The sequence below is a fragment of the Rattus norvegicus genome, chromosome 3 (genome assembly GCF_036323735.1).
Source record: "Rattus norvegicus strain BN/NHsdMcwi chromosome 3, GRCr8, whole genome shotgun sequence".
Lineage (NCBI taxonomy): Eukaryota > Metazoa > Chordata > Mammalia > Rodentia > Muridae > Rattus > Rattus norvegicus.
Genome location: NC_086021.1, coordinates 162,149,417 through 162,213,816, shown reverse-complemented (window position 1 = coordinate 162,213,816; position 64,400 = coordinate 162,149,417). Strand labels below are relative to the sequence as shown.

Sequence of the window (64,400 nt, the reverse complement as noted above, 5' to 3'; positions counted from 1 at the left end):
GTTCAAAAAGGAATGCCCCCTAAGTATTACCATGGCAAAACCAGAAGTCTACAATGTCACCCAGCATGCGGTGGGCATCATTATAAACAAGCAAGTTAAAGGCAAGATTCTGGCCAAGAGGATCAATGTGTGGACTGAGCACATCAAGCATTTGAAGAGCAGAGACAGCTTCCTGAAGCAGGTGAAGGAGAACGATCAGAAGAAAAAGGAAGCCAAAGAGAAGGGCACCTGGGTTCAGCTGAAGCGCCAGCCTGTGCTACCCAGAGAAGCCTACTTTGTGAGGACTAACGAGAAGGAGCCTGAGCTGCTGGAGCCCAGTCCATATGGATTCATGGCCTAGTGTACAGAAGGAAATAAAGAACCCGGACTACAAAAAAAAAATTAGAAGATTTGATGCCAGCACTCAAGAGGCAGAGGCAGGTGGATCTCTATGAGGTCAAGGCTAGCCAACACTACAAAATAAGACCCTCTGTCAAAAAGAAAACAAGAAAAAGCATACATTAGGGCCAACATGGTGGGTTTGTCAGGTAAGGATGCTTACCACCAAGACTGAGAACCTGAATTCAGTCCAGAACCTATATAGTGGAAGACAGAACCCCAAAAGTTCTCTTTCCCATTCATGCATGACATAGCACATGTGTATGCTATGCATAATAAATATATGTTAAAAACGTAAACTATGTGTCCTGGAAAGACTGCTCAGTGGTTAGTTAAGAGTGTTCACTGTGCAAACCATGATGACTTTGAATTTGGATCCCAGTACCCAGGTACCAACCAACCCAGAAAGGGTTTTGAGATAGCCTATAACCACAGTGCTGTGAGGAGCAGAAACAGGAGGATTACTTCAAAGGAATGGGACAGAGAGCCATACAGGATACCTTAATATCCTCCTCCAGTTTCCCCATATGGACATGCACAGGCATGTACACCCCAACACATATATGTGCACATATACCCCATATCCTCTCGCCGCCTACCCTCATAGACAATTAAAAAAGCAGTTTCTAAAAATCAACACAAAAAGGTACACTATAGAAGGTGTGTGGGTGGCACACCCCTGCATCTCGCTCCCAGAATCCTGAGACAGGTAATTTGCAAGTTCAAGGTCTATATGCTGGTTAATTTTCCTTGTCAACCGGACTCTCTTAGAATCGTCATAGAAGTCGACCTCTGGGTATGACTATCAGGGTGCTTCCAGAAAGATTTGACTGAGCCAGGGAGACTTGGGGTTCAGGAGTGCATTAAACAGGAGAAAGCTGGGATTGGGGATTTAGCTCAGTGGTAGAGCGCTTAAGGCCCTGGGTTTGGTCCCCAGCTCCGAAAAGGAAAAGAGAAAAAAACAAAAAAACAAACAAAAAAAAAAAAAACCAGGAGAAAGCTAGGTGAGTGGAGTGGCAGCGTCTGTTTCTGCAGACAAGCCACCTTCTACTGCTGCTATCACACCTGCCCACCAGGATACATTGTATCCCTTTAAACAATGAACCAGGATACTAGCAACAGTTTGGGCTACACAGCAAATCTTCAGGGAAAAGAAGAAACATTATCATTTCTTTCTTTCTTTTCTTTTTCTTTTTTTTTTGGTTCTTTTTTTCGGAGCTGGGGATCGAACCCAGGGCCTTGAGCTTCCTAGGCAAGCGCTCTACCACTGAGCTAAATCCCCAACCCCTATCATTTCTTTCTTATCAACAGCTTTTTTTAAAAGCCTAATATTAGCAATGGAATGGAAGAGAGTGGAACGCTTCCATCCTCCCCCAACCTCCCCACCCACTCACCCTCTACCCCCACCTCTCTACCCCCACCCATTCACCCTCCCACTCCTCTACCCCACCCAGTCATACCCCCCACTACCCCCACTCCTATACCTCCTGCCCCAGACAGTAGCAGTGGGAGATTGGCACAGACAATAGGAAAATTCAGTTGTGAGAAGCCATTTGACTTGGACCATTTTACTTTTAGATACTATTTTGAGAAGTTAAGATGAAGTCCCAAATATCTAGACACAACCATGTCCATCCCAGTCCCTCCTTTCTCCCCAACTCCTTCCTTCTTCCAACTTTTCCTTTCTTTCTGCCTCTCTTATCTAGCCCAGGCTAGTTGAGAACTCTGTGTATAGCCAAAGACGATGACCTTGAATTCTCGATCCTCCTACTGTCACCTCCCAAACACTAGGGTAAACATCATATACCACCATGCCTGGCTTTAACACGGTGACAAAGACCAAGGCTGCATGTGCAGTAGGTAAGCATTCTACCAACTGAGCTACATCCCGATGTCAGTTTTCAGCAAGGAAACACATTCACTGTTAGGGGATAGAGAGATGAACGGAGATGTCAGTAAAGGATTTGACATTGAGCAGAGTGGCCTTCCCCGTGTAACTCCAGCACGTAAGAGGAAAGGCAGAACCGGGAGTTGAAGGCCAACCTGGCCTATGTAGTAAGGTCCTGTCTCAAAATAACAACAACAAATTTGGGATGACTTTAATCCCAGCACTCAGGAGATAGAGGCAGGTGGATCTCTGTGAGTTCAAGTCCAGCCTGTTCTACAAAGGAGTTCCAGGACAGCCAGGGTTCCATAATAGAGAGACTCTGTTTCAAGACAGACAAACAAATGATGTCCTGGACTAGAAAGAGAGCCTCCTTGTTAACAGTATTGGCTACTCTTCCAGAGGCCCCAGGTTAGGTATCCAGCACCCACATAGCAATTCACAGCCCTCTGTAACTTCAGTTCCTTGGGATCCAATATCCTCTTCATTGGTCTCATCTGTCTTTTGCAGGCACCGGTTGTGTGCAGACATATGTGCAGGCAAGACAGCCATACATATAAAACAATGAATGGGATGAAAGACACAGCTCAGAGGTTAGGAGCACTTGATGAAACCCAGTGGATCTGGGTTGGGTTCTCGGCCCCTACATGGGGACTAACAACCATCCATAACTAGTTTCAGAGGATCTGGAGCTTTCTTCTGACTTCTGAGGGCACCAGGCACATACAGTGCATGGATATATGTACAGGCAAAAACTGATTATAAATAAAGTGTTTCTAAAAATACCGAAAATCCAAACCCACAGGATGGAGGTATAGCTCAGCAGTTAAGAACACATATAACGGGGTTGGGGATTTGGCTCAGTGGTAGAGCGCTTGCCTAGCAAGCGCAAGGCCCTGGGTTCAATCCCCAGCTCCGGAAAAAAAAAAAAAAAAAAAAAAAAAAGAACACATATAACAGCGCAAGGCCTTGGATTTGGTCCTCAGCTCCAGAAAGAAAAAAAGACAACTCCAGAGAACATCTCCATCAGACAGGTCACAACTGCCTAACTCCAGCTCCAGGGGGCCTGATGCCTTCTTCTGACCACCATGGGCGCCTTGTATCCATGTGCACATACTAACATGCATGCACACATGCGCCCCACATACATACATACATACATACACACACACACACACACACACACACACACACACACACACACACACACTTAACATAAAAACACCAAATCCGGGGTTGGGGATTTAGCTCAGTGGTAGAGCGCTTGCCTAGCAACCGCAAGGCCCTGGATTTGGTCCCCAGCTGCGAAAAAAAAGAAGAAGAAGAAGAAGAAGAAAAAAAAAAAAAAACCACCAAATCCCTAAACCTGGCCACATTGGCCCCAGGTCCTCTCCTGACAAGTATCTGAAAGGAATCACCACTAAGCAGATGTGTTCTTTCCTTTGATGGTTTCCCACTCAATCTGCCCCCTTTGTTCTCAGCACCTGCCTGTTTCTTAGTAGCATTTGACTTTGCCATTTTGGGATCCCTTTTAAGTAGTCGGAATTACCTGGTCCTGCTTCCCAGTCACTGACCTTGTATAAGCTGAGGCTTACGGGTTACTTGTAAGAAGTGTTAGGGAGAGATTTCAAAAGCTAGTTCGTAAAACCTAGGGAGAGGGAGCTGGAGACATAGCTCAGTCGGCGGCACAGGCCCCTAATTCTAGCTCTCAGGAGGTGGGGTTAAGCAATATCAGAGGTTCTAGATCATCTTCTCAGCTACCTGGTAAACTTGATCCCAGCCTGGGATGCATGAGACCCTGTCTCAAAAACAACAACAACATCAACAACAAACAACAACAGCAAACAAACAACAGAACAGCAACCACAAAACAAATGCAGTTGGAGAACCAGCTCAAACACATGTTAATTCCTTCCAGGGTGAAAACAGCAAATACTTATTTAACACTTTTCAGAGTACTTTTGAAGGATGAGGATAAAACACCACTGGTTTAAAGAGAGAAAGGAAAAGGAAGGGGGGGGGCTGGAGAGATGGCTCAGTGGTTAAGAACACTGACTGATTTTCCAGAGGTCCTGAGTTCAAATCCCAGTAACCACGTGGTGGCTCACAACCATCTGTAATGAGATTGGATGCCCTCTTCTGGTATGTCTGAAGACAGCTACAGAGTATATATATATATATATATATATATATATATATATATATATATATATATATATGTGTGTGTGTGTGTGTGTGTGTGTGTGTGTGTGTGTGTGTAATCTTTTTTTTAAAAAAAAAGCTCTCTCTCCCTCTTTCTTTTAAAAAAAAAGTTGGGAAGGGGATGGAAAGACGGGGCAGAGGAGGGAGTCAGGAAGGATGAACACTAACACCCCTTTTCAGAAGCTTCCTAAATTATATGTGTGTATATATGTATGTAGACATATTAAAAAGAGTTTGGATGAAGTTACCCTACTCTAGGGAGTGGGCATAATGCTCCCAGATGCCGAAGGCCAACAAACGAAAGGGACCAGTGTGAGACTCAATTACTTCTCTTTGAGTTGCTGACCAGGGAGGTTCCACCGGCAAACATCCCGCCCCACTCCATCCCATCTGCAAGCTGTTGCCAGTGCTCTTGGTTATCATTCAGAGCTGGACTGTAAGACGCTATTGCTAAAGGCACTGCATACTTGTGCCACAGGATGTGGAGAAATCAAGCTGGTAATAGCCTGGAGGTTTCGTTCCTACTGGCTAGCTTTCTCAGTGCCTAACGGTGCTGTGGAGAAGCTGTGCGCGCCTGTAAGCCACAACAACCAACTCGGAGAGATGTCTTCGTTGTTCCCATAGTGGCATGGATGCTAAGGGAGTAATCAACCACTCTCAGATTGGATTTATTGCCAGCAAAGGACACCAAGGTCAGATGTGGTGATGATTTTTTTTTTTTGGAAAATGTTTGCATTTAATTAACCGCTTTAGTGGCTTTAAGCCACCAGAACACAGGCACCTCCAACACCCTTCATCTTCTCTTCAGCTCTTCTGCTGAAGAATTTGGCCTTCACGATGACAGGTTGCTTAGGGAGCTTCCCCTTCCTCAGAACTTTGTAGTAGCCTGATCGAACAATATCAGTGATGGGAGCTGCTCCAGTCTTGTTCTTTACTGCATTGACCCGTGTCTGCTCACTGACCAACATCCATAATTTATCCAGGTTGACAGTTGGGCAGAAGCTCTGGCTCCTCTTCAAGTGGTAATGCCTCATGCCAACTTTCCCGAAGTAACCAGGATGATATTTGTCAAAGTTGATCCTGTGGTAATTGCGTGCCTCCAGCATTCCCACGGCCTCCTGGGTGCTTGAGGTGCTTACCGATGCGACCATGGCCGTGACTCACATGGCCCCAGAGTTTCTGGGTCTTCCTCAGTCTGGATGAAGAGAAAGAGTATGACGTATGTTTTTAATCCTAGCACTTGAGAGGCCAAGGCACATGGATCTCTGTGACTTCAAGGCCAGTCTGGTCTGCACAGTGAGTTCCAGAGGGTACATACTGAGTCTCTCTCTCTCTCTCTCTCTCTCTCTCTCTCTCTCTCTCTCTCACACACACACACACACACACACACACACAGAGAGAGAGAGAGAGAGAGAGAGAGAGAGAGAGAGAGAGAGAGAGAGAGAGGTGATAGAAAATACAAGAAACTCATGAATATCACTATCAAGAGCTCATGGGTGGCTAAGTCACAGGCACTAGGGGAGAATCTACTGTATTGTTTTGATAAATTGACAAAAGACCACATTATTTTTATGACCACAGATTAGTGCAGCTCTCAACCCTCATCAGAGAAGCTTCTTTTTGTAGCAGAGACTCACAATTGGCCAGAACTCAGCGAATGAGAGACTGGACTCCTCAGCCCTAAACGAGAGATCAACCTCACACCCTTTCCTCTCAAAGCTCAGGGATCATTGAGGAACTGGGGGGAGAAAAATTTTAAGAGCCACAGGCTGCAGAGGAGCCCTGAAAAACAAGATTTTCCAGATACGAGAGGGACATTTCACGCCATAACTCACCAGGGCTATAACTGCACAAGATCTTCACAAGATCAAGCCGGCCTAAGTTCTAGCACGAATAGAAGGGAGGCCCACAAACTCCTGCCCATAGCTGGGGAGCTACTGGCAATGAAAGCTATGGGGGAAGGGGAGAGTGAGCTTCCTTCCAGAACGCAGCTGCTGGTACTGTTCCCCAGGCTCCAGTGGATGTCCCTACACCCACAAACATCCTGGCAGCTCTAAATGGACTCAGTGGATTAGGACAATTCCATGAAATTTGGAGGGAGGAGGAGGAAGAGGCAAAAGAGGAGTTAGAAGGGAGGGAGTATATTTGAGCAAACCACGTTGTACATATGTATTAAATTCTCAAACAATAACAAAAGAAATTTTCGAAAAGCCAGTTAGGGAAGCAACCTCGATCCACATAATCCCATCCAGACGTGCATTGGCAAATACTTACCAAGGCTTGGCTGAAGGTTTTCAATAACTAACTTCCCCTTTGGTCTCAACTTACTAGCGCAGCAACCCCTCCTCTCTTGATCTTTCCTCCTTGATCTGTTTGTAGAGTTTACTGTATGGATTCTTACAAACTTCCTCGAGTTCCTCTGGGGACTAGGCATGGGAAACAAACAAACCTCTATTTAAATACTGTGGTTCCAGGCACTGAAAAGGAATAAAAGACAATTCTCACTGCCTCAGTTTCCCTGTGAAATTTGAGCTCCAGGAGAACGGGTGAAGAGCTCAGTCTGGGGCTTTGCAGCCAGGGGTGGCAGTGTGTGCTTGGGCAGCCCCTGCTGTGTCTCACACAAAACAGCTTTGGGGGTTTATCCACCTGACCCTTTCAGCCAGTGGTCCTCAATTTTCCCAACGCCTAGACTCTTTAATACAGTTCCTCATGGTGTGGTGATCCCCAACCATAAAGTTATTTCTTTGCTACTTAATAACTCTAAATTTGCTACTGTTGTGAATTGTAATGTAAATATCTGTGTTTTCTGATGATTTTAGGCGGCCTCTGTTAAAAAGTTTGTTCAACCCCCAGGGGGTCAAGACCCACACAGGTTGAGAACCACTACTTTAAATGGCTTCTGCTTTGGTTTTTGTTTTATTTTGAGATAGGCTTGCTCTAATGAGCCCAGACTATTCTACAACTTGAGGTATAGATCAGGCTGGCCTTGAACTCAGAAAGATCCGCCTGCCTCTGCTAAAATTAAAGGTGTACACCACCACACCTGGACTTTAAAATGGATTTTTAAGTCTGGATCTGTGGCAGTTTTCTTGGTTTTGTTTTTAATCCCAGAGATGACTTAGTTGAAGTGCTTGTTACAATCACCTAAAGACTCGAGTTCAAATCCTCAGTGTCTGTGTAAGAAGTCGGGCACAGCAGTGTCTGTCTGTAATCCCAGACCCGAGGTGGTGGCCAAAGGATTCCTGGGGCTTGCTCGCCAGCTGATCTCGTCTAACCAGTAAGCGTCAGGTTCAGTGAGAAACAATCTCAAGAATCAAGGTGGAAGAGTACCGACGACGATGAGGCTCAGTGGGTAAAGCACTTGCTGTCTTTGGATCCCAGCACTTACACAAGAGCTGTCAGCCATGACAATAAGTCTATAATCCCAGTGCAGGGAGGGTGGGGCTGAGAACCCAGAGTAAGCTGGCCAGGGGGACCAGCGTAGTAGTGAGCTCCGAGTGAGCAAGAGACCTGTGGATACATAAGGTGTGAAGTGACGAGGAAGACACATCTGCACACACACGACTACCTACGCATGAACGTACACACATGCCCACATCATACACACACATACGCAGAAAGAAAAAGCTAACTTGTCATTTTGTTTCCTCTGAATGTCTCAGGGATCTTTTTAAATTTACAAAATAACTCGAAGTTGGTAACACATAAACATGGGATAGCCAGATTCCATAACGATACTCGGTGATCTCTGTCTTCTATTAAGTAAACCCTTGCACAGTACTTTCTGACACTGAACCTGCATGATCTGGGTACCTAATAGAATACAGCGGAAATGTAGGACTCAATGACGAAAGATATTTAGCTTCCATGTTTTGTCTCGCAGGGCCTCTGCCACCGGAAGGGATAACTGCCAGGTTGGGAACTCTCCCTGTGGGGAAGCTCATACGAAGAACAATTGAGGCTGACTTGTTTAGAATGGAGACTTCCAGCCAACAGCCATCCAAGTATGCATCCTGCAAGGAGCTCTCCCAGGCCCAGTCCAGTCTTTTAGCTGATATAGCCCTGGCCAACATTTTGATTACAAACTGACAAAGACAGACAAAGAAACAGACAAATGGGAAAATGCCCCCCTTTAAAAAAATGGAGCTAGCAGCACCCAGCAAGGTTGATTCCAGATCCCTTACCCTCCAGAAATCGATTGTTAGATGCCTTCACTACTGAGATGGGGCCGATTTATTTGTATTAATATACAAAACACATGGTCCGGAATGGGAATGTAGTTGGGGCTCTTGGTCACATCTACATGGGAACCCATGACCCATCCTCTCCTGTGTGATCTGGGAACCAGAGCGCACCGGTAGCACTTGGGCCACTCTCACAGCTCCCCTGGCCCAGGAGAAGCAGGGTGGCTGTGAAAGCCAGTCCCTCCTTCCTCACAGACTTCACGTCTCCCTGCCAAGCCCCCACCAGTCCCTTGCATCCCCACATCCTGTCTCACATCTGGGGGTGGGGGCTTCCCCTCTTCACACACTTGTGGAAAATATCACTCATCCTTTTACTTTTTACGAGTGAGTGCGTGCCTTTGTGCATGCATGTGTGTGCATGTGTGTGCATGTGTGTGCATGTGGAGACCCAAGAGAGACGTAGGGTATCTGTCCTCAATGGCTCAAAAAAATTTTGGGGGGGGGGAGTGGGGAACAAAATCTCTCACTGATCTGAAGTTTATCAGTTTGGCTAGACTGTGCTGAGAGGGGACCCATTTATCCCCTTCCGCCCCGGCCCCCATCACTCCTGCACCAGCCAAGGCCGGGGTCACAGGCATGTCTAGTTTTTTAACTTTTAAAAAATCATATTTACTTATTTTGTCTGTGTATATATGTGGGGGGAGGTGCATGCACGCCGTGGTGTCTGTGGAGGTCAGAGAGCAGCTTGCTGGAGTCAGTTCTCAGCTTCCAGGCGGTTGGTCTTGTTGGCAGGGGCCTTTATCTGCTGACAGCTCCCATCTTCTTCGTGGGTCTTGAGGATCTGAACTCAGGTTCTCGTGCTTGTGTAGAATGCCCTTTACCAACTAAGCCATCTCCTCTTTCTTTAACTTATAGAAATCAGAACCCAGCATCTGCCTTCCTACCTCGACCCCAGCCACTGGCTCCCATGGCTGTCTTGCTCTTGGCTTTCGCGCTGGCCCAGCATCCCTCACTTCAGACTCGCTAAAGTGTATCGGGCAGCATTTCGTTGCTGTAACTGATATGTGACATAAATCAATTTACAGAGACAACCCATTTGTTTTGGCTCACAGTTTAGAAGTCCCAGTCTGTAACTGGCTAGATCTATTGCTTTTAGAATCTGTGCTGAGGGACGGCACCATGGCAGGATCTCATGGGAGAGTAGACTTGCGGATATGGCAGGAAGTGAGCCTGAGAAGGAGAAAGGGACTTGGAACCAATGCCAATTGTCCCCTTCAAGATTCTCTTCAATGACCTCCTAACTTATATATTGATATTGACATTTCCTCCAGAGCTCAGTTGGTAGAGTGTTTACCTGGCAGACACTAAACCTTAAATTTATCCCCAGCATCATAGAAACTGGATATGGTAGTTCACAGCTATAATCCTAACACTATGATGCCAAGGCACAGGGATCAGAAGTTCAAGGTTATCCATTGCAACAAAATTAATTAAGGCCAACCTGGCATATATGATTTTATCTATATCTATATCTATATCTATATCTATATCTATATCTATATCTATATCTATATCTATACCTATACCTATACCTATACCTATATCTATATCTATACCTATACCTATACCTATACCTATACCTATATCTATATCTATATCTATATCTATATCTATCTCCAAAAAGAGGAAGAGAAAGAGGATTGTTGAGATGGCTCAGCACATGATGCCAAACCTGAAAACCTGAGTTCTGTCCCCAGGACCCATGGGGTAAAAGGAGAGAATGAACTCCTGAATAAACCTAGTATAAAATTATATTAAAATATAATTTAAGGGCTGGAGAGATGGCTCAGTGGTTAGGAGCACTGACTGCTCTTCCAGAGGTCCTGAGTTCAATTCCCAGCAACCACATGGTGGCTCACAACTATCTGTAATGGGATCTGATGCCCTCTTCTGCTGTGTCTGAAGGCAGCAACTGTGTACTCATATATAATAAATAAATCTTTAAAAAAAGGAATGACCTGCTGGATGTGTCGGTACATGACATTAATCTTATCACTTAGGAGGCAGAGGCATAGGGATATCTTGTGGGTTTAAGGCTAGCCAGATCTACATAGTGAGATCCTGCCAAAAAAGAGGGTGGAGGGAATGAACTATCCGCACTCTCCATAGCGCTGATGAATCTCAAAGGCTTTGGGAATGCAGTGATGGCTCAGCAGTTTAGAGCATTGGTTCTTAGCATCCACATGGTGACTTAAAACTGTATGTAGCTCCAGTTCCAGGAGGGTCTGATGCCCTCTTCTGGCCTTGAAGGGCATAGCACACAACTCATGGCTTAACAGATGCAAATTTTTTAAAAGTACATTTCAAAGGGTTACTACTATAGGATGTGCTTCTGTGAAAAGTGAAACCATAGTGACGGGTCTGTGTTTGCCCACGTTAGGGCGGGAGGACTGTGTCACAAAGGGAGATTCGAAGTTTTTTTTTCAGGCGACAGAACTGCTCTATATCCTGTTTGTGGTGTAGGTTATGCAAACCTACATATGTGAAAATTCATAGAATTATCTGTACACAGAGTGGAAAAAGAACAGCATGAAATCTACTCTTTGACAAGACAAACAGATTGCATGTAGGACCCAGCTTCTAACCTGACCCATACGATCCTTGCCTCCTTACACTTGTGACCTGGTGTCTCTCCTGTCCTGGTGACTGAGGAGTGACTTCCTGTGACTTCTGAAGCTGGTCACAAACAAACAAACAAATATGTCACTTGTGTTCCGATGTCTCCAGCCAAGCACTTTCTGGAAGGAAGTTGGACCCCTGTTGCAAAGACTCCAGAGCGGCCCTATAGGAAGGCACCATGGTCTCTGTCAGTCACCAGCCTCACCTCACCAGCAGGAGTCCTTGGAGATGGAACCTGTGGCACTGGCAAAGCCTTATGTAATTGCAGCCTAGCCACCATCTAACTGGACCACAGTCTCTCCACAGACCCTGAGCCAAGATCTCTCACAATGCTCTGGAATTCCTGGCCCTGTAAACTGAGAGACAATGACTGGTTTGTTTGTTTCTGTTTTCTTTCTTTCTCTTTTTTTTTTTTTTTTAAGATTTATTTAGGGGTTGGGGATTTAGCTCAGTGGTAGAGCGCTTGCCTAGCAAGCGCAAGGCCCTGGGTTCGGTCCCCAGCTCCAAAAAAAAGAAAAGAAAAAAAAAGATTTATTTATTTTTATTTATATGAGTACACTGTAGCTGTCTTCAGACACACCAGAAGAGGGCATCAGATCTCATTACAGATGGTTGTGAGCCACCATGTGGTTGCTGGGATTTGAACTCAGGACCTCTGGAAGAGCAGCCAGTCCTATTAACTGCTGAGCCATCTCTCCAGCCCTGTTTCTGTTTTCTTTTCTTTCTCTGAGTCTCACAATGTAGTTCAGTCTGTCCTGAAACATAATCTTCCAAACTCTCTTACCCTTTAAAAATGGGAGCAGGAAACCCGGCATGGTGGTGCAAGCCTTTAATCTCAGAACTCAGGAGGCAAGGGTAGGTGGATCTATGTGAGTTCAAAGCCAGTCTGGTCTAGAAAGCAAGTTCTAGGATATCTAGAGATGTTACACAGAGAAATCCTGTCTCAAAAACTAAAACCAAACCAACCAACCAACCAACCAAAAAACAAAGAACAAAAAGAAGAAAAAGAAGAAGGAGGAGGGGAGGGCGGGAGGAAGGGAGGGAGAGGGAGAGGGGGGGCACAGATTTAATTCATATTGATTCCAGTGTGTGTGTATATATATGTAAGCATGTATATGAATGTGTATAGGCGTGTGTGCCTATCATATGTGTCTGTTCAAATGACTGCGCATTTGATATAAGTGTGCTTGTATGTGTGTGTGTGTGTGTGTGTGTGTGTATGCGTGCGCGCGTGCGCGCATGTGAGCATGAGCTCTCGATGTGGGCAGTCTGTTACTCTTTCATTCCCTGTCTAATTTTCTGTTGTTGCCGTTTAGAGGCAGAGTCTCACTTGGTACTCTGTGTAGCCCAGAACTCAACTCTATTCTGGAGTACAGATGTGTGCCAGCGACCCCAGCAGACACTTATTTTTTTTTATTTTATTTTATTTTATTTTTTTTTTGGTTCTTTTTTTCGGAGCTGGGGACCGAACCAGAGCCTCGCGCTTCCTAGGTAAGCGCTCTACCACTGAGCTAAATCCCCAGCCCCCCCAGCAGACACTTATAATTCTTGAGACTGGGGCTCTTCCCCCCCACCCCCCAGAGCTCACTGTTTGGCTAGACTGGATAGTCAGCAGGGGAACCACCATCTTCACGGGTCCAGCATCCATCGGGGTTACAGGCAACCCTGCCACACCGACCGTTCCATATGGGAGCTGGGATCCCAGCAGTCCTCATGCTTACACAGGGAGACTTCACCATGGAGCCAGCTCCTTGGGCCCATACTTCGTATTCTCATTGAATAGATGAGAACACCAAGTCAGTCCTAATCAGTTACACTCTGGTTAGTGGCAAAGCTGAGTCTTGGGTACGAGCCCTCAGATTCCAAGCCTGGTGTCCTTCCCAAAGGATCATCCAGTCTCAAACTCTCAGTTCCACAGTAGAAGAGGAGACTGTGGCTCTCACAGTTGAAGAAACAGCTTCAGAAAGGGCGAGCGGCCCCGTGGACTGGCGTGCGCTGTTCTCACCAAGCATCCTCGGTGTGTTGGCTCCAAGTGCAATTTCAGTTCTGGTGATGACCCAGCAGGGCAGAGTGGAGTGATGTCACATGCAGGCTTAACAGGTTGGGGCAGTGTTAATAAGGACAATTAAAAAAATATTACCATGTGTGTGTGTGATGTGGGTGGCCAGCATGTACACAGGCCCCAGAACTATTTTGTGGAGTCAGTTTTCTTTGGCCCTTACATGGGTTACAGGGATTAAAGTCAGGTTTTAGGCTTGGAGGCAAGTCCCTTTCCTTACCTGCTGAGCCATCTTACTGTCCCCAAGTATACTTTTTACGTTCCATTACAATTCATTTCTTCTGGCTGGAGAAATGGGTCAGTAGGTGAAATGCTTGCTATGCAATTATAAGAACCTAAGTCTCCCCACGCCCCGCGCCCAGAACCCATGAAAAAAAGCTGGGAAGACTGGAGAGATGGCCTAGCACTTAAGAGCACTAAACCTGTTATTATGTAGAAGACTTGGGTTCAGTTCCCAGGATCCACACAGCCGCTCACAGCTATCTGTAACTCTAGTTCCAGAGGATCCAAAGCCCTCTCCCGTCTTCCATGGCCCTAGGTTCACGTGTGGTACACAGTCTTATATGCAGGCAAACACTTGTTCAATATGCTATGTGATGATGGTGGTGGTGATGATGGTGATGGTGGTGGTGGTGATGATGGTGGTGGTGATGATGGTGATGGTGGTGGTGGTGATGATGGTGGTGGTGGTGATGACGGTGGTGGTGGTGATGATGGTGGTGGTGGTGATGATGGTGATGTGGTGGTGGTGATGATGGTGGTGATGATGGTGGTGATGTGGTGGTGGTGATGATGGTGGTGATGATGGTGATGGTGGTGATGATGGTGGTGGTGGTGATGATGGTGATGATAGTGGTGGTGATGGTGGTGGTGGTGGTGATGGTGGTGATGGTGGTGGTGGTGGTGATAAAGCCTGGAGGGATAGTGCACACCTGTAATCCCAGCACCGTGCAGGGGAGGCAGAGACAGGAAGGGCCCTCGGTTCACTTGTCAGGCAACCTAGTTTAATTGGTAAGAGGCTCAGTGAGAGAACTATCTCAGCAAGGTTGGGGTTGGGGAGATACCTCTGTGAGTAAGTTTGCTTGCAAGGCAAGTCTGATGACCTGATTTGGAACCCCCAAAGCACACCTGAAAGCTAGACACTTGTTTGTAACTCCATTATGCCCTCTAAGGAATGGAAGGGGTCAACAAGAGAACTGCTCTTAGACTAGCCTGGCGTATGCAGGCATGGACAAAAGGAGAGACCCTGCCTTAAACAAGGCTTGAGTTTATCCTCTGACATGCTAACACATATACTTAGACACATCACAAACACATTATACATACATAACACACTTTATACACACACATATATACACAACACATACACATAAAACACACACACATATACACAGTACACACACTAATTGTACCTACATAGCACATATACAACCCACATACATTATACACATGCAGATACCCACACAAATCAGGAAGAGAAAAGGAAGATTCCCAACATTGACCTCTGGCTCACACACACACACACACACACACACACACACACACACACCACTCACGCACATAACCATATAAAAATTGTAATTTAAAACAGGGAGTAGTTAATTCACTGGGAAACAGAGGTACTTGAATCTTCGTTGGAGGCCAGCCTGATTTATATAGCAGGTTACAGGCTCGCCAGAGCTATATAATGAGAACTGTCTCAAAATTTTAAAAATAAAAAGCAGTGAATGCAGAGTCACTGCGGCTCTCGGGGAGGCCTCCCAGCAGTGAGCCCAGGCTGCAGGGGACTTCCCTGAGCAGTGAGGATAATAGAAGTCCTCCTAGCCTAGGCCTTCAAAGATACCTCAGTGAGGTGCTTGGCAAATGTCCAGTGTCATTTGTCTTTTTTCTTGTACTGCAGGGCAAGTACAAGAATGTGCAGCCAGAAGAGAAAACCTCTCCTTGCTTTAGGATGGACCCAAATTCATGAGCAGACAAAAGGAATTCTTTGTTGTTGCTGCCGTTTTTTTGTTTTTGTTTTTGTTTTTGTTTTTTTTCTTTCAGAGCTGGGGACCGAACCCAGGGCCTGGCACTTGCTAGGCAAACGCTCTACCACTGAGCTAAATCCCCAACCCGTTGCTGCCATTTTTAATGTTATATGTATGGGTGTTTTTGCCTGCATGTATGTCTGCACATCGCATGCATGCCTACTGCCCACAAAGACAAGAAGAGGTTGTTCTCTCCCCTATGACCAAGTTACAGGAGGATGTTAGCCACCATGTGGATGCTGGGAATCAAAGCAGGGCCTCTGAAAGAAAAGCCTGTACATTTAAGTGCTGAGCCATCTCTCCAGCCCCAGAGAAGCACAGTGGTGGAGGGACAGGAAAAAAGGAAGGGAGAAGGGACTGAGGGAGAGTTGGGTCTTATTCTCACTTTGTGTGACCCTGATAGCAGCAGTGAGCCAGTAGCCACCTGCCTCAAAGCTGTCTTCCTCCCTCTCCCTCCTCCCTCCCCCTCCTCCCTCTCCCTCTCCCTCTCCCTCTTCTCTCCTCCTTTCTCCTTCCTCCCTTCTCCCTCCTCTCTCTCCTCTCTCCTCATGGGAGCTGGGGGATGATGATGGGGGAATGCTTGGGGTTAGGTGGACCCCAACAGGACATGACTGTGAACAGGTAACAAATTCTATGTTCTCAGATTTAATTAAAGTCTCTGCTTGGAACTGGTTTATCGAGGATCGGAACACCTTGGATGCAGCAGCAGACAAGAATGACAGGTTTCTAAATCCAGGCAATACAGATCAGCAGTTCTGGATGACAAGCATCACCAGGTAAGCAGGGCGGAGAGCAGCAACAAAAGCCTTTTCCCAGAAGCAGAAGACAGGACCCTGTCTAGAGGTGGTGACCTGGGGACAGCAGCCCAGAATTTCTGAAACTCCAGATCTGGTGAAACAGGCCACGCTGGGCCATTTGATGCCCTGACTTTAGCACTGTTTTTGCTTCTCTGGGTGTTCACAGACTGTGGAAAGAAGACACTGGAGCTAGGTGTGAATGTGTTGGTTTCCATTCCAAAGCCATATAGACTTGACTAGTATGGCCCAGGAACTTCAAATAAACCCCCGTCCAGTCACTGGCTAATGTACAGCTCAAACAGGTCACAGCCTGTCATGATATCCAGCTTTGTGCCTGTAAGAAAAGGATGTCCTGCTGGAGAGATGGCTCAGAGGTTAAGCACACTGTCTGCTCTTCCAAAGGTCCTGAGTTCAATTCCCAGCAACCACATAGTGGCTCACAACCATCTGTATTGAGATCTGATGCCCTCATCTGGCCTGCAGGCATACATGCAGGCAGAAAGCTGTATGATGTATACAAAATAAATAAATAAATAAATAAATAAATAAATAAATAAGAAAAGGATGTCATTGGCAGACTCCGGTATTCCCTTAAAATCAAGTCTAAAAGTATTAGGATGAAATTCATCCTGTCTGTCCGATTTTCTTGTTTTGGATTTTAGTTTTTTGAGTCAGGGTCTCATTATGTAGCCCAGCCTGACCTGGAAATCTCTCTGCAGACCAGACAGGCTTGACTTGCAGCAGTCTGCTTGACTCTGCCTCCTCTGTACTGCCACAGCCAGCTTGTTCTTGTCTAGTGTGTATGGTCCAGCGTGCTTTGAGTATGTCTGTGTGGGCATATCCGGAGGCTAGAGAAGGGCATCCCACAGATTTCTCTATCACTCTCTGCCTCAGCAAAACTGAAACTCTCCAATGCTAGCCATGAGCTCTCGGCATCCACCTGTCTTTCCCAGTGCTGGGGTTAAAGGCATGCACAGCTGTGTCTGATTTTCTTGGCAGGTGGGGATTTGAACTCAGGTCATCATGTTTGCACAGTGCTTTTTAAACTGAGCCATCTTCCCGGGCTCTTGGCTTATTGTTTTAAATTTAGTTTTATCTTCCTTTTTCTTTTTTTCTTTTTTTCGGAGCTGGGGACCAAACCCAGGGCCTTGAGCTTGCTAGGCAATATCTTCCTTTTTCTTTTTGAGAAAAGGTCTCACTGTATAACCCCAGCTGGCCTGGAACTCAGATCTGTCTGCTTTCAGGGTACCGGGATTAAAGGTATATGCCACAGCACTCTGCAGATTGAATTTATTTTTAACAAAAAATATCCATATTAATGCCGCCCCAACCTGTTAAGCCTGCATGTGACCTCACTTCACTCTGAAATTGCATTTGGAGCCAACACACCGAGGATGCTTGGTGAGAACAGAGCACGCCAGTCCATGGGGCCGCTCACCTTTTCTTCAACTGTGAGCAGTGGGCAACGCTGTCAGACAAGTAAAGGACGGTGTGAAGCACCTGGGGAGACTTGGAGGGCCTTAGCAGGGGTTGAAGCAGTCCTAGGGGTGGGTCAGTCTTGCTGGGCACTGCCTTCCAGAAGTTTGTGTTTTTCCACAGTGTTTGCTCAGGGTGAGACCATCTCTCCCAGCTGTTGCCAGAAAGCCAACAGGAACCTGAGAGCTTAGTCTAGTTGGGAGGAAGGCCCTCCTGCCTCCAGAGGATTAGGTTTCTGGGAGTAAAGCTCAGAGGGTGGAGGGGACAGTGAGAGACAAAGAACTTGTTGGTTGACAAAGCTCTGGCCCACTCAGAACACTGTGTAGGCATATTTTTTTTTCAAATCTACTTTTAATAAGGGTTCAATTTCTCTTCTAGCCCACCACCTAGCACAGGTAGTGGAAAAGTTATTAGGATATGGGGGAAGTGGACCCGTTCAGCAATAGTTCTTTAGGGGCGAGCTCGACCTTCTTTCTCAGTAGTTCAGTCCAGTTGCAAACACCAAATACAATTCAGCAGCTACAGCCCAGTCCTCTCAGCAAGCAGACACTGGGCAGCTGTAGTTCAACCTGGAAGAAATGACCAGGTTCACCAACTGGCCTGAGGCAAGGCTCCGGAAAGGGTAAGCTGCCACGGGAACCTCAGGAACAGTTCTTGGGTGAGTTTCTCTCTTGAAGGCAGCATTACCACAAGTTGAGCTCCACAACATTGTGTAAGGTGAACCAATACATGCGTGTCTTTAGTGAAGAATAGCAAGGTAGAGCAAATCAAACCAAGGCTCAGTGCTGGTCTCCCACTGTGAGGCCACACTTACACTCCCTCATTAAACATCCTTTCACATGTCCGCTATATCCAAACATCCTTTCCCCTGTGTCTGCTTCAGGAAAATAAGTCTTTCTCGTGTTTGCTCTAGCAAGACATCCTTTCACCTGGGTGCCCTAGCAAAACATCATTTGACATAACTGACTTTCCAAAGAACTAGAAGTTTCCACTTTACCACTCTTCAGCTGTGAAACTCAGGGGTTGAGAATGGATGATCCTAGGGAAGTACACCTGGCTTGGAATCTTAGTTTGCTTTCTGCTGCTGTGATAAATACCACGACCAAAGCAACATGGGGGAGAAAGGCTTTATTTCACTTTACAGTTTGTGTAGTCCATTATGAAGAGAGGCCAAGCCAGGTACTCAGATCAGGAACTGAAGCGGACTGTGGAGGAACACTGCTTACTGGTGTGCTCCAGACCATTTAGAGACCTGGCTGGCCTTGAACTCAGAGATCGTCCAGCCTCTGCCTGCCTCTGCCTGCCCAGTTCTGGGATTAAAGGTGACACCCCACCCAGCTTTACTAATTACCAATCAAGAAAATACCCACAGACTTGCCTACAGGACAATCTGATAGGGGCATTTTCTCCACTGAGGCTCTCTCTTCTCAGATGAGTCGTTTGTGTCAAGTTGACAAAAACCAGCCAAAACAGAATGCAAACGCTAGTGCACAAGGCCCTGCTTTGTTGCCAGGCCAGTGTGGCCAAGATACGGTATCCTGTGTAACTGGATGGATTCTTTCCCCTGTACTCCTGAGGGCTGTTGTAGTGAGCAAACATTCCGCTAACTGAATCATACTTCTCCTTTTTCAAGCCTTATTATTTTGAGACAGTCTCACTTAAGTTGCCAGGTAGGCTTAGAATGTGAGTCTCCTGTCTTAACCTCCAAAGTAGCTGAGATTACAGGCTAGGTCTAAAAGGCTCAACTGGGACTTTGCATTTAGGGTGGTTCCCCTCGGTGACCACACCGCAGGCCTTGGGCCTTTTACAGGAGCTTGCAAAAATGCACGTTCCTGGGGGCTTTTGGCTCCAGCCACTTGGATTGCTCAGCTGTGATTGGCTTTCCGTGCCTTGTGCTGCAGGATACCACAGAGAAGATATCCACTGCCTCAGCACCTAGAATTTGGAGGAGAAAACAGGCCTGCCTGAGCTCAACCTCCTCCTGAGGCTCCCTCCTTCCTTCCTTACTACAGCAGCTTCTGTTGCCTCTTTCCTGGGCACCCATGCAATTCATTCAAAGACTCAGGAGGAACCGATGGTCACAACTGTAATCACAGCCTTGTAAGGCTGAGACAGGAGGACTAAGATTTCATGATAAGCCTGGACTACGTCAAAAGTTCCAGGCCAGCCTGGCCGAGAGGAGACCCTACCACAAAGTACAAAATGAAACAAACAACACAAGTCTCTAGACAGACTAGGAGTAGGGAATAAATGAAACTAGCTGGTAAAATGAATTGTTAACACTGTGAGCTCAGTTTTTTAAATCCACAATTTTTGAGCATAGTTGAATTTTCTTATCATATACATTCTTGTATTGAACAAATTCACTTCTGTGAATTTATCATAATTTGTATCTTAAATTTAAAAAAGTCTTTGTAGGCAGTAGTTTTCAAATCACAACAGCAACTGGGCAACGGTGGCGCTCATGTAATGCCAGCACTCAGGGGACAGAGGCAGGCGACCTCTGTGAACTAGAGGCCAGCCTGGTCTACAGAATATTCTAAGACAGCACAGGCTGCACAGAGAAACCCTGTCTTGGAAAAAATCCCAACAGGAACAGCTGGGCAATGACCTCATAGAAGGTGGGTCACAAACTGTGAAACCCTCAGTGGAAGTTTACATGATTAAAAGCATCCATTCAGCTACTTTCATACAGGGAAAATATGGTATGTGGTTATGTAAAAAACCCACAACATTAAATGGTCTATGTTACACGGTTATGCAGATTGGTATCTTTAAAAAGAGACTGAATTACAAAAATAACTTGATGGGGCTGGGGATTTAGCTCAGTGGTAGAGCGCTTACCTAGGAAGCGCAAGGCCCTGGGTTCGATCCCCAGCTCCGAAAAAAAGAACCAAAAAAAAAAAAAAAAAAAAAATAACTTGATATACTCAAATGTGATCTCTTCTCCCACCTCCAGCACAATGGCCAAGCCTCTTGCCCACCGGCAGCACCAGCCTCTGCTCTACTCCCCTTCTCCTACTTCTCTAAGCACGAGACAGGGTTCTCATAAACAGGCCACACTCTCTTTGGTCCCAAACAAAGTGAATCCATGGGATGTCACCTTTCTGCTCATCTACTGATGTTCCCTTGCTGCCCCCACTCCTGCCTCAGGGCCTTGGCACGTGCCATGCTTGCTGCTGGAAATGTGCGGCCTCCTTAGCAGAGTGCGTTCTCTCTACGCCTTAAGGTGATTCCTCTAAAATAGCCTCCCTGTGCCAGTACCCTTGGCTTTTCTTCAGAGCACTTCCCTTCCACAGCATAGACACTTTGTTTTCCTCTGATTGCAAACCTGATCCTTTGAGGCTTTCTCTGTTGCAACCCTCCTTCCTAGCACACTGTAAGTGATCAGTAAACATTTCCTGAATAAAATCTATAAAACTGTAACTATGGCTACCCAAGGCTTCCTCTCTTTATGTCGCTTCCTACTAGCGCTGGCAGCAGATGCCAACAGCAGTCAGGGTGGCTCCTCACTCCCCGAGTGCCTTCCGTGCACAATGTGTCCTGGGAGGCAGGCAGCACAGATCCCAGTGGGTCTGGCTTACCCTCCACAGCTGTGCAGCCCTGCCAGGGAGAACACTTCTCTGAACGTTCACTTTTGTCAGAAAGAAAAGGATAATACCAGGGGAAGGTAAGGAAGAGGATGCCCATAAGGCCCAGCACAGTGCCTGATCTGGGAGCACAAGGAATAAGCACACTTAAGCCCCAGATGGCTGCAGAGGGGCCTTGTTATAGTGCAGGTTTAGAACGGTTTCTAGCGGACTTGGGGCTTATAACCCACCCGACAGCACTTACAGGGGAGAGACTGGCCCAAAGAGTGCAGGCTTGGCACAGACAAGAGTCCCAGCACCTACTCTTCAGAAATACTATGCCTGTTAGGATGGGGCTCCAGCCTCTCAATGTCCCTGCGCATGGCAGAACCGAGAGCCACCTGATCAGTCCCTTAGAGTGCACTTCTTACGAATGAGAGGAGCATCAGAAGGACCTCACCACACGAGCAGGTGGTGCACTCGCTGGAGGGCAAAGACTGCTTCAGGCTGGGGCTTCACATGGCCTCTGTGCATGCATCAGAGGCCTAGTGAGCAGTACTGGGGAATGGCTGCTGTGAGGGCTGCGACCACAGAGCAGAGGCTGGGAGGGTCTTGGACACAGCAGCCTTCAGAGCACCCTGCCAGCCTCACCGGACAGTGATGCTGCTAGGCCTGAACACAGCCACCTGCTGTGTTACCTGTCCCTGGAGCACTGGAAAACAGGGCTGCTAACTGCTGCCTGTTGTGTTCACAACAAAGGAGCCCAGGCCTGGCAGTGGGGAAGTCTGATGGCCCTTTAGGGGATCCCAGAAAAGTAGCCAATGGGCCCACCTGCTCCCTGGCTCTGTCTGCATTTATAAGGTCACTTTAGGTATCTGTGCCAATGGACTCCACTGATTTTTTAAAAACAAAGGGAAATTTTCAGGTAGTCATGGCTTTGCATCAAAACTACAGAGATCAGCTGAGTGTCGTGGTAGACATCAGTAATCTCAGCACTTAGGAGGTAGAGGCAGGAAGACTGGGAGTTCAAGGCCAGCCTGGGCTATAAGAGATCATCTTAACCTTACCCCTTTGTTCCTCCCCCAACCTCCCATCCAAGAAACCCTATTAAAAAAATCTTCCTTTTTATAAAGTAACTGCTCAAGAGTGAGTTGAGCACTCCAGGCCACTCGGAGCAGGGAAAGCCCCAGGCTAGAGGTGGGCTGCTTTGTGTGCATGTTCTCTAGAAGCACATGCAGCCCAAGGCAGCTCTGGCTATGGAGCATGGGAACCAAGGCCTGGGATGGAATGCCTTCTCTTCTAGGGAGCCCTTGGTACTGTTCTCCATCTCTGGCAGGAGAGGAAAGGAGCTTGCAGTCCCAGGAGCACCCTTAGCAGCCAAGTCTGGTTGGGGGGGGGGGGGCTCCAGATGGGATCAAAATTCATCCCGAAGCTGGGAGGGTCTGTCCATGCCAAAGAAGGATGACGGCCTCCCATGGAGGTCCCGCTCCCGCTTCACGAAGGCAGTGAATGAGGAGACACAGTTTCCAATGAAGTGGTCAGCCTGACCGAGGATGTACAGGTCAATCTGGGCCACCTCGGGTTTCAGGCTCACAACCTTCACCTGTAGGGAGGAGGAGAAGGGCATCATCAGCAGGTCCCTCAGGCCAAGGTCAGCTGAGCCAAGACCAATAGGCCATACCCCCACACCCCTCTCCTGACTGACCAAGAGAAGAGTGGAGAGGATGAAGATATGGGGCAGTGTTTTTGGAGTGTGACCACCTGAGTCCTATCTCCCAGGCCAGCTCCCTCTGCACCACTCCTGCTGCTGTCCTTCCTCTGCCTACCTACAGTGCCCTCGCAACTCATTAAAAGGCTGCCCAGGGGCTGGGGATTTAGCGCAGTGGTAGAGCGCTTACCTAGGAAGCGCAAGGCCCTGGGTTCGGTCCCCAGCTCCGAAAAAAAGAACCAAAAAAAAAAAAAAAAAAAAAAAAAAAGGCTGCCCAGGTTTGGAGGTATGCTCATGTGTACAGTATGACCTCACAAGGCACAAGGCCCTCAGCATCAAACAATCCTCCCAAAAAGCCCTTCAAGCTGGCTGCCTCCTTGGCTTCCCTCAAGCTGGACATGGGAGCAGGAGGATGCAGCCATCTTATCTAGCCACCTGATGCCCTCCTCTTTCCAGCAGCTCTCCCAGGCCCCATGTCCTGTCCAGTCTACCCACCCCTGAGACCTCAGTCACTTCCTGCAAGGGCCTACTGCACCCTGGGCCTGACCAACTTCAGTGGCCTCTTTTGCTGTCCTCACAGTCTCTCCTGTCTGGTCACTACACAACAGCCAAAAGAAACTTCTTAGATCCCCATGTCCCTCCCCTCCTGCTCGCTCTCCGGCTGCAGACCCTTTACAGGTGCCCTACTGCTTTCCGATAAGGATGGCAGATCTGCAGTGCACCTGATGAGGCCAGCTCAGTGGCTCTCTTATCACCCAGTCCTTAGAGCTCCAGCTCCAGTCTGCCAAGCTCTCTTCCTCCCACTTTCCCTCAGTCTCTTTCCATATACTGTTCCTTTATGGAGTATCCTGGCTAGTTTTATATCAACTTGACACAAGCTAGACTCATCAAAGCAGGAGCCTCAGTTGAGAAAATATTTCCAAAATGTCTCCTTGGGGCTGTAGGCAAGAACGCAGACCTCTTTTCTTTTAAGATTTATTTATTTTGGGGTTGGGGATTTAGCTCAGTGGTAGAGGGCTTGCCTAGCAAATGCAAGGCCCTAGGTTCCGTCCCCAGCTCCGGAAAAAAAAAGAAAAAGAAAAAGAAAAGATTTATTTATTTTATATATGTGAGTACACTGTTGCTGTCTTCAGACACAACAGAAAAGGGCATCAGATCCCATTACAGATGGTTGTAAGCCACCATGTGGTTGCTAGGAATTGGACTCAGGACCTCTAGAAGAGCAGTCAGTGCTCCTAACCGCAGAGCCATCTCTCTAGTCCTAGACCATTTTCTTAATTAGGGACTGATGTGTGGAAGGACCAGCCCATTGTGGCTGGGCTGGTGGTCCTGGGTTCTAATAAAAAAGCAGGCTGAGCAAACCATGAGGAACAAGCCAGTAAGCAGGACCCTTCTATGGCCTCTGCATCAGCTCCTGCCTCCAGGTTCCTACTCTGTTTTGATTTTTTGTTCTGATGTCCTTCAATGATGAACAGAGATTTGGAACCCTAACCCTTTCCTCCCCAAGTTTACTTTTAGCCACAGTGTTTTATCATGGCACTAGTAACCCTAACTAAGACATGGGGGTGAACCTCTCTTTACACACTTTGGGGAAGCCCTCCTTACTGCCTACTAGGTCAGTGCCCTTGCTCACCCCGTCTTTCCCAGTTCTGGGTCCTGTGACCCTGAAGGTAGGACCACATCTCATTCACTGAGGTCCTAGCTTAATGGTGTGAAGCTTTGCTCTGAACAAAGATGGGGGGTGGGCCGGCCTGGTGAAGCGTTCTGTCAGAAAGATGCTTTGCAAGCAAAAAGACCTAAGTTTGATCCCCAGCACTTAGGAAGCAGAGGGAGGCTGATCTTAAGTTCAAAGCCAGCCACAGCTACACAGTGAGACTTTTTTTTGTTTTTTTAAAGTAAGCTAGATTAGTGGTGTGTATGTTCAAAATTCCAGCATTGTAAAAGGAGAGAGGCAGTTCCTGGGGCTTGCTGGATAGATAGCCTGGCCGCTTGGTAAATTTCAGGCTAGAAGGAGATCTTGTTCAAAACAAAAGGTAAACAGTACCTGAAGTAGCCCTCTTGCCCCACCCCCCACACTTGCATATGTGTGTGGCCATAACACACTCGCATGTCACACATCAAGAAGAGGAGGAGAGTCTTTGTGAGCCCAGGGGAAATGGGGCTGAGGAGTGGGGATGGAGCAATGAGCCACAGAAAGTGGGGCTGAGGGGTGGAGGTGGAGTGGGGGTAGGGCAGGAACACTGGCACAGGAACAGGAAGTAAGCGACAGCAAGAGGCTGAAGGCCTAACTAATAAGTGCGTCAGCCCTAAAGCTCATGAAAACCCCCTGGGACTCTCCGCAGGCCTCAGCTCCTGTAGGTGAGGGTGGGCAGAGCTGCCTGCAAGTGCGCGGCTGTTCCACCAAGCTTCCTGACATCAGGAGCCTGGCTTCTGAACTGTTAAAGATGCTATCTTTTCATCTCCGCCAAAAGCCCCCAAACAGTCCCACCCACTCCCTGGATTTACCAGCTCTGTTGTTCCAGCCGCTGGCTGCGGGTTCTGGGACCTCTCAGTTAAGTCTGCCCCTCATCTACCGCATGCAGGGCTAGACAGAGTGAGAAGTCGCTCAGCTGATTTTCTATCTAGGAAGTGGGCAGGGCAGACCAGCAGCCATTGACCCCACACTTGCTGGTTGAAGCATGTCTCATGTTTTAGGGGTGGAGCAAGAGAGAACAGAAAGCTGCTCCATCACATAAGGTCAGTGGATCCCAATGTCTGCCTCCCCCCTTGATTTTAAATATTCAAATCAATAAAATACATATTCTCTCTTATTTATTTCTAAATGTCAGAGTCCTTAGTCAAACTTTAAATCACTTTTACATAATTCCTTAACAGCCTTAAGAGTCCTTCTTCTTAGGACTGCTGGCGTCTGAGGTCCTTGGTAACCTGGTCTCCTGAGTGCTCACTAGACACTCAGCCACCACAGAGGCTCATTCACTCTTTACCTGCTGTCCCTCGACCTTAAACATCCGCCAAGGAAATTCTGTTGCTGAGCAGTACCCGCCTAAAACAGTCACTAAGCACAAAAGAGCTTCCCCTTCATTCTTTCAGGTACTAGCAAGAGCTAAATTACTGAGCATTATTTTATAGTGGGAAATGTCACCATTTCTTTACAAAAACAGATCATTACAAATGTTGTTGGAGACAGGTGCTATTCAGTTCTACTCTACTGATGAGGAATTAGTACACAGGGGTCAGGCAACTTTTTGCAAGGCTGTAGAATGAATAGAATTCAAGTTTCAAGTCTACTTCTGGAGACAGGTGTAAGCCTGGAACCTGGCACTTTGATGAAGCAAGAAAGAAGTCAGGAGTTCAAGGTCAGCCTCAGCTATGTATTGCATTTTTTTTAGCCAGTCTGGGCTACATGACACCCACCCTGTCTCAAAAATACAGCCAAACCAAAACAGAGTATGCTCTTACGCTCTCAGCTATTGTGCACTCCATTTCAGAGTCCACTATGTCCTTACTCAACAAAACATGAGCACTGTGTGTCAGGCACTGTCCTAGACAGTGTGATGAGAGACAGGCGACAGCCTCCAGAGGTCCACGCACCAGGATAAACCTCAGAGAACAGAAGAGGAGGTCTACACTAGTCTTGGGTGATCTAGAAAGTGCCTCAAGCAAAGAAAGGACCTCAGGATGTTCCAGCAGGGATACATGAGCTCCTGGAGTGGAATGAAGACTAGAGAGAATTCAGAGATGTTTGAGCTGTGGATAGAAGGTGTGTTAGGAATCAGAGAGGCAAGAAGCAGAGTAGCCCAAAGCAGGTATAGGAGTTAGGGCTTAGCAGACTCTAGTTTCCGTTCCCTCTAGGCCAGGCGCACCTTCTCTTTGAAGAGCTGCTGGATCTCTGACACATAGCTCTCAGAGTCTGTGGCGATGTAGACCGACCTGGCATCCAGTGCTCTCACCCAAAGCTTCACAGCCCGTTGGATTTCCTTCAGGTCGGGGAGGCACATGGTAGTGGTGAGGGGAGTCGCTGTGCTGCGGCTGTAGCCCACACACTGAGGGGAAGCCATGAAGTGTGACCCTGCAGTCCCATCCTTCAACATGGCACAGGCATTCTTCTGCAGGGAGCGGGGGAGGGTACAGGGTTAGAGAAGCAGCGGTCTTGAACCTCAACACAGTTATGGGTAAATGGAAAAGTGCTACAGAGAACCCTACTGTTCCAGTGTGTGTTTGGGCGCTCTCTCTCTCTCTCTCTCTCTGGTGTGTGTGTGTGTGTGTGTGTGTGTGTGTGTGTGTGTGCGCGCGCGCGCGCGTGTGTGTGTGTGTGTGTGTGTGTGTGTATGTACTGAACCCAGGACTTAGGGCATGTTAAGTAAATGTCCTCCCACTGAGTTACATTCCCATCCACTACTATATATGTATTAATAGCACTAGGGGGAAACCTAGGAGTGGCGAGGCTGACCTGTAATCTTAGCACTTGGGAGGTAGAGAAGGCAAGATCATGAGGCTTTAAAGAAAGCTTTGGCTACGGTGAGTTTGAGGCCAACCTGGGCTACAAAGAAGCCTGGGGGGTGGACTCACAGTAAGACAGCAGCCCTGGCTATTTCTGAGTGGGGTTGAAAAGCATTTTTCTGCTCTCGCTGTTATCTGGGACTTCAGTAGAGCTCAGCACCGCTGATAAGGGAGGCTTATCTGATTCCCGATGGAGTGGGACTTCTGATCACTCCCCTGAGGCACATGTTTGCTATGGGTTCCAGAGAGATAGGCTTTATCTGGCTGAGGTGGGTCAGGCTATTTCTGGCTAGTTCGGGAGTTTTTCTCAAGTACTTGACTCTTTTATCGAGCTCTTTCTTACCTACTGTCTAGTGAGATGACTATGTGTTTTTCTTCTTGGGGTATTCTACACAAATTCTGGGAGGACAAAAACACCTGCACTTCTGAGGAGCCCCGCCTGGTTGACAGTTTCTCCCCCACCCCTCTCTCTCCAGCCCAAGGCAGGGTTTTTGTGTGTACTCCTGGCTGTCCCAAAACTTGCTCTGTAGACCAGGCTGGCCTCAAACTCACAGAAATCCACCTGCTTCTGCATCCCACTGTGCCGGGATTAAAGGTGTGTGCCACTCAGACTCCACAGTTCCCTTTTAGTAGCGATCTGCAGGTCAGCCACTGAACCGAGGCAGAGCACTCCTAGTTTGGGATCTGACTCGATGCCTAGTTTACCCATATGCAGACACAAGGGTACAATGGCGGCTGTTAAATGCTAGCTCTCCAGCTGGAGCTCCACATACAGACTTCTGACCTGTGCTGCAGCAAGATCATGAGATAAAATCCAGACTTGGTGGAGTTAGCTATCTCTGCTCCAAGCTAAGACTCCCCACCAATCACTACAGGCCTGGGCTCTGCTTAGGCAAATGCCAGCTAGAGAGAGGAAGAGGAAGTTACCCAGTCGGAGCCAATGCGCAGATGAATGCCCACATAGGGCCGGACGAGGTGGGTACTGATCTGGGCCTCTCCTGTCCTCACCATCTCATCTGACCATACCATGTACTTCTGGAGTTCCCTGTGCTCCTCCAGGACGGGGAATTGGGCTGGGGCCCCCGGTAGTGCGAGCACTGGATGCTCCTTTGGAGGAAATCTAGGCATAAGATAGAACAAGGGGAAGTCAGATAGGATGCAAAAAGAGCCCTGCTGCCACCCCCACGGGAAAAAGGATGGCATTGCACCATGCCCCAGAGACCCTGTGGAGAGGCCCCTATAACAAGCAAGAGACGAAAGGTTGTGAAATCTCAACTGGCTGATAAGAAACCTTGGTGGAGGCAGCAGGTACAATATGCAATACTGTTCCAGCCACATGGAATTTACAACCTTCTTTGCTTGTTTAACAATTAAAAATTTACAGTAGAGCATTCCAACATTTAATGTATCATGCTGGCTTCCAATCTGTGGTGTGGTAATTCATTCCAGGGTGGAGTGTCTGGACCCTGCCTTGCCCTTTTACCCACACAGCAGGACTGAGACATGAAGCTGCTTACACACACAATGCTGGTCCCACTCAATACAGTCACTCAATAAAGAGCAAATACTTACTGTTTATGTCAGGACCAGCATGGTCCCTACCCTCATGTGATATACCAAAGGTCTTCAGATAACCCCAGCACACTCTCTCAAGACTCTCCACCACACAGAATCCTCTCTGCAATCTTCCCACAAATATCTTCTCTTCTGTTAGACTAGGCTCCAGTAGCTGGTGCCTTCTGTCTGCCTTACCCAGTGCTTGGCGCACGTGAGGGCTCAGTAAGCCAAAGAGTAGTAAACCCGTGATCCTCTTCAGCTCAACCCAGACTTTTGTCCAACGACATAAAGCACTTTGCTGCCTATGATCTCAGAGTACATTTCTGATTCCAGACTTCTACTTCCAAATATCTGCCCTACCCGCTGAAATCCCTTCGAGGTATTACAAACTAGGTGTGGCCACTCTGGAAAAGTTTGTAGTTAGCTAATCAGACATGCACTTATAATATGACCCAGTGAAATAGCACTGTGAGCACCCAGCCAGGGAAATAAAAGCTGGCATTCGCACACAAACATGTACACTGCTGTTCATAGCAGCTTACTCCAGCTGCCCTAAACTGGAAACAGATCAAATAGCAACATTAACATATCCAAACCATGAACTGCCACTGCCAAAAAAGCACGGACTACCAAACAAGCCATGGCTCTTAACAGAATTACCCTAAGTGAAAAAAGCCAATGCCCACAGAGCACAAGCCATGTGGATCCATTACAGACTTTTGATGGGCAAAATGGAAAAGAGGCTAATGGCTGCTAGGGATGGTGTGTGTTTACCAAGGCAGGGATAGTAATACGCTTGCAATATAAAGATATGTACATCACATCAAAAGAAACACTCAGTATCTTAACTGTGAATCTATGAAATCACACAGAACATACACACACACACAGCTGTGTATAAGAAAAAAGGGATAATTTAAACAAGATAGGAGGATTGCATCACTGTCAAGATCCTGGCTAGGATACCGAGTCAAGCGCACACGACAAGATCTCTTTAAACTGTCACAGTGCATGTGGATCTATGACCACATAAAAAATAGTCCAAATAAAAATTATAAAAGGGCTGGCACAATCCCATGGGATAAAGATGTGTACCAACCAAGCCACGTGACCTGAGTTCAATCCCCAGGACCCACATGGTAGGGCTGAACTGACTGACTGACTCCAGTGAGCTGTCCTCTGTGTGCTGCCCTTCTAAAGAAATGCACACAGTGAAAGTAAAACAAAAATGTAAGAAAACGCCATGGAATATTGTAAACCCTAAAACCAATGTGGAAAATAACTTACATGCCCACAGCCTACATTAGCAGATGCTAATGCTGTACTGTGCTTCAGAGTTTAAAAACATGCATATCTAGGGATGGTGAGACAGCTTAGAGGATAAAAGCACTAAAGCACTTGCACAGAACATGAGCATCTCACTTGGTTATCTGCAATCCACATGAAGGCAGGAAAGAACCAACCTACAGTCAGTTTTCACACACACACACACACACACACACACACACACACACACACACACACACACACGCGGCTTAATTTCCTTGTCTGTAAGAGCTGAAAACAGTCTTACCACACAAGGCTATTAAAAAGCACAACTATGTATTTGAGGGTTACAAGGTGATGTTTTGTATGCAATGATCAGCGCAGTCAAGCTACTTAATATATCCATTTATAGGCTATTGAAAAGATTAATGTAAGTAAAGCCCTTAGAGTAGCGCTTGGCATACAGAAAGGTCTGACATGATGCCGAGCAGCTTCATCACACTGCATGTAGCCTAGTTCACCTTTTAAAAGGTTTAACTTGATGCTGGTGCGGTGATGCAGGCCTTTAACCCCAGCACCAGGGAGGCAGAGGCCGGTGGATCTCTGAGTTCCAGGACAGTCAGAGCTACACAGAGAAACACTGTCTCAAAAAAAACAAAACAAAACCAACCAACCAACCAACCAACCAACCAAACACCAAATCACGAAGAAACGTAACTATGTTTGGTGATTGGACCATATTGCTCCCAGAGATCACAGGATCATGATGACTGACATCTTTTGACATTTTCCAGGTTGAATGAATAAACTCTCCACTCACACCATGGAGCTGCAACGCACCTGACACACACACACACACACACACACACACACACACACACACACACACACACACCCCGGGCACAAACACATTATTCAGCAAATGCCTTCCATGCCTCATGTGGGTCACCACTCGCAGGCTTGGCTCCTTCTCCTGCGTGCGGACAAGCTATCATCTTTGTTGCCCTAGCAGTCCCTTTACCGTGATTTTCCCACACATTGGTCAGAGGCCTGTGCCATGGACAGCAAGCTAGCGTTCCTCTACAGCCTGGCTCTGTGGGATGCTTGGCTGGCTGGACTCTCAAATGTTCTGTTTATATGTGCATACATGGCAACAGTGTATTGACCGTAATGTGTGAAAAGCAACTGCTTTATTTGCATATTAACTCATTTAATTCCCCTTTTAAGGGAAGTGAGCCTACCATTATCTTACTGATAAAGAAACATGGAGGCTGCATACCATGCACAGTCACAGGCTGGGAACTGGTGGAGCAGGGTGTGCACTCAGGCAGTGTGTCTCACTTTTTTTTAAGTTTTAAAAATGTGTATGTGTCCAAGTGTATGTATCTGCACCGTGCGTGTGCTGTGCCTACGGAAGACAGAAGGTGCTAAGTCTCCCGAAACTAGATTAGACAGGCAGTTGCAAATTGCCTGATAAGGGAGCTGGGAACTGAACCTAAGTCCCCTGCAAGAGCAGCAGGTGCTTTCCCCTCCTCCCTTTTGAGCCTCACTCTGGCTGCCCTGGAACTCACTATGTAGACCAGGCTGGCTTTGAACTCAGTGATCTATCTACCTGTCTCTGCCTCCTAAGTGCTGGGAGCCACCATTTCTAGCTCAGCCAGTGCTCTTAACCAGTCCTTCTAGCTGTGTTCTTGACTCCTAAATCTTCCCCTCTCATTTTCCTGTCCAGTTAAGGAGCAGCTCCTCATACAGAAATATGAAGCTTTTCTGAGCCACAGCCCCCTAGCACTGGCAGCAGGTGCTGTGAATATTTTTAGAATTGAATGTGAGGGATCAGGGGCCCTATAAAAATCCCAGGGCATGATGATGGCAGTGGAAGGAGGAAGAACTAACATTACTTGATCACCTTACTATGGGCCAGGCCTGAAGCTAAGCTCATTTTAGACATCACTTCAGGGGCCTCTCACAGGAAAAGGTTTTCTGACCTGATGGGTGGTGAATTACTAGGATAAATCAGGATTTAGCCCTTCCTGTCCTCTTGGAAAGAGCCTGGAACTGACCCTTGGTGAGTTCAGCTTTGGAATGTTTATCCCTGTGCCTTGGACGTGGGCCAGCACAAAGCTGTCCCAGTAGGACTACATCAGCTGTGATTCAACATGCAACAGACAAGAGGTCAGGACTCCATTGCTCACTCCCTTCAGTGATGTCTGAGAATTGGAAGAGGGCTTCAGTTGCAAGAAAACCTGACCACCAATGCTACCAGCCAACCTGATTAGTGAATGAATCTGTTCCAGTCAGTTTTGGGGATTGCTATGTTGGGACAAGACTTCAACATGTGAACCTCTGCAAGGGGTTTCATATTTAAACCATAATATACTGCTGGTCATCCTCCCAGATTTTAGCCTCTCTGCAAACACAGAGAGATCATATGTGATTGGCAAGGCCTATAGGGCTAAGTCTATGAAACCCTGAAGGCCAACCCAGAGCTCCCATGCAAAGAGCAGGAGGGAAAGTGTCTATCATGGCAGAGGCTTTAAGAGCAGGTCTCGGCCTTGTTTGTGTCTCTGTGTCCTCTGTACTTATCTACTGACCCTATAAATGTGTGGTGAGCCTAGAGGACCTCAGTAGCCACAGTGTGACACTGATATACTCCTGAGGTTCACTGAGCCCTGCAGCAGATTTTCAACCTTGGAAACAGATTCATTCACTGATGGACTGATTCACAGTTGAATGGACTTCTAGGAGGTGTGGCTAAGTTGGAGTAAGCAGGACACTGAGGGAATGCCCTTAAGGGTACTGTTTTGTTGCTGGAACTTCTCCCTGGCTCTTTCTGCTTCACCCTGTGAGCTGATTTAATCCAATTGCTCCCTACCATAATATTGTGCCCTATTACAAGCTTGGAAGTAGCAGAACCACATTAGAATGGGCCAAAGCCTTTGAGACCCTGAGCTAAGACAACCTGTTCCTTCTTTAGGTTTGTTCTCTCAGGTGTTTTGTCAGTGACAGGAAGCACAGCGCATACTAAGACATCTACTCTTTATACATAAGGATAATTTCAACACAACGGTCCACATTCTTCCAAGAGTAAATAAACATACACCTTTATCTGTTGAACTCAAGTTTGTAGACTGAGAACTAGCAGAGCTGGAAGGATCCTCTAAACCCATGTGGTGGGAGACAAAACAGATAAGTGGCTAATTAAACTGTGCCGTTTGGCCTTCAAGGGGGTGAGACTCAAACACATACTTTGAAGACTACCGTGAACAAGTTGGACATAAACAGGCAAGTACTACATGAGGATTCATCCATCACCTGAGGTCCCTAGAATGGAAGAATTCATACGAAAGCAGAATCCCTTACACCAGGGCAAGGGAAGTGGGTGCAGAAATTAGCCTTTACCGAGCAGATCTCTAGTTGAGAAGAGGAAAGAGGTTCTGGAGAGAGAGGGTTGCAGTGATTACCTACTGCAACGTGTTAATGTGAGTGAGCTGTACACTTACTGTGGTTTTCAAAAAGCTCACCGAGATGGGTGTGATGTTGTACACCAGCAGAGGCAGAGGCAGGAAGAGCATTGGAAGTTAGTGGCCTGTCTGGTCTACATAGTAAGTTGCAGGCCAGAATTTGTCTTAAAAACACAAAAACAAAGAAAACTTCAACATAAATATACATCATATAATTCTAGTCACTCTTTTGAACTCTCATATTTTCATGTTTGAAATTGACTTCATTAGCATGACTGTTTACAAGGTCAATACCAGCTTAAGCAACATAGTAAGTTTAGTTAAAGGGTGTGTGTGTGTGTGTGTGTGTGTGTGTGTGTATGTGTGTGTGTGTGTAGGAGGGAAGTCAGGAGGAGGTGGCACACACTTTAATCTACTGCTTGGGAGGCAGAGTAAGGTGGATCTCTGTGAGCTTGAGGCCAGCCCGCTCTACAGAGCCAGTTCTAGGACAGCGAATGCCACATAGAGAAACCGTGTCTAGAGAAAAAAAAAATGCAGGACAGGCAAATACATTTACCGAAGGGCTAATGGTGCTCTTTACAGCAGTGGAATTATAAACAAATTTCTTTTTGCTGTTTTGTTTTTAGACAGGGTCTCATGTAGCCTAACGTGGCTTTAAACTTTCTATGTAGCCCAAACTGGCCTTGATTTCCCAGTCCTCCCGTTTTAGCATTCTGAGCCTAGGAATAACAGGTATAAACTACCATGCTTAGACATTTATTTGTTTATTTAAAAAAAACCCCAAAACAAAAATACCCTCCCCAAAACTCCCTAACTATCTAGTCTGTGGTGGATATTCTAGACCACTAATTCCAAGAAATTAAATGTTAACCTGGATTTGAATTTTGTATAGTTGAGACTCTATAAAGAAAATGGAAAATAAGAAAAATTAAAACAAAACAACCAAACCAAACCATCACCATCAACAACAACAAAAACCCAGGCCAAAAGAACTATCCAGTTAAGCACGGGACTAGTCCCATGGATGGCCACAGGACACTGCAGCGACCACTGCACCGCTATTAGGCCAGAGCACTTTGCTATGGCTCACCATGCAGTCAGTTACTACCCACCTTCTCCTTAGTTTACAGCAACCACATGCTCTTCTGCCCCTGCCCGGACCGTGCTTGTGGGCCTCCGTGACATCTTACTAAGAGTCACCTTCCCTCTATTCTACCAAGGAAATTTGCTTCTAGATCTCAGTAGGGCTGGTTCCTTTTCATCCTTGAAGTCTGTCCCACTGCTTGCAGTCAAACATCGTGTCCTTACGTCCTTCATACCCTTACCATTCTGCAATTGCTCTCTGTAAGTTGACTTGGTCCTTCCCCCAGTAGATGCTGAGCTCCATCGAAGCAGAAGCCTGATCTGCCTACTGTATCTCTAGGATCTACAACAATGTTTACGAATCAGCAACTGCTCCTAGAGAGCTCTGCCTCCTTCACACTACCTCTTTATATCTTCAACTTTCCCCCAAACTGGACCATCAGGCACAAGTTTAAGTTCTCACAAGATTTATTTATGTTTATGAACGCTCTGTTTGTATGTATGACAGCATGACAGAATGGAGCATCAGAAGGAAGGGGCATAGATGGTGGTGACCTACCATGTAGTAGCTGGGAATTGAACTTAGGACCTCTAGACCAGTGCCCTTAACCAATGGGCCATCTCTCCAGCCCATCAGTGGTCTTACAACATGGTAGGTTCAAACACCATGACTGAACAATCCATGTGCCTGAGTGATACTCCCCAGCTGATGTGCTGGTGCATGAGCACTGCCCCAGCTCTGTCCCTTAGGATCAGATACTCAGTACAGTGGCTCTTTGTGATTTACTTTGGTTGTTGCTTTTAGTGTTGGTGACATATTTTTGTCTTGGCACTTTCTCAGTGGGGACAAATCTTATACTTGTACACCTTAGCCAAAAGGCTGAGGAGAGCTTTTAGGGACAAATCTTTATCCCATCCACCTTCCAGTTCTGCAATGCTACTTGTCATTTAGATGTGAAGGGGGCACCCATCAAGTGATGAAATGGGAGAATGCTATCTGAGATCAGCAATGAAGGAAATTAGACTCTCAACTGAGTAGCCTAAGTGGCTCCTGTACTAGCTGGGAAAAAGGCCACACAGCAGCTAATACTGCACCGTTAGCCCAGAGCAGCGGCTCTACTTTTCTAGTACACCCGTCCTGGGGAGGTGGAAACAGGAGGATCAGAAGCTCAAGGGCATTCCTGGCTGCATGGTGATTTTGAAGTAAGCCTGGTGTACCGAGCAAAAGTCCTGTCTTAAAAAAGCAATGGTGGTGTTTTCTGTTTGTTTTGCTTTGTTTGTTTTGTTTTTTGGTGTCAGACTTGTACAGCTCCGCTACTCCAAGCTTCTTGACCTTGGACAATTTCACTGTTTTATGTGTACATCTTAGATGACAATTCCATCTCAAAAACTCATTAATCCTGAGTTTAAACCTGCCAAGACTTAGGAATAGTGTGGCATACCGCAGGCATGAAATATGTGCTAGCTCTTACTATTTCAAAGATTCACACGCAGATCCAAGCTGGCCGTGCAACAGCTCTACCATCTTGGGTCCGTCATTAACCAACCCATGTGTGAGGAGGCTTCCTACTGTAAAACTGCAGACTGAAGGAGTGGGTAGTTAGTGGCAGAGGGCTTACCAACATGTGTCAGGTCCTGAGATTAACCCAACATTATCAAGATGAAATTAATAATAGCTATTTGTGAAATTTACTATAGATATTATTAAAATAGAGCATGTGAATGACACTGAACTGGTTGCTTACTATGCACCATGTACTTTCTATGACAGGAAACAAATACAAAGTATTTCATTGAACCAGGTGGAAGCTGGAACCAAAGACCCGGAATGGTTTCTGTCTCCCAAGAAAGAAGCAAGGCTGGTCTGAGTTCCAGCCAGTGTTCACGCCTGGCTTCTTGAAGTCTACCGCTGGCCTATAAATGTCAAGTACCATAACCACCTTCAATTCCCACGCTCCTCTAACCCCTAACTTCATCATCATCATCATCACCACCACCACCACCACCACCACCACCACCATCTTTTCTTATTTCTTCTTCTTCCTCCTCCTTCTTTGCCCCCTCCCAAGATAAGGATTTCTCTGTGTAGCCCTGGCTGTTCTGTAACACTCTCTGTAGACCAAGCTGGCTTTGAACTCAGAGATCTGCCTGCCTCTGCTTCCCTAGAACTGTGATTAAAGGTGAGCATCACCATACTTGGCTTTTAATCTGACTTCTTTTGTGGTAGTGGACCCAGGACCTCATGTATGCTAGGCAAGGTCTATAGCACCCATTACTCTGTGTCTAAGCCCAGGCTCTTTCCTGCCATGCTAGAACATCGACCACAGGTTCCCTCACAAGTGTATCAATCTGACTAGACTGTGGTTCTCCACAGGTCCTTTGGTCTGGCCTGTCCTCCTTTTTCCTATACCTTTGGCCTCTGAATACTGTGTTTCACACATGACAGACGCTCCATAAATATTTCACAGCTTATGCCTGTGTCCTGCTAACCTATTTTTTAAATAGGGCCTATGGCACACAATTAATAAAGCCTAGCTAGTCATTATGAGGGTGACATCACTTGCTAGTCTGCACCTGAGCTGTTCTCTAGGCTTCCAGTCTCAGCTTGCCAAGAGGGAAACAAAGGGGAGCGATTCTCACGCCTGGAGGAGGAAATCGACATGCATGTGACCGAATAATGTTCTTTTTATGACATCCCTTATCAGTCGAGAAACTCTTGCTCAACCTTGGGGCAGGCAATGAGATGGAAACAGGTCGCACAGGGTCCTAAGTTCAACAGACAGAACACAGTACTTGTACCTTTGGTCTCTTACAAGAGGGTGGGGTAGAAGGAGAAAGGGCTTGGAAGGAGCTGGATGCCCTGAGCCCCAGGCCTTCTTAAACCCAGTACTGCTATCCCCGCCAAGTACCTCTGGATCCATTGTTCTTTGTAGGAGGCGCTGAAGGAAATGCCTGTGAACAACTCTGACTTATTGAAACTCACATGAAACTGGTCCCAGAATGGCCCAAAAGGATTTCCTTCCTGTAGAGAGAGGGGTGGAGAGCTTACTCAACCTGGAGAGAGAAAAGCTTGGAAGATGGATGGTGTGCACCTGGCAAAGCATTCTTACAGGAAGGTCTCTTGGCTAGGGCCTGAGGAGAGGGCTCCAGCTTCTCTTTTGGCTTCCAGCAGTGTTTGAAGGAATCCCTCCGGGAAGTATGAACTAGAGCAGTGGTTCTCAACTCTCCTAATGCTGAAACACTTTAATGCACTTCTTCATTTTGGGGTGACCCACACCATAAAGCTGTTTTCATTGCTACTTCATTAATTGTAATTTTGCTATTGCTATGAATAATAATGTAAATATCTGTGTTTTGTGATGGTTTTAGGTGACTCCTGTGAAAGGGTCATTTGACACTCAAAGGCAACCCACAGGTTGAGAACCACTGAACTAGAGCTTTAAGAGGCTAACACAGCATACCACTTCACAAGATGGAATTAGACTCATAGAAGGTAGATATGTGCCCAAGGTCAGACAGCTGGGAAGTGCCATACAGGGGGATACAAGCTAGGTCTTTTCTATCACTTGTCCCAGAAGATAATCGGAGTGCATCATATTCACAAAGTAGCAGAAATGCACAAATTTCTACTAAGTATCCAGGGCAATCAATGCCTCATCTACCTGCTTAGAAGGGGGAAAACATTCAAGTTAAGGGAGTGGACAGCAAGTCAGCAAGCCATGTAACACCCATGACTTCTCTATACTTTAAGGACGTCATCAGCACCTCCTTCATGGTCTGAGGAGTAAAGGAGTAAATATGTACCCAGCTGCACGTGGGACTGTTCTGTGAGCACCAGGTACTATTTCTGACAGCACCTCGGCTCCCAGGTGCTATTACATACAGCCTACTCTCTCTGAGCCAGCTAGAAACAAATCTCAGAGAAGCACAGTAGACACCGCTAACAAGTGCCAGAAACGGACAAACCCTCATCCTCTCCACATATCGCCACCATGGAATCTCAAGGGCCTAGAGGACACAGAAGAGGATCTACCTTCATGGGACATGTCTTCTTATCAGGACTTCGCTGGGCTGCCACCTCAAAGCAGTATGCCACCCGCTTCTCAGGGGGCCAGTGAAAGGGTGCCAGCTTTTCCATGAAGTCCTCCAGGCTGATAACCCGATGGTAGGCTTGGAGAGGCTCCAGTTTGAAGTACTTTTGGTAAGACACATGGAGCTAAAGGAGAAGAAGGAAGGGTACAGGTCTCCACTGTATTCTTGTTACTAGAAACAGTAAACTCCAAGACCCAGACTATGTGATATGAGAGACCTGTAGTGGACTTTGGATAGAGCTCAGAGGCAGATGAGGTGTTAGGCTCCATCCCCATTACAGCAGGCACAAGCAGACACCAACGCTGGGGCAAAGACAAACGGAAAGAGACCATCTTCCAGCTCAAAAACAAACAGCAGAATCTCTGGTGTTCAAAATGCCCAATGATGTACTGATCGTCGGAACAAATGTGGAAACTGAGCCCTCTGTACATGGCTGCTAGTGAAGTGGCAGCTTCGGAGCAGCTTCTTGGGGCCCACCCTTACCCACGGGATGATGTGCTCTTTCTGTGGGGCCTCAGGAACTTTCTACAGGAGATGTGGACAGCAACATTCAGTGACAATGGAAGTGCAGGAAAGAAGCAGGGGTCATGTCATAGAGTCCACGAGGGTAGTTGCTTCCAAGGAGAGAGAGACCATGGTTAGCACACTTCTCGATGACCTTACCTACGCCACTCTCTTTTCCTAACAGAAAAGTAACAAGAAAGGCGTGCACAGTGATGCATTCGAGTAATCCAATCACTTGGAGATGGTGGCGAAAGAGCAGGAGTTTGAGGCCAACCTGGGCTTTATATACTTCTGTCTCAGAAAATAAAATTAAGAAAAGAAAGTGAAAATAGAGACGATGAAGCAGTAGTAAGGAGAATATGTTCATGAGGACGGCTTCTAGCCAGACAGGCTCATGGATGACGGTCAGATCCATCATCACATGTGTGGTGCATACCTGTAATCCTGGCATTTTGGAGATAGAGGCAGAGGGATCAGGAATTCAAAGTCATTCACACCTATAGCAAGTCTGAAGTCACCCTGGGCTATATGAGACTGTCTCAGAAAAAAAAAAAAAAATTGGCTGGGCAGTGGTGGCATACAGCTTTAATTCCAGGACTTGGGAGGCACAGGAAGGTGGACCTCTGAGTTCTAGGCAAGTTTGGTTTATAGAGACAGTTCCAGGATACCCAGGGCTACACAGAGAAACCCCATCCCGAAAAAAAATACCAAACCAAACCAAAAAATACTACCACCATTAGTAACAACAACAACAAAACCCTCACACACCAAAAAACACACAAAAGCAAAACCAAACCAAACCAACCAAACCAAACCAAAAAACCCAACCCACCAAACAAAAAGAAAATTAATTTAGACATACTCTTAGAACACGGTGGAGCAGTCCCTGGAGTCCACCGTTCAGGTTGGAGTTTCCCAAGCTCACCCTCCCAGTTCAGGTGCAGTACAAAGGCTGCAGAACTGCGGAGGCTTGGGCACGTGTGTTCTAAGCTGGCTTCTTTGCTCAGCAGGACTTCTCAAGGCCTCTGCTGTGCTGCGGTATACTCTCAAGCCAAAAGCTTGGAGTACGGGAGTGGAGAAGAGCACTTCTGAAACTAAACAGGAACTTTTCTTTTTTTTTTTTTTTTTTTTTTTTTTTTTTCGGAGCTGGGGACCGAACCCAGGGCTTTGCGCTTCCTAGGTAAGCGCTCTACCACTGAGCTAAATCCCCAGCCCCAAAACAGGAACTTTTCAAGAGACGTGGTCTCACTAGACAGCCCTAGCGGGCCTGGTACTTGCCTGTCGTTTCAACTGGCCTCACCCTCCAAGTGCTAGACTCAGAGGCCTTCATCACCACGTGGCGAGGTTTGCCCCTTTTTTGAAGACTTTATGCTGACGGGAGAGAGAATGCACTGATTGGTTACGGTTAGAAGAAGGAAGGGAATTACCGAGCTACTGTAGTGATCCTTGAATCCATTCATGAACGCACTATTCACTCACATAGGCTTATTTTCAAAAATTTCTGGAGATATTCCCATGTAGCCCAAGCTGGACTTAAGCTCAAAGCAATCTTTCCACTTCAGCCTCCCAAGTCCCAGAACTACAGGCATAAGCCACCACACCCAGCCTATTAAGTGTTAATACGTACCACTCACATATCTAAGTGAGGAGTGAAATAGTCTAGACAGGTATCAGATGCCAAAAGAGGTGAAGCTGGGGCTTTGAGAGCTGAGTGTATTCAGGAGGAGCACTCAGGATGGAACCTAGGGTCCCAGCTTGGTACCAAGGTGAATGGAGATGGGATATACTGGAACTGTAGATGGTCACACAGGTTTGTGGGCAAAGATAGTCAGCGTTCTGAACCGGAGATATCTGTGACAACTAAGCAGACCTGAGTGTCTAGAAGTAAGAAGTAGGAGTGTGTGGTCAGAGGAGTCTGTACCAGAGGTGTACTGGAGGTGTAATGAGAACAGGGAAAGCTATGCCAGTCAACAGGAGCCCACAGAGAGGCAAGGTAATGGTGACAACGGCAGCTACTAGTCGCTGAGTGCTGGTGTAGTGCCGGGCGCTGTGCGCTCAGCCTTTACAAGGATAGGCTCAGCTGCCTCACCTGAGCCACAGAGGGAGGACATGCAGCAGCAGAACTGCAGGTGGAGAGAGAAGCCCTGAGCAAGGCAAAAATGTGTCCTTGCCCAGATCAGAACTGCAACAGGAATAAGCTATGGCACGGAAGCCAGGGGAGAAGGGAAGTTTAGGAAGAGGAGAGGCTCATAGGACCAGGAGCCATTGGGTGGTCAGATGAGACACAGCTTGAGAAATGAACCTTGATTTGGCAATTCTGAAGTCCAGGGTAACCTCAGTGAGAATGGTCACTTTACTTTAGGAAAGGGAGCTCACTTGAGATGGGCTGAGACACCCACAGGAAGCAAAGAAGTGGAGACTCAATATGACGACTGGCCAAGAGGGCAAGGATACAGCAAGCCAGCAAGCCAGACAGACAGCACTACCTAAATCTATCAGTGAAGCCATACAAGTCAGATCCAAGGATCCTGGAAGCCGAGGGACTAGCACTAGGGGTAGGGGAGTAGGGGCAGGGGGAGCCTCTCCAAAAAGATGTATACATGCAAAGGAGAAATTAAACTTATGCAAGAAAGGTGTTGGAGTGAAATACAATGTTTTGTTCATGCTAAGTACAATTTTGCTAACTACTTAAAGTCAATTCATTAAATATTCATTTCCTACATCCAGGTCTCTGGGAACACAGAACAAACAGAACACAGGGCTATTGGAAGACACAAATAAGCTAAGGGAGCCCCTTGATGGGAGGAGGCAGCAGAGGGGCTACACTGTTATCAGGGTCGTTGGCCTCTGATACACTATTAACTAGCCCAGGCCTCAGGCTCTCTTTTAAAATTGATACTAGCACTTGTTACCTGCTCCTGACCAATAGGATATCATAAGGTAGGGTGAAATGGAGGCTTTAGTTTCAAGACGCAGTCTCTTAAAGTAGACAGCCTTGGGATTGAGTTCAAGTTCTACTACCCACAGGCTGTACAATCTTTGGCCAAGTTACCTCCCCCCTCTAAACCTTGGTTTCCTCGAGGATTAGCTTTAGAGAAGATGAGCTGACCCTCGTCTAGTTTTCAGACAATGCCGGGACATGACAGGTGATCAGCAAAAAACAGCTACTTATTGCTGTTTCAAGGAAGACAAGTTCAAGTAGAGAAGAGGGCAAGCTCAGAGTGGAAGAAAAACCCAGAGGCCTTGGAGTCAAGCAAGTCTGCAAGCTTGGGGAAGGGTGGACGGGGCCAAGGTCAACAGAAGTACTCACGTTGGTGAAGGGAGGCTTGTGATGTTGGTACTCAATCCATGGAGGTACAGCCAAGGTGCGGTTCAGCAGCTTTGCAAATGCCAGAGAGCCCAAGAAGTGATCAGCCTGGTTCCCAAAGCGCCCTGGAAATGGTACAGTGTGGGTAGAGCGGCCTGGGGCACTAATGGCAGGCCTGGTGTATGACAGGCTCAGCAAAGGTGTGCATCCAAGACTGGGGAAGGCCAAGTAACCAAAGTGAGCTAGTAACACTGGCGAAGACAAAGTCTAGACTTCTGGGTTTGCCATTCTAGGCCCTGTAGGTCCTGGTCCTTTCTCTAACATGCTGTATAATCCCTTATACCTGCCATCTTTGCCAGGAGTGTCCTTTGACCTGTCTCCACTTACTTGCACATGAAGGGGGTGACCCTGATGCTTCATTTGCTAAGACACTTTAAAGAACTCCTGTCCAATTCTCTTGCTCTCAGAATGGGTTTGTTACTTTTGAGACAGGGTCTGTGTAGTCCTGGAACTTGTTCTATAGACGAGGCTACCATTGAACTTGTGATGATCTTCCCGCCACTACAACTGTGAATCAGATTATGTATTTATTTATGTACTGTGGATTTAACCTAGGATCTTAGACATGCTGGGTAAATGCTTTTACCACTGAGCTATAACCCTAACTCCAGTTACGTACATGTCTGTTTTCATTTTCTGGCTTTTGGCATTGGCTGTTTACTCAGGCCATGAGTGCTTCATATACAAAGGTCCATCTGGCTTTTTGTTTGTTCTGTTTTGTTTTGCCAGAGTCTCACAATGTAGCCCTGGCTACTCTGGAATTCTCTATGTAGATCAGGCTAGCCTTAAACTCACAGAAATCCACCTGCCTCTGGCTTCTAGTGCTGGGACTGAAGTTGTGCGCAGTCACATTTGGCTAGCATCAATATGGCATCCATTCCACAAATATCGCAAGGCAGCAATGTGCCAGGCACTATGCTAGATGTTACAATATAAAATCAGAAGAGTTTCTGCCCTCAAGGCATTCCGCTCCAGTTCGGGTTAGGAGACACTAAACATAAAAACAAATGCATTAGGATAGATTTTGATGATTGCAAGAAAAAAAAGTAAAAAGGTTTGGTGACAGCGAGACCAAGGAAACGACGAGTAGAGGTCAGTGGAGTCCTCTTTGGTGACACTTGGGTTGAGATTCCAAGGATGAGAAAGAGTTAGCAGAAATTAGAGGAAGGTGTTCCAAGAAGAATAGCTCATAGAGCTTTATGTTTGTGAGGAACAGAAAGCAGGTTACTGTGGCTGTAGCCAGAGGGCCACAGGAGAAGGGGTGTGGAGAAGACCAGAGTGGGGCCAAATCTTACAAGGTCAGGCCACCAGATGATGGCCATGGTCAGGTATGAAAGTCACTGAAGGAGTGAGAGAAGGGATGGATTTTATAGTGATGGTTCACTACTGCATTTAAATTGCAACCCTCTGGTGGTTCTTAAGAGTCCTTTGTTATCTTTTATTACCCCAGTTTTAATCATCTTGTACAAATTCTGTACGCACTTAAAAAAGAACTTTTTATTGTCTGTCTTCCTAAAATAAATAAAGGTTTGTATGAGATTTATCTGTTTCATTCACCACCAGCACAGAGAACAGCGCTGGGACACCCCCCCTCCCCAAAAAGAGGGGGTGCCATATAAATTATTTGCTGAATGAATGCTAGAATTGCCACGAGACAGTGTGGGCAAGTCTTGCCCTACAAACTCCATTTACTGATCTAAGTCTGATTAGACTTCGAGTGAGTCACTTAACTTCTCCCATCTGTCGAATGGCAAGTTGAACACCAATGGGTCCTCTGTACCCAGGCAAATAGGGCAGGGAAGAGCACGCCCTGCCTCTCTCTCTGGCGGTCTCTCCGGGACCTGAGAAATCTCTGGGCACCTCAGAGAAGTGGCTCCGCCTCCTCGGCCTCAGTTTCTCTGTTTAAGCAGAGGGTTCAGGAGGCCTTACCCATGCAGGGACAGTAGAGCAGGTAACCGGCCAGATCCCAGGAGCCCCCCGCCCGCCCGCGGAGCGGCAGCGGCAGCAACAGCAGCAGAAGCAGAAAAGACGCCCGCAGCAGCAGGTGTGACGGTGCCCACGCGGCGGCGCCCATGTCGACGGCCGAGCCCCAGAGCGCCGCGGCCAGGAGGCGGGGAGGGGAAAGAAGAGGCGCGAGTGGCCGCCCCGCTCCCAGCGCTCCCCGCGCGCCGCCCGCGCGCCGGCTGGGCCTCTCTAGCCCGCGGGCGGGCGGGACCATAGAGAGCCCGCGGCACCGCCCCCTCCACGACCCGAGCGCCCGCTCGCGCGGCTCCCACAATGCACCGCACAATGGCCCGACCGCCGCCACTACCGGGGCCTGAGCGGGCCTGGCGGAGCCCGAGCGCGGCCCGGCCCGCAGCGCGGGGTCCCGAGCGCAGTGAGTGCCGGCGAGGGTCCTGGGGGATGGTGGGGAGCGGGGCGGGAGGCCGTCGCGCTGCTCCCACAAGCCCGGCACTCGGACCGGCGGCACCCCTCACTCTGGGCCGCCCAGCGCGGTCGCCCACACCCCTGACTGGGGGGCCCCTCTGCGCTAGCCGGGCCCCGGATAGGCCCCGTGGTGACGAAAACGTTCCCCGGACCTCAGACCTGTGCCCAGGGGACCGGAACAAGCCTTTCAGGCTCCCTCCATTCCTAGACCTGGAAACTCAGCCTGAGGGTCCCCTAGTCTGGACCACCACCCCCCAAGACTCCCTGGAGACCCAGATAACACGCAGCTAACCTTCCTCGGGATCGCGGTCTGGGGGGCACAGATAAGCTGCACCTGCTCCCACCCTCGGACACGCCTACCCCGACCCACATAACCTTCCTTTTCCTGCTCCAAATAGTCCGCTCTAAGCTCTTTCGTTTTCCAGACTTTCATAAACCTGCTTTCGGGCTTTTCTGCAGTACCTCGGGCTGAAGAACCCCAAATAAAGCCCTACCTGAAGTTCCCTTCCCAGTGATCTTGCTGTGGAAACTTTAGGCATTTTCCTTCGGGAGGGTCATATTTCTACACCCTTTTGAAATTCAGAGAACTCGTTGTGGAGCCCTCTTTCGACCTTTAGAATCTCCTTACTTCTTTCCCGTGGTGGTCTCTTAGAGACCCAAATAACGTGCTCATAATTCTTTACCGTGCATGCTTGCTCTTCCCGTCCCAGATCCTATTAGACTTACTATTGAATTCCCGTCTCTCCTCTCCACTCTCCATTCCACCTTCCAATCGTGGGGAGAATTTAACATTTCACACCACAAAATAGGGTGGTCTATCCCCTGGCCTAGGGCCAGACTGTTTTCCTACAACTTCAGCCCCATGCTTCGGTCCAGCTTGGGACAGATGGGGGTCCCGGACGGGGTGGGGGAGTCAGTGTTCCTGGCTGCTGTTGGAAGTTGGTGCTTTCACCTGCAAGCATACCGACTCCTGGCTTGTGTGTTTTTCCACCTGTCAGCCTGGGGCTGTGATAAGTCTGGCCTTTGGTTTCTAACCCTCTCCTCCTGGGGGAAAGGCTGCTAAGTTGGGGAGGGGTGGTAGGTGAAAATGAGGCTGGAGTGAGTTGCAGCCATTTGCTCAAGGCCTCCCCAGGGGTGGGAGGCAGCGGGAATCTGAGGAAATAGGGAATCAAAGGGACTCCAAAGAGGCCCATCTACACTGACAGAAGAACTACCAGCCCGAGAGTAAATCCTACCCCTGTTAATCCTGTTTGATGTTTCTTGGAATGATGCAAGTCATTGAGACTCTCAGGCCTCCCTGTAATTTAATTCTCCCACCATTCCAGAGTGTTGTGTGTGCGCTGGCTTTGGGAAGTGGGCAACTCGTCCCATTCCTCCTTTCCTTCTTGCTGATTTCCAGCCAACCACTATGCCTTTGGATTTGTTTCTGTTGCCCAGGTCAAGGCCTATTATGTTTTGTTTTCCCCTTTAATGCTATTTATAATTTCCCAGTTGCTATTTTAAGTTCTTTTGAGGATAGATTCCACCTCCAAGAACCTTTCTGGGTGTGTTTCCTCCTAGGCAGGTGTTGAATTGAGTTCTTCAGATCCCCAAGTAGCTCTTGGGCAGGAGGGATAAAAGCTATTTTAGGGTAGTCACTGAAGTGGAGCTGTTAATCCTCTGTGGGTCTCTTTAGTTAAGAACACTCAGAGATTAACCCTTTCCTTGCTGCAGAGTGGGCCAGCTAGCTTAACAGTATTTGATGGGGAGAGTTGGGAAAATTGGCCTGTGGCAGCAGAAGGTGTGAACATGCAATTCAGTGCAGAGACCTAGATGATAGCTTTCTTATGCTGCCAACTTAGAGCAGGCCAAACCCATTGCTGAGCTTTTTGCATACCTGACTAAAATAATCCTTACAACCAGACTGTGAGGTAAGTATTTTTAGCTTTACAGATGAGGAAACAGGCTAATAATGGAGAAAGAACGCAGTTTCTATAGAGATGATGTAACACCATAAAAACTATAGTTTCATCAGAGGGCAGCCTACATCACAGCCCTACAGACGACAGAAAGGAGCTTCCAAAGGCCATACGATGTATTGAGCAAGCACTTTTACTTTGGGTATGGAGCTATAATAGAAGAGGGTATAATAAAGTGGCCATCCTGACAAAAGAAAACTCTGGGCCAGGAGGTAAAGGCCTTGTGTTTGTACTGAGGGTTAGCAGTGAGGGAAAAGAGGAAGGCTGAGTTCTGAGATGTTGGGAAGGGAAGGAAACTGACTTTGAGGCATGAGAAGTAACACTAAGAGGGAAAAAGAAGTTATACTTAGCACTCTGTAGAGTGGAAGCAGAGCTGTGGCCCTCATGAGTTCTGTGTGTTCGGATTTTATGTCACTCTCAGTGGTACCTTTTCACCTCGTCCTCTAGAAAACAATTACACATTAAGAGAATGAATCTCGTTTAGAAGTTGAGAAGAGTGAGGTTCAGAGAACTGAAGTAACCTGCCTGTGGTTTCACAGCCAGTGAGTGAGTGGTGGCTCTTCTGATAGCAAGTCCAAGGTTCTTTCCGTGCTGCTCCCCCTTCAGATCAGACGCCAGAAGACTCTTGGGCTGAAAATACACTGAGTTATACCAGTAACTGGGAGGGATTGTGTTTGTTTTATGGAAACAGGTTTTGTCAGCTTCTCCATAGCTATGGTTAGAGTGTGAGACCAGAAGAACAGCTTTGAAAGAGAAGCAAAATTCTTTCACAGTTTTGACAAGAAGTCTGAAGGAATAGGTCAGATTGTATGAGTCAAATCCAGGAGTTTTTCTGGATCAAAGAAGTATTCAGACAAAGAACACAAAGTGAGACTGGATCCCCAAAAGGTTCCTAGGTAACACCAGCAACTGTGTCTGCCCAGCAGCCTGCTGGCCACTGTAGGTAAGCTTCTCGCGGTGCTTTTTCAGAGGCCAAGGGGAGTAGGATGACGGTGACTCTTTTCTTTTAAAGCCATAACTTCATTAATGTTGATCAAGAGCACATGGTGCCCACCTTCCTCCTCTGGTTCTATCTGTGCATCCTCATGACCTCCTCTTAGCCACTAGCAGCTTGTTTCCTAGAAGCCCATTACTCACTCTTTCAGTAGCAGCATGCTAAACTGCTGTGTCTTGTTTGTGCATGTTGAACAGAACAGATGAGGTGGACGTGTGGGAGGTGGGGATGTACCATTCTCTTTCTGAGTTTGTGCGGAATTTCCAGAGTTAGGCTCCCCTCTTGCGTCAACCAGAGTTATGTGACTTGATTTCCTCTAGCTGCTATTCCCAACTTCCAGAGGCTGAGATGTGAAATTGGAGCAGAATTTGGCTTTTTGAAGGTAGAGAAATTATCTCTAAACTAGACGTGCATACTCAGAGCTCACTCTACCCAGTTCCAAGGTACATAGTAATCGCTGTTATTATAAACAGGTAATTCCACCCTTGCATAGGATGGGGGAATTTGAACAATGAAAGCCAACTTTCAGAGGCCTTTGAGGTGTATAGTGAGCAGGCAGATAGACCAGCATAACTAAAAGGCTCAAGCGAGTCTAGTTTTCAGTGATTTCTTGCCCTTCCTAGTACTTGATTTGTGGAGATCTTTCTAGGCAAATCCCCACTTGTGATGGGGAAATGTTTGTCATATTACATTGCAATGTTTCTTCAACAAAAGGAATGGTTCCTGAACAGGATGTAGCTCATGTTATGATGAGCAAAGCTCTCTGGGGCATGAACCCGCTGATACTATCATCTCGTTCATGGCCAGTCTGTTGGATGAATGGTCTCTGTGAGCAGCAGGTGCTAATTAGCTGAGCAAGCATTCCATGGCCTACAGCTAGTTTGTGCATTGAAGCTCTCCTCAGATCCTTGTAGCCAATTCCCAGATACACCATCATTGCTCTCTTCACATGAAAAAGCCTCATATCTGAGCTACTGTTAGGAGAGTGGTGTCACTGTTGCTCTCTTTCCTTACCACACCACTTTTACCAACAAGAGGAAGGGTCGGGTTTCATGTTTTGGCTCCTTTCTCTGGACAGTGATGAACCCAGTTGAAACTAGAACTTCTGGGTATATAAGTTAAACTCCCAAGAATCAACCTAAGTTTAATGAGTAGTTTACTCATCTAAAAGAAAGTTGAGATTCCTTCTCTAGATGTGAGGTTATGGAAATGAAATAAGTGCGGTACAATCCCTTAGAGAATAATCATCAGGTGGAAAAGCCTTAAATTCAAATCCAAGATTCTGTCTCTGGTAGAAAAAGCGTCTGTGTGCCCTCAGTCTGTAGGATGACCACTCAGCACTTTGAGTTTTTGTGGTTTAAAACAAAACAAAACAAACAACTGTGCCTTTGGTTAAGCTGGGCCTAGAGAACAAAGGATCCAGAAAAGTGGTAGAGGTCAGGGTGGGACCAGCACTAGTTTAGGGAAAATTCTGGGAGGCCACTGTCGCTTCCCTAGAAAGATCCTTCCGATGTCAGTGTTCTGCTAAGAAACACATGTGGAACAGGGCTTGGCTCTTGGGTCTGAATTTCCTATTGAAGGGCTCTCACTCTGTTGCCTTTTGGATACGTTATTGTTCCTTTAGCGCCTCTGGTAAAGGGAATAGTAGAAGGCAAATAAAGGGGATATGGAAGGAGGAGGGAGAAAGCTACCTGAGCTTTGTGGAAAGGATGTAAAAGTGAGGAGAAAGTACAGTGTTTTGAGCTTTAGTTCCTCAGATTACCTTGTCTTTTCTAGCCTAGAGTTACTAGTAATAACACTCGCTGAGCCCTGGTAAGCACCAAGCACGCTTGGCAGCTTTATTGCATGGCTGCATTGACCTCCAGATATCATTACTTTTAGAAGTAGTGTTTGTTTTGTAAGTAAGGAAGCAGGTCAGGGAAGCAAGTGCTTGTTGGAAAATCACACCACTTGTAAGTGGGAGGAGAGGGCTGGGTGGAAGCTTGGGAGTTGTCTGGTAGCAGAGCCTGTGTTCTCTTGGTCCAGGGCTTCCTAACACCAGCTGCTCTGATGTTTCAGGTGAAGAGACTGTTTTCTGAAGGCTGCGTTGGAGGCTGTGACCGAGCAGAGAGTCCATGTGAACTGATGGGGAGGCTTTCTGAATAACATGGCCTTTTGCCATTAGCCTTGCCATGACCACATTTTTCACCAGCGTCCCTCCCTGGATTCAAGATGCAAAGCAGGAGGAGGAAGTGGGCTGGAAACTAGTTCCCAGGCCTCGGGGCCGGGAGGCAGAGAGTCAAGTGAAGTGCCAATGTGAAATCTCGGGGACACCATTCTCAAATGGGGAGAAGCTAAGGCCTCACAGCCTCCCCCATCCGGAGCAGAGACCATACAGCTGTCCTCAGCTGCACTGTGGCAAGGCTTTTGCCTCCAAGTACAAGCTGTATAGGTAGGTGATACTCCCATTCCTCTTTCAGTCCCCAGGCTCCCAGAACTCACAGCCAGACTCCATTGAGAGTGAATGGTAAAGTTGTCCTGTAAGTATACTATGAACTCTAACCATTTGAAGTCACTCACTAAGTAGTAATAATAGTGGTTAGCTGGATATGGAGGCTCATGCCTGTAATCCTATACAAGGCCAAGGCAGAAGAGTCACGTGAATTTAAAGCTAGCTTGGGTTACAGAGTGAGACTTTGTTTAAAAAACAAAACCAGAAACACCCAGGCCCTAATGAGCTGACTTAGAGGATAGGGGTGCTTGCTGCCAAGCCTGGCAATCTGAGGTGAGTTCCTGACATCTACGTAGTCGAAGGAGAGAACTGACTTCTGCAAGTTGCCCTCTGGCCTTAAACACATGTATATACTTTTTTTAAAAAACATCAAGCAAACAAAAATAGTGTCTGTTTTGAAACAGGAGTTCCTTGTGTAGCCCAAGTTAGCCTAGAATTCTAAAAGCTCCTGCCTCATTCCCTCAAATAATGGTTATATTTTTATTGAGACACCAGAATCTGATGAGTATAGTATAAAGCTATGAACAAATTAGACTGAACATTTTTCAGTATAGCATTTTCCAGTCCTCTCGGGCAGGTTATCAGAGTCTTAGCCAGAAGTGAGAAAAGGATCCTTTGGTCCAGTCTGTCCATTTTAAAGCTGGGGCTCAACTGCCTCAGGCAGGATTGCAGAGTTTGTTGGCCCCGCAGTGCTACTTCTGTTGACTCAGCCTGCCAATCAGATGCTTGCTTCTGTCTCTGTAGAGTCCCTGCTGTTCTGTGGGGCAGCTCCTTTCCTGAAATGTGTAAGCCCAAGAAACCTTACTTAGAGTGAAAGAGAATGTGAAAGCCCTTGCTAGGCAGATAGGAGCAGCTTTGCTAGGGAAGGGACCTGACCCCCTGCCTTTCCTGAACCGGAACCCACTGGCCCTGATCATATGAGGTAGACTGCCCCATGCATCTAGCCATTCCTCTCTCTATTGTTTATTAATCTCCTGCTATGTCCCAGGCACAGTGCTCATTGCTAGGGACAGAAGAGTGAGCAAGAAGGATGGGAGTGCTATTGTTTGTTTTTACACACAGTAAAAACTTTTGAGTGTACTTTCTCAATAGTGGAGACAGACAGTAAACATGTAAATAAAATTCGATGACCACAGAAAGAGCCCCAGTTCCTCATCTGGAAAACAGTTGATAGGAAGGAACCAAGATAGGCATCGGGTTATATAGAGGCCAGGATTGCCCTTGGGACAGTTGTGTGGACTTAGGAATGTGTTATTTCTGTATGCTTCTATGTCTTAGGGGACCCTAGTCAGGGTTAGTGGTGGTCTGGGTACCAGTGGGAAGCTGCCAGAAAATTTCTGGTCCAAGAGGCAAGAGCCCTGATCTTTGTTGAGTTTCTGAACTTATTTGGGCCTTATTTCCTTTACCTGCAAAATGAAGAAAACAAGATGGAGTCCTTTAGCACCACCTTTTACATGGCATCCTGTTGGCATGTCACAGGAGGTTGATAATTACCATCATAAACATGAATACACACATAACACAGGGTGATTCTGTGTATAGAAAAGGTCATGGGGTACTAAACACAGCTATGATGTACTGTCTCAAGAGGGTCAGTGTTTAAATACCTCTGCCATTGACTGATGTGTAGGACTACCTGATGCTTTCTACCCTTAGCTAGAGAACAAGGTTAACAACATCTCACCCACAGCTTGGCAAGTTGTGGGCCTTAAAGTCTTGGTGAGTTGCTTCTGAATGTATATGGAGCTAGGAAGCCAGTTCTTGGGCTCTGAGCTGCTTGCCAACCAAACAGGAGCTTGTGAACAGTAGGGCAAGCAGCTGAAATCAGACAAATGGGCCTGCAGTGAATGATGAGCTGTCCTCACACTAAACACTGCTGTTCCTTTCCATTTCTTATGGATCCTGTAGACATTCAAATGTGTATTCTTTTGGTTCTCAAAGGAGATTGTATTACATGCACTGTTGAACTTCCTTTTTGACTGGGCCTTGTATGTCTTGGGAACTTGTTCCAGATCAGGAAGTTTACATACATTTCGTATTTCACTTTTCCCTTTATTGTATCATTTAAAAAAAAATTAAATGTAAACTTTTGAGGAGGAAGTTGTGCACAAAATGACTCAGAATTCAAAAGGTATTAAAAGGCTATAATGTAAGTTTTCCACCAAGTCCATCAAAGCTGTCCAGTTTTCCCCTACCCCTCAGGTTTCCAGTGATGTCAGGTTCTTATTTGTAAACACTCAAAAGCAAGAATTTTTATGTAGGGAATACCATTTATTGTGTACTATTCCTTTTTCTTTATGTCTCTAAGAAGCTTATTCTTTGAAGGTACATGTAAAGCTCACCTTTTAAATATTGGAGTCATACTACACACCTAGCAATTATGTAACCATTTCTGTTAGTAAATTTAGATGGTTCATAATTTTTTTGCTACTAAGACCAGTGCTGCCAAGAATAACAGTACACATATGATTTTAAAGGGATATTGGTAGAATGTTGTTACTACAGGATTCTATTGCATTGCTTTATTGAAGATCTCATATGTAGTTTCCTGTCAATAGACATCTGCTGTCTGGTTAGCTCTTTTGAACTTCCCCTCTTTCAGCTTTCTCTCCATCTTACATTCCTACCCACAGGCACATGGCCACCCACTCAGCCCAGAAACCCCACCAGTGCATGTACTGTGACAAGATGTTTCACCGAAAGGACCATCTGCGCAACCACTTGCAGACCCATGACCCCAACAAGGAGGCCCTCCACTGCTCTGAATGTGGTAAGAATTATAATACAAAGCTGGGGTACCGTCGCCACCTGGCCATGCATGCTGCCAGCAGTGGTGATCTCAGCTGCAAGGTGTGCCTGCAGACCTTCGAGAGTACCCAGGCCCTACTGGAGCACCTGAAGGCTCACTCACGCCGGGTAGCAGGAGGTGCTAAGGAGAAGAAGCACCCCTGTGACCACTGTGACCGGCGGTTTTATACTCGGAAGGATGTTCGACGGCACCTAGTGGTGCACACAGGTCGTAAGGACTTCCTGTGTCAGTACTGTGCCCAGAGGTTTGGCCGCAAGGATCATCTGACACGCCATGTCAAGAAGAGCCACTCACAGGAACTGCTCAAGATCAAGACAGAGCCAGTGGATATGTTAGGCTTACTTAGCTGCAGCTCTACAGTCAGTGTAAAGGAAGAGCTGAGCCCTGTGCTTTGCATGGCCTCTCGGGACATGATGGGGGCTAAGGCCTTTCCTGGCATGTTGCCCATGGGTATGTATGGTGCCCACATCCCTACCATGCCCAGTGCGGGCATGCCACACTCCCTGGTGCACAACACACTGCCCATGGGTATGAGTTACCCTCTGGAATCTTCTCCTATCTCCTCCTCAGCTCAGCTCCCTCCAAAATACCAGCTTGGATCTACCTCATACTTGCCCGACAAACTGCCCAAAGTGGAGGTGGATAGTTTTCTGGCAGAGCTTCCTGGAAGCCTGTCTCTCTCATCGGCTGAACCTCAGCCCGCCTCACCTCAGCCGGCGGCAGCTGCAGCCCTCCTAGATGAAGCACTGCTCACCAAGAGTCCCGCCAACCTCTCTGAGGCCCTCTGCGCTGCTAACGTGGACTTCTCCCACTTACTGGGCTTTCTTCCGCTCAACCTACCCCCATGTAACCCACCAGGGGCCACAGGAGGCTTGGTCATGGGCTACTCCCAAGCTGAGGCACAGCCTTTGCTCACCACTTTGCAGGCTCAGCCTCAAGATTCCGCTGGAGCTGGGGGACCCCTGAACTTTGGGCCTCTGCACTCCTTGCCTCCTGTCTTCACCTCTGGCCTGAGTACCACCACCCTGCCTCGTTTCCACCAAGCATTCCAGTAGCCCCCATGAAGATCCCCCCAACTCAGTTCTTTGCTTCTGCCAGGGAGCCTAAGTACCCACCCCGTCCACTTCCCCCATGAAGGCAGCTGAGCTTTCAGAGCTGGGTTCAAAAAGAGAATTCTAGTATCTATATGGAGCACTTGGTTTGGGGGTTCAGGCTCCAGGATCAGTCTAGAGGGATCCTTGAACCCAGCCCCATGAACAATCTATCATAGGACTTTCAGGTATTTTTACTTTTATTTTTTGATCTGAACTGGGAGCTATATTTAGCCCTCTGCCTCTCCAAAGCGTCAGAACCACCTTCAGTCTGGAGAAGGGGAAGCCTCTTGGAGACAGAGGGTTTCACCTTATATGACCTCAAGAGAAATAGCCTAAGAAGCCTGCCTTCCGGTCCCAACCTGCAGACACTCCAGCAGTTGACTGTTGAGTCCTTGCTGCGGAAGGTCTCTTGACTATCACCTGCTTCCAGCTACCAGGCAAGAAAGAGGGCCTCTAGTCTCAGCCATCCCACCCCATCTACCAACAGCTCCACTTCAGTCAGTGTTGTTCAGCAACGGTACCGTTTACACAGTCACCTCCGACACACCATTTCACCTCCCTCGCCACACTGTTAGCCTTAGAGTGATTGCAGTGAACACTGTTTACACACCGTGAATCCATTCCCACCAGTCCATTTCAGTTGCCACCAGTCTGAACCACTCGGTACCTGGTGTTAACTGGAGCCCTGTTTACAAGGCGGAGTCGGGTCTTGCTGACTTCTCTTCACTTGAGGTCACATTTTTTCCCCCGTGGGGAAATAAACTGACTTTGGACTGCTTCAGTTTCTGCCATCTTCCATGACTGCTTCTATTCCTGCCTTCCACGGCAGTGCCCACAGGAGATAGGCAAGAAGATTGGAGCAGCTTTCTCACAGGTCTGCAATTGGGTTTTCTCCAAGTACATCATGACACCTTCGTCCTCCTGAACTGGAGAGGGGAAGAAATGAAAGGCATCCCATATGCACCATTTCCTCAGTCCCTAACCCACCCTGGACATCATGAGCTGTTATTTGTCTTGGAAGGAGGGGTTCTGGGCTTTGGGCTGGATAGCAGAGGAGAGGGGTGAGCCCTTCGTTTGTTTCCCTTCTGCTTGTCCTTTTCCAGGACATAATGGAACTGTCGGAAGAAGAGTTTCTAGAAAGTTAGGATTGGGCAGATAGTTGAGTCCTAATCTATCAAATCATTGTTGCCTCTCATACCAAAATGTTCTTACCCAGTGTCCCTTCCCCTTCTCTGCTTTGCAGTACTCATGGACTCTGGGCATGGTACATTGTTGTCTTTGCTCTCCACTCAGCATGGTCCCCTCAGTTGCTCCTAGTATCTAGCAATGTTTCTTGCAAGAAATTACTAGTTCTTCTGCTGACTTGGAGCTTTCTGTCATTGACAGTACAGCCCTTGCCCAGAACCAGCTGAACAATTCCTAATCCATTTCATCTCGGTTCTGTATGGGTTTTTCCCATGCATGGAAGGGAGGCAGCTCAGGGACCACCACTGTGGGACCTTTTGAGACACCTCTCTGATTCAGAAACACACTTCTACCTCTTTACTGTTAACTCCTACAGATGTAGCCAGCAACCTGGGCACTTGTGTTAGTGGTGCCTTTTGCTGGCTTCTCCACTAGGATTTCAGGACAGACTACCTAGGAACTGCCTCAGTCTCCCACCAGTTCTTCCCTGCCCCTCTCTTCTGTCTAGATTCACTTCAGTTTATTGTTGGGAACTGTGCAGGTCCAAGACCTGGACTCCTGCTTCAGCCCAGGCCAGTACTCCTTGTTTGAGGTGAAAGCCTTCAGTTTAGCTCCCTGGCCCTTATATGGAAGCAATGTGGAGTGAATGAGCATGTTTTGATTTAAGCAAGGTAGCTTGGAATACCTTTTTAAAAGACAACTGGATATAAATATGTCTGACAGGATTGGAATCAGACTATGTGATTTGCTTCTAAAGATTAGTTTCAATGAGTCCCAGGGACTAATTAAGGTTTATTTTTAAAAGCGTCTACCTTGGTACGCAACCATCTCCTGCATGCTATGCATGTTGTTGGGACTCGTATTACAGGAAGTGGCATGTGAGAATCCAAGTGGGACTCACTGCTGCCATTCTCCTTGTGTTTGGTCTTCACTAGACCCAGGCCCCTCTCTACCCTTCCTACCACCTCCCTATAGCCTCAGTCTCAGAAGCCAGTAGCCTCAAGCCACAGGACATAGTGTTCTGGGCTGTCTGAGGAGGACCCGTCCTCCTGAGCTTGACCTTCTCTTGGTGCTCATAGGACAGCAGAGCATCAACTGTAGATCTGGTAATGGGGCCTTGTTCCCACCTCTGGTCTTTCCTCCTTGTCTTTTCCTGTCTATCCTTCCTGTTTCTCTACATTTCTCAGTCTTCACTCTAAGGACTTTTCCTGTCACTGTGAACTTTGCTGGTTATCTGCCTTCAATTTTTGGACCACAAACCACCCTGCAGCTTCTTAAATCTTTCTCCAACCTACCACCCAAAAGAGCCTTTTTGGCCATTTTTTTTAAAAGATAGGAATAATTTTATCCTGTACTTGGTGCCCAGACTCATTGAAGTACCCCTTATGAGGCCAAGAGAGCCAGAGGGGCATATGCCCAGGACAGGAGCCATGGCATGTGGCATAGACCAATCAGGGACCAGAAAAGAGTGATGTCCCTTTCCTTGCTATGTCCTTAAGCCTGTCAGCAGTGAACTGACTGCAAGGGGACAGCACCTCTTCACCTGCACAGCAGCTTGTCAGAGTTGAGAACTGTCCTGGGGCCAGGGACTAACATGCCCAGGGGTCGGCTCAGAGGATCCTAGCACCATCTTAAGCAGGTGGGAGGCAGGGCAGGGTGCACCAGCGTGTCTTTCCCCGACTTCACATGGTGTTTTGTTAATGCAAATCCGGGAAGCAGGTGTGATTGCTTTTTGCTCATAGATATTGTCCTAAGTTGAAATCCCCTAAACCTCCCTTAGTAGCCTTTAAGTTTCCCCTTCCCTTTTTGGTAGCTGTTTTCTCTACCCCTTCTCCATGATTAAAAAACATAAAAACAAAAATGCAAAAAAAACAAAAAAAAACAGGTTGTATTATACAGGATCAATATTTTGCTTTTTAACAAGGATATTTATGTAATAAGAAACTTTGCCTTAGGCAGGTGTTGGCCAGAAAAGTCCAGATTTCTCTGTGACCTCACCCTGGCCTCTCCTGGAGCTCTGAACCTGCTGTGGAAGGAAGTGGCTGCAACCACTGGAGAGTGGGGTCTGTGGTGTGGAAAGGGTGTTCACTGTGTGACCCTGGACTGTGTGGAGCTGTTCCTGTCACCTCGCTTCAGATGTTACTTGGCGTCCTCCACCAGTTCTCCCATGCGCACCTCTGCATGTCTGGCACTAGAATTCCTGAACACTACTTCACACCCTCCCTCACTCCCAGTTTGTTGAAGCTCTAGAGCCACTCCTGAATGCCAGATTATTTAAAGAAAGAAAAATACAAGACAAAAACCTTCTAGCACTTTGTAAACACAGTAAATAACCTCTTGGAGTATTTTTGGCTTTATATAAAACAAGGTTTTTAATTGTAAAATATAAGTGCCATTAGAAAATGCACAGGGCGTATCTTTGTTAAAGTAGATTTTTCAATGTTTTACAGAATTAATTTTCAAAAAAAAGTTTTTATAATGAAGTTGTTTATTAAAAACTTCTGAATGATGTGCTTTGCAGTTTTGAGTCTGTTTATTTGGGAAGGGTTGGGTTGAGCCGGAAAATTGTGACGAATGGGGAACTTAAGCATCCGAAGTGTTCCGGTGAAGGTGGGGAAGGCAGTGGATCCTAACTGAATGTCTTTGAGGTAAGTGGCTTCGTTATGCCAATTAATATTGGATGTGAGTGAGGGTAAGGAAACCCAGATCAAACAGGCTTTAAACACTGGAGTGTATGTAGCTGAAAATGGCAGAGGTCGTTCAGTCCACACTTGTTTTGATGCGGAGGCTCGAATGTGCTGAGTCTCAGCGTTTCCTGTTTCTTTGCCCTCTTGTCCAGTTGTGACTGTTCTCAGCCCTACAAAGGCTCTCCCTTAGTGTCTCGGGGTGGGTGGTGATTCTAGATGTCTTCTTCATGCTGTTCTGACAGGAAGAGAACCCTTGTCAGGCTCCCCAAGCTGCTCAGGTTTTGATGGCCAGGACCCAGCTTTACAAATCTGCTCAGACACAGAGTGCTTCTGGGCTGATGTATGCTTGCCTGACACTATTGCTTAGCCTGTCTCTGAACAAATTGTCATCAATCCAGCCCCCACCCTTTGCACTGAAATTTTCCCATCTAGGAGATTGGAGCGGATGTCAAAGCCAAGTGGTTACTTAGGAGTCTAGCCCTAGAGAGTATGGGGCCAAAAAGAATCAGTGTGCAGGTGTTTGGTGTACAAAGGCAGAGGGCTGATCTTTGATCTCAGCCTCCCCTTGACGAGTGTTCACTGACCACCACAGTGGGTCAGAACCCCAGCTAAGGTTTTCTACTTCATCCTCTAGATGGTGTGTGTCCTAGGAGAGGTCTAGGGGGTTCAGATGAGGGAGCTGTGGTGTCTTTTGGTGGGAAAGAGGCAGAAGGCTTTGTGGAGGAACATTTAGGCAGAGATAGGCATTCCAGTACTGACCTACACAAGTTGGGGGGCTGAGGTCGCAGGAACGCAGCCACACTTGGATTGTAGAGTGCAGGGGCAGTTCCATCCATGATAGGCCATCCCTCACACAGGCCCTGACCAGAGTACCTCATTTTTTTTAAGTGTCCCGGGCCTAGTTTGCTTTGTTAAAATAGTGGCCAAAACCAGCTTGGGAAGGAGAGGGTTTATTTCATCCTATAGGTTACAATTTATCACTGAGGACTCGGTCCTGGAAACGGTAAGGGAATGAGAATGAAGAAAGGACAGATAACGGGTATGAAAATCTGGGATTAGGGTGGCGTTCCCTCTGCTGAAGCCAAGCCAACTGCAGCAATTGGAACCGCCATACATTTTATTGTGTACAGCATGAGAGGGAAGGGCAAGGTAGTGTTGGTAGGAGGTCTCTCTGGACAAGCAGTCTCAAGTAGAAAACTAAATACCTGGGAGGTACAAGCTGCAATTAATACTTTCTGCACACTTACCCGCATTCCTACACAGGACCAGAGGAAGGTTCGGCAGTTCCTATAGGTTTGAGGCATCGATCCTTACCAGTAATAAACATTCCATCAAGGCCTCCTCTGCTCCTCACAGCGTTTGGATACCTTTCTTTACACAGCCCAGCCCCCCTGACCAGGGATGGTACTACCCACAATGGGTCCTGTGCCACCCCATATCAATTAGCAACCATGAAAGTGCCCCATAGATGCCCACGGGCCAATATGATGGAGACAATTCCTCAATTGGGTTCTTCCCCCCCCCCCCTAGGTGTGTCAAGTTGATGACCAATATGTTGAGCAGTGTGGCCCTGGAACTTGAAAAGATATATGTCATCCCCTCACCCTACCTCCATCCCCCTTCTCTTGAGTGCCATGTCACCTTGTTTGGAAACTTTTTTGTTTAGGTTGAGTCAGGACCTCCCTTCGTATGTAGCAGTTTGGGTTTTGTTTTTTTTTTTTTGCGATTTCATTTCTCTGTAGCCTTGGCTGTCTTGGAACTCAGCGGTCTCTGCCCCGGCATGCTGGGATTCTTTAATCCCACCGGCCAACATGTATGTAGCCTTTAACATCCCTATTTATGAGATGGCTGGCGCTGACCCTTGAGTCTGGCCATGTGAAGCAAGGTCCCCCAGGTTTCAATCGGCACTAGTCCAGGAGACTGCTGCTCCTGTAGGACCCAGGTTGTTGAAGTTCGCAGCAATTTTAGATCTTTCTTGGCCTCCGATCCTTCTAGTGGTTTTCGAGCAGCTTCGTTGCCTGACAGTTAGGCTTATCTTTAGTTTCCAGTTTGAATCTGGTAAGCCTCTCTGCCTGTGCCAAAATAATACATCCTGTGCAAGACTGCAAGTGTCCCATCTGCCAGCCCTAAAGCTGCAAAGAGCCAGAAAAGGAAAACAGTCTTTTCTGTTGTGCTGGCTGTGATGCAAGGTTACGACCATGTCAGCTAATTGAGCCTGACTCCTAATGCCTGCCCTTTTCCTGGTCTATACCAGCCTGTGTTTTTTCATCACCTGCTCTAATAACCTGGAACCAGTTCTGTTTGACACGGGTGGTCTCGTCTTACCCGTCCCCTGCAGTGGAGGGACCCTAACAAGTCACATCCGGCAGGGGGGTGCAAGGGGCGGAGCTCGCCCCAGAGAGGAGACCCTGCGGCAAGCTCGCAGCTCACTACTGCGACATAACCACAATCCTGAGGGTGATCTCCTGGCTGCCCGAGCCAGAGACTCAGCAGGTGATGGCGGGCGAGGGGATCGGGGCTCTGGAGCTGGCCATGTGCTTGCCACCCATACAAGAGCGAGATGCACTCCTGGCCCGGAACAGTGTCCCTGGAGCTGGGACGCTTAGGCCCTGCGACCCCGCAGCCAGCCCGGGAACCGCACCGCTTTCCCCAGAAAACACTGGAGAGAACCCCGCCTCCAGCGTTCTGAAGCTGGGTGGCTGCGAGAAGGGCTCTGGTACTGGGGTGGGGACCAAAGGGAAGGCTGAGGAAGTGACGACTAAGGAAGACTGCGTAGCCGCGGAGGAGCCTGCACAGGTGGGGGAGAAGCTGGAGTGGATCGCGGAGGCCCAGGCGAGCCTGAGGCCTCTGGACCTAGGGGCTCTCATCGTGGACCCTCTAGAGGCCATCCAGTGGGAGTTTGAGGTCATGAGTGCCCAGTCTGACGGGGCCCACCTCCAGCTGGTGCGCAGGTTTGAGAGGATGCGTCGGTTGCACCTGGCCCGTAGGAGCTTCATCATCCAAAACATTCCTGGCTTTTGGGTCACTGCCTTCCTGAACCACCCACAGCTATCAGCTATGATCAGCCCTAGGGACGAAGACATGCTTGGCTACCTGATGAATTTGGAGGTGAGGGAGCTCAGGCACACCAGAACAGGTTGCAAGTTCAAGTTCCTATTTGGGAGCAACCCTTACTTCCGAAACGAGGTGATAGTGAAGGAGTATGAGTGCAGATCCTCAGGCCGCGTGGTGGCCATTGCTACTCGCATCCGCTGGCACCGAGGCCAAGAACCTCCGGCCTTAGTGCATAGGAACCGGGACACCATGCGAAGCTTCTTCAGCTGGTTTTCTCAGCATAGCCTCCTAGAAGCTGACAGAGTGGCCCAGATCCTTAAAGATGACCTGTGGCCCAACCCTTTGCAATACTACTTGCTGGGGCAAAGGCCCTACAGAGCTAGACCAAACCTTGCAAGGTGTCCAGCAGAGGCTCCGCCAAGGCCCTATGGGTTCCAGTCTGGCTAAGTCCTGCTCAGAAACTTGGTGCTTACACAGGACTCCTGCTCTCTGCCTGTCAACCTACCTATGTCTAGGCCAGTGCTCTGCTGTCTGCTTTCTCTTCTGTGAATTCTGACTCCTCAGCATGTTTTGTGGACTCGGGGCTAAGGCTGTAACCTTCATGCTGGTCTGTGTCAACATCATGTGATTCTCGTGCTCCACTGTACTTATAGCAGGCATCCAATGCTGTGGATCTGTCCTGTCATCATGGGCGTGGCCTGGACCTGCAAGTAAAACATGGCCTTTCATTCACTTGACACCATTATCCACAGGGCTTCACCAGGACCAGTTCCAGTTAGAGGCCTAGCACGTCAAAGCTAGGCCTCAAATATGCTGCACTTGAGAAGGGCTGACTGTCCCAAACCAAGGTGTGTCATTTGGTCCTGGTGGTCAGTCCGACTTGGATATCCCATGGCTCCAGAACCACAGACAGAGCAGCTCCTACCAACTGGATTATTGAGTGTCTGCAGTCTGGACAGCCAGACGATCAGATATGGGTGAGGTGTAGGGCCTGAAGCAGTGGGTAGTACACTGTTCCTGATCATTCTGCTCTTCTCGTCCTGTGGTGTACCTTACCCACACCTGGCCATTGCCTTTTTGAGGAGTTTTACCTTGTCTGCCAGCATCCCTGTTGCCTGCTTTCAGGTCTGTAAGGGTCACCTGTCAGTGTAGTGAGCACTCCTAATTACCAGAGATTATATGAGGCTGGCCTCAAGGGAAGGAGCAAGGTTGGGAGTGCTTTAGGAAGCCTCATTCTAGGGCTGGAGAGATGGCTCAGTGGTTAGAAGCACTGACTGCTCTTCCAGAGTCCTGAGTTCAATTCCCAGCAACTCACAACCGTCTGTAATGGGATCTGATGCCCTCTTTTGGTGTGTCTGAAGACAGCAACATTGTACTCTTATGTAAAATAAGTTAATCTAATTAAGATTAGTTAATTAAATAAACTAACCTACACAGAACCCAGGCTTCTTGTTAGCTTCTCCTACACCTATCTGCTTTTAAGCTGCCAGGTTTGTGGGGCCTGGAGAAGGGAGGCTTCTGGCCATGGGGCCTGTTTCCACTGGCATAGCTCTCACATGGACAACAAATAACTGGAGATTGCTATTTTTATTCAAAGGGCCATGGAGACCCTTTCTTGAATGGACCTGTCTCCAGTGCGGGAGACTGAACTATGAGCTGCCAGTACTCTCTGCCCCCTCGCTCTGATTTCTCAGGCTTAGAGTATCCAGAGTGTACAGGGCAGGGCCAGGGCAGGGCCAGCTAACAACTTTACACTGCGCTCTTTTAAAGAGACTCTAGTCTCCTCTCCTCCTCTGCCCCTACCCCTTATGGGTTCCTGTAGATAAGACGGCCCAACCGCCCTGCCCCTCCAGGTTGTCAATCTCATGAAAGGCCTGGCTTTCTGCTCCCTAGGACATGGAGGCACAAATGACAGAAGTGGAGAACCCTCCGTCTTTGCCAGCTCCATTTCTTCTGATTCACCAATATATTCTGTAAATTAGAAGACAAACACAATATTGCCACGTCTTGGCTCTTTTCTGGTCCAGTAATGAGAGTGGATGGGCAGGAAGTTGGCGTGTTTTCCATTTTGTGCTTGTTGAGTAAGAACCATGCATCAACTTCTCTCCTTTTACTGAAACACTGAGCTGAGCGCGCAGGCCGGCTTGTGCTCAGCTGACGACATTGATAAGGCGGCTTCGCACCTTACAACGGCTCTGTAGCCCCTGGACATTTGTGACTAGTTACTGTGGTTATTAAGCTGTGGTCTGGCACTATCATTTTATCTTAAATACAGAGTTTGAATCCTGTGATTTGGCAGGCATTAAGGCGGGGCATCGTTACTGTGAGAGTAACCCCCAGAGGGGCCCTGACATGGTGGTCTTGATGCTTCTGGACCTCCTGAGCCATATGACACCTGACCTGTTTCCAAATGGAGAAATGCTCCCGGGTGACCTTGTGCAGTCAGAAGAGGGTTTATCTCCTACATTTATGATAAAGAAAAAAATGCTTTCTGATCTGGCAGAAAAGTAATTTAGGTCCTATTATTTCCTCTTCCAAAAGCCTGTTCACTAAACAGGCAAGCAGAGGAACCTCCCAACTCTTATCACAAGTACCCAAGCCCTGCCTTTGCTGGTCCTCGAGACCTCCCGACACCTTCTCTCAGCTCAGTGGTTTCTTCCCCTCCCCTGACACACGCGCGCTCACACACACACACACACACACACACACACACGCACGCACACACACTGCCCTTTGTCATCCTGAGATGCATCAGACAGATCAGACAGGTTCCAGCTTCTGGAGTTTTGCACTTGCTTTTCCTCCTCTTTCTGGAATTTTCTTTCAGATACAAGTCTGGGTCCTTCAGTTTATTCAAGTCTTAACTATGATTTTTTTGAAAGCCTTCCCTGCCCCAACCTTGGGAAT

The 64,400-nt window shown here is 47.5% G+C and overlaps 3 protein-coding genes and 1 pseudogene across 5 annotated transcripts; 2 read left to right on the top strand and 2 right to left on the bottom strand.

Annotated features, from left to right (window-relative positions):
* Positions 1-4,783: 4,783 nt before the first annotated feature.
* Positions 4,784-6,293, bottom strand: Rpl27al6 (ribosomal protein L27A like 6; annotated as a pseudogene).
* Positions 6,294-18,018: 11,725 nt separating this feature from the next.
* On the bottom strand, positions 18,019-44,962 carry Pofut1 (protein O-fucosyltransferase 1). Of its 3 annotated transcripts, XM_039105069.2 has the most exons (8): positions 42,738-42,861; positions 40,290-40,798; positions 39,407-39,537; positions 38,865-39,047; positions 37,741-37,853; positions 28,392-28,584; positions 26,828-27,070; positions 18,801-22,859 (listed from the first exon to the last, which is right to left on the bottom strand). In XM_039105069.2, the coding sequence occupies exons 4-8, from the start codon at positions 38,967-38,969 to the stop codon at positions 22,671-22,673; spliced, it is 843 nt and encodes a 280-aa protein (XP_038960997.1). In that variant the 5' UTR covers positions 38,970-39,047; positions 39,407-39,537; positions 40,290-40,798; positions 42,738-42,861; the 3' UTR covers positions 18,801-22,670.
* Positions 44,963-45,068: 106 nt separating this feature from the next.
* Positions 45,069-58,263, top strand: Plagl2 (PLAG1 like zinc finger 2). The gene is made up of 3 exons (NM_001401809.1): positions 45,069-45,171; positions 50,232-50,604; positions 53,298-58,263. Exons 2-3 carry the CDS (start codon positions 50,345-50,347, stop codon positions 54,526-54,528), a joined length of 1,491 nt encoding a protein of 496 aa, NP_001388738.1. The 5' UTR covers positions 45,069-45,171; positions 50,232-50,344; the 3' UTR covers positions 54,529-58,263.
* Positions 58,264-60,855: 2,592 nt separating this feature from the next.
* Positions 60,856-62,932, top strand: Tspy26 (testis specific protein, Y-linked 26). The gene has a single exon (NM_001106527.2). The coding sequence runs from the start codon at positions 60,936-60,938 to the stop codon at positions 61,938-61,940; it is 1,005 nt and encodes a 334-aa protein (NP_001099997.1). The 5' UTR covers positions 60,856-60,935; the 3' UTR covers positions 61,941-62,932.
* Positions 62,933-64,400: the final 1,468 nt, after the last annotated feature.

What these genes read in the sequence shown, in the direction of transcription:
- Pofut1 (XM_017591779.3), bottom strand. Translation starts at nt 44,868, where the DNA reads ATGGGCGCCGCCGCGTGGGCACCGTCACACCTGCTGCTGCGGGCGTCT. An exon ending in AGAAGACATGTCCCATGAAG is followed by an intron (nt 37,854 to 38,864) that starts GTAGATCCTCTT and finishes CTCTCTCTACAG; the next exon opens with GAAGGAAATCCTTTTGGGCC. An exon ending in TGCGCATTGGCTCCGACTGG is followed by an intron (nt 27,071 to 28,391) that starts GTAACTTCCTCT and finishes CGCTCCCTGCAG; the next exon opens with AAGAATGCCTGTGCCATGTT.
- Tspy26 (NM_001106527.2), top strand. Translation starts at nt 60,936, where the DNA reads ATGGCGGGCGAGGGGATCGGGGCTCTGGAGCTGGCCATGTGCTTGCCA.
- Plagl2 (NM_001401809.1), top strand. Translation starts at nt 50,345, where the DNA reads ATGACCACATTTTTCACCAGCGTCCCTCCCTGGATTCAAGATGCAAAG. An exon ending in TCCAAGTACAAGCTGTATAG is followed by an intron (nt 50,605 to 53,297) that starts GTAGGTGATACT and finishes TCCTACCCACAG; the next exon opens with GCACATGGCCACCCACTCAG.